We start from the raw sequence: 72,089 nt of genomic DNA on the forward strand, positions 1-72,089 counted from the left end.
ACATTCCGCTCATTAGCATCTCATTATCCGCTCATTAGCGACAGAGTGACCTCGAGCTCGACCAATCGTACGCCGGGTTGCTGGCGTGTGCCGCCGGGCCAATCGGTGCGTGTGTGGGCGGGCCTTATCGTTCTGAACCGAGGTGAGTAGCTGCCATCTTGCTTCCATTCTTTTTCCTGCTTTCTGCGTCTTTCTTTTCAAATATACATTTCCAGCAAAATAAAATTGAATTTATTAAATTGTTTTAAAATAAATCACTCATTTGTAAATACTTTATCTAACCTGAAGGTTCTTTTTCCTACCTTTCCCCGTTTTTTTCTTAGGCCTGAAAGCCTGGGCCTTTCTTGCCCAGCCAGGCCCGAGCTAGGTAATTGGGCTGCTGCTAATCTCCTCACGCCCCCCCCCCCCCCCGGTGTCACGTTACCCGGGGCAACGGCATCAGCCACGAGGGTCAGGGTGCGCGCGCAGCAGGAGCAGGTGAGACGCGGCGTCTCTGTTGCTCGGCTCGGGCGGGGTGCGGGGCTCTCGAGAGTGCGGATCTCGGCCTTGATGAGTGGGGCTCTCGGGAGTGCGGGGCGGGGCGGCTGGGGCTTGGAGAGCGGGGCTCTCGGCCGGGGGGGGCGGGGCTCTCGGGAGTGCGGGGCGGGGCGGCTGGGGCTTCGAGAGCGGGGCTCTCGGGAGTGCGGGGCGGCGCGGCAGGGTTACCCCGGCAACCGGTCGTGGCCGTCTCTCAGCCTCAAGCCCTCCCTTCCTCCCTCTCCCCCCCCTCCTTCCCCTCTCCCTCCTCTCCCTTCCCCCCTCCCTCCCCTTTTCCCCCCCGCCTCCCTTCCCCCCCACCCGCCCTCTCTTCCCCCCAGTCTCTCTCTCTCTTCCCCCCAGTCTCTCTCTCTCTACCCCCCAGTCGCTCTCTCTCTTCCCCCCCAGTCGCGCTCTCTCTCTCCCAACAACATGCCCTCGAAAAAGCCTCGGCACCGCCGGGCACTTCAGCTAGTATCATATATATAGAATGAAATGTTAATGAACAGGAAGGGAACTTGAATTTGAATTGACAATAAAGACATGTAGCCTGGCCCAGCCTCCTGCTGCAGAGCAGCCTCACTCCTCACCACCAACAGCCTGACGTTATTTTGTTCAGCAGTTTACAGCAAAAGGTGGAGGTGGAGAAGTTGCTGTGCAGCAGGGTGAGATCGGGACAAGGATCTAATCGCCTCCCGCTGTGAGTAGCCTGAGATACAATCACCCTCTGTGTAATGTCTGACCTCTTCAGCAGGCCCAGCGTTTGGGACCAAGATTAACAGATCCCAAGTGCCAGATTAATTGCGATTATTCTTTTTAATCGCTTAACAATCCTATCTCTTATATATAAAAAAGAACTTGTATATTCATCAACAGTGAACATCATGGGCAAATTTGCTAGTACATTATGTACAAATAAAAATATTTGAAACATCCTCAATTGTAGGTTGCTGTCCGGATTCATTGGATGGAGCAGTGACGGAGGAGGGAATTTCCTTGGTTTAGTGCTTATAATCTCTTGAGAAAGAACATGGGTCCCACTTTCTCCTCTGATCGAGTGTCTGTGCTGCCCACTATCTCGGGAGTTTCCCACTCGGTTCCTTCTCCGTATCAATGGCCTCCCCTGATCATCTACATTCCTTGGATTACTCTACATTCCCTTTCTTCAGATTGCACATCCAGTGTGTATAAATTCCAGGCTTCTCTCCGAGTACAATCATACAATCGGACAGCACAGAAGGAGGCCATTCGGCCCATCGTGCCTGTGGCAGCTCTTTGAAAGAGCTCTCCAATTAGTCCCACTCCCCCTGCTCTTTCCCCACAGTCCTGCAAATTTCTCATTTTTTAAGTATTTCTCTAATTCCCTTTTGAAAGTTACTATTGAATCTACTTCCACTGCCCTTTCAGGCAGCGCATTCCAGATCACAACAACTCGCTGCGTAAAAAAGTCATTTTCCCCCTGGGTTTTTTGCCAATCCTTTAAACCTATGTCCTCTGGTTACTGACCCTCCTGCCACTGGAAACAGTTTCTCTTTAATTACTCTATTGTAACCCGTCATCATATTAAAGACCTCTATTAAATCTCCAATTAACCTTCTCTGCTCCAAGGATATCAATCCCCGTTTCTCCACATAACTGAAGTCCCTCATCCCTAGTACTATTCTAGTAAATCTCTCCTCCAAGGCCTTGACATCCTTTCTGAAGTGTGGTGCCCAGAATTGGCTGAGGCCGGACCAGTGATTTATAAAGGTTTAGCATAACTTCCTTGCTTTTGTACTCTATACCTCTATTTATAAAGCCTAGAATCCCGTGTGCTTTTTTACCAGCCTTCTCAATTTGTCCCGCCACCTTCAAGGATTTGTGTACATACACCGCTAGCAACGTCCCCTCTAAGCTGTGCGGCCAGGTCCCGCGCAGCCCGGGACCGGCTTTTCCAATGTGAAACTTTGAATGGGCCACACAGCCCGTTAAAGGGACCAAAATCAAATTCGGGGGAACATTGACCCCCCAGGTCTCTGTTCCTGCAACCCTTTAAAACTGTACCATTTTGTTTATATTGCGTCTCATTTTTTCTTCCAAATTCCATCACTTCACACTTCTCTGCATTAAATTCCATCTGCATGTCTACGTCCTCCCAACATTTGCTACTATCTGCCTCACTGTTTACATTTCCAAGCTTTGTGTCATCTGCAAACTTTGACATTATACCCAAGTCCAGGTCATTAATATATATATCAAAAACAGCAGTGGTCGCAATACCTTCCCCTGGGGAACACCACTGTATACTGCCCTCCACTCTGATAAACAACCACCACTCTCTGCTTTCTCTCCTTGTCAATTTTGTATCCACGCTGCCACTGGACTCATTTAGTACCTCAGCCATGCCTTCTGCTTCCACAAGATTTTTTTGTCCCTATTCGGCCCCACCTTTCCTTTCACTCTTTATACATTTATAAAATACTTTAGTGTTCCCTTTTATGTTACCCACTAATGTTTTCTCATAATCTCTCTTTGCCCTTATTTCCTTTTTCAGTTCTACTCTGCATTTTGTGTATACTAACAAGAAATAGGAGCAGGAGTCGGCCATACGGCCCCGCGAACCTGCTCCGCCATTCAATAAGATCATGGCTGATCATCGGCCTCAACTCCACTTTCCCGCCCGATCCCCATATCCCTTGATTCCTCCAGAATCCCAAAATCTATCGATCTCAGCCTTGAATATGCTCAACGACTGAGCCTCCACAGCAGAGGTAGAGAATTCTAAAGATTCACAACCTTGAGTGAAGAAATTTCTCATCTCAGTCCTAAATGGCCGACCCCTTATTGTGAGAATATGACCCCTAGTTCTGTCCTCTCAACATCTACCCTGTCAAGCCCTTTAAGAATTTTATATGTTTCAATGAGATCACCTTATGCTTCTAAACTCGAGAGTATCGGCCCATTCTACACAATCTCTCCTCATACAACAACCCTCTCATCCCAGGAATCAATCTAGTGAAGCTTCAGTGCACCTGCTCTAAGGCAAGTATATCCTTCCTTAGGTAAGATCAAAACACAGTACTCCAGGTGTGGTCTCACCAGGGCCCTATTTAATTGCAGCAAGATTTCTTTACTCTTATACTCAAATCCCCTTGCAATAAAGGCTAACATACCATTTGCTTCCCTAATTGCTTGCATGTTAACTTTGTGATTCATGTACAAGGACACCCAAATCCCTCTGAATATTAACATTTACTAGTCACTCACCTTTTAAAAATGATTCTGCTTTTCCATTCTTCCTACCAAAGTGGATAATTTCACATTTGCCACATTATACTCCATCGGCCAGCTTCTTGCCCACTTACTTAACCTGTCTATATCCCTTTGCAGCCTCTTTGCGTCCTCCTCACAGCTTACTTTCCCACCATGCTTTGTATCGTCAGCAAACATATATATTACACTTGGCCCCCTCATCTAGGTCATTGATCTAGATTGTAAATAGCTGAGGCCCAAGCTCTGATCCTTGCAGTACCCCACCAGTTACAGCCTGCCAATCCAAAAATGACCTGTTTATTCCTACTGTTTTAAGTCCGTTAGCCAATCCTTGATCTATGCTAATATTACCCCCCAATCCCACGAGCCCTAATTTTGTATAACCTCGTGTGGCATCTTACCGAATGCTTTTTGAAAATCCAAATATACAACATCCACTGGTTCATCCTTATCTACCCTGCTAGAGGGCGGGCTCCCAGCAGTGAGGTCACCTGACCATACAGGGCATGCTCGCTGCGGTACAAAGCCGAGGTTACCCAGCCATACAGGGTGGGCTGGATGGGCCAAACGGCCTCCTTCCGTGCTGTAACCATTCCAGTTAAACCCTCAGAAAACACTATTTCCTTTTCATAATACTGTTGACTCTACCTAATATGATTTTCTAAGTTCCTCCTTTCTTGAATAGCAGGGTTACATTTGCTACCTTTCAATCCATGGGGGACCATTCTAGAATTCTGGAAGATCAAAACCAATGCATCCACTATCTTTGCATCCACCTCTGTTAAAACCTTAGGATGTAGGCCATCAGGTCCAGCGGCTTGTCAGTTTTTTGCCCCATTAATTTCTCCAGTACTTTTTCTTTTACTAATATTACTTTAAGTTCCTCATTTTCATTCGACCCTCTGTTCCCCACAATTTCCAGTATGGTTTTTGTGTCTGCCATTGCGACTATTTGTTTAACGTCTCTGCCATTTCCTTATTCCCCATTATAATTTCTCCTGTCTCTGCTTCAAAGGGACCCACGTTTACTTCTACTAATCGCTTCCTTTTTACATACTTGTAGAAGCTCTTAATGTTTTTATATTTCTTGCTAGCTTACTCCCATTATAATTTCTCCCTCCATCAATTTCTTGGTCAGCCTCTGCTGATTTCTAAATCCCTCCCAATCCTCAGGCTTGCTACTGACTACATTATAAGCCTCTTAATCAAATACTATCCTTAACTTCTCCAGTTAGCTACGGTTGGACCACTTTTCCTGTGGAATTTAAAAAAAAAAAATCCCTCAAGGGAATGTATATACATTGAGAATTATTTCTTTAAATGGTCTTCATTACTTATGTCATCTTTTAATATAATTTCCTAATCTACTTTAGCCAACTCACCCCTCATACCTATGTAATTGTCTTTGTTTATATTGAAGACCCTAGTTTTGAGCTTAACCACATCACTCAAACTCTATGAAATTCTATATGATCACTCTTCCCCTGAGGATCCTTGACTAAGATGACTAATTAACCCTTATTACACAAGATCTAAATTAGCCTGTTCCATAGTTGGTTCCTTGACCTAGTGTTCTGCTTAATTGTCTACCATATGATTCTGAGATTTATCAGAAGCCTCAGTTTGTGTTTCATTTTAATCAATTTCTTTAGTCATCCAGGGTGCTCTAGCTTTGGACACCCTTCCTTTCCCCCTTATAGGAATGTGTCGAGTCTGTACACAAACTAGCTCCTCTTTGAAGGCCTCCCATTGCTCATTTATTGTTTTTCCTGCCAATCTTTGATTCCATTCCACCTGGGCCAGATCCCTTTTCAACTCACTGAAATTAGCCCTCCTCCAGTGGAGTATCTTCACCTTTGATTGTTCCTTCTGCTATGGAAGTTCCTGTAATTACGGTAACTATAACTACTCTAAACCTAATGAGTTTGCGTCTCTACCCACTTCTTTCGATGCTTCGTACAGGTTTGGCTCAAAGTCTAATCAACAGTGACAACCATGGTTACTCCAACCTAAATTCTTTATCAATGCTCGTGGCCTCTCTAACTGCCACATCTCATCCAATACCAAAGATGCTTCCAAGAAGCTTGGTTTGCTCTTTTCCTGCAAAACACTTTTTGCCTGAACCAAGGCCCAAGTCTGTCCAAGACTTTCGATATTGCTCTTAACAAAAGGAGGTGCAAACACCTCATATACCGCGACAGAATACAAGGCTCATCTGATAGCCAATTGTTAACTCAGCTCTCACCTGCTCCCTCTATTTTAGATACTTGGCAGTCACTCTTGCTCTAAAGTTGCTGCTGTGGGCAGGTTATAGTCAATGGGCTGAAGGATGAAGTCAAAGTCCAATTTGGAGAACAATTTTTATTTGCATGACAAAACATACTCTGATAGTCCCAAATACAAAGTCCAAAATGCCAGAATTTAGTCTGAAGTCACATATGAAACACAAACATATCAACATACATCACAGGGAGGAATCACTCATGCCTTTCCCAGCAGGCCTCATGTTTGGTGCACTTTAGGAAATGGAGCTGGCACCTATGGAGCTGTAAAATGTAAAGTGCTAGTACAAAACAAAAAGTAGGGCTCAAACTTTGTAGTTCACAATAAAATTAAACACATTTATTCAGTCTGCAACTCAGATAATGAAGTAAATGGTGTGTTTATCCCAGAACAAGGCTGGAGGCACCACCAGGCGGGATTTTTCTGGGCCGAAATGATGCAGGTTGAGTAGGTGTTACTGGGCTGGGCATGGACTCTGCTGTCTTTCCCTGGGCCGCCTCTTTGTTTTCAATTTCACTGTTGTCTGAAAAAAGCACAACAGTTAAGACAGAGAATCTACAGCCTCTCGAAGCAGGAATGAGGTGATACAAATTTAAATTCATAGTTTAATTTATTAAACAAATCTATTTGAAAGTTATGATCTAACCACTGGCATGCATGTACAGTAATGCAAAACTAGACAAGACAATGCACAGCATTTAAAATAGGGCTGCCTGCAATCTAGCGTGATGGTCATTTGATAAATAGAACTGCACACACAGAATGGAGCCCCCTTTTCCCCTGTAGCATCTGCAAGGACAGCAACAGCAGCTGGATGCTCTCCGGAGCAGGCAGGCATTTCAGTCTCAGTGAAGCTTCAAACCGAATATCCCGATGAGATGACAGGCTGAGTTTACCCGTTTCCAATGGGGTGGGACATCTGCCAGTCTCTAATCCCAATTCACTGGGCCGAGGTTACCTGGCCACACAGGGCAGGCTCCCTGCAGTACGAGGTTACCTGGCCACACAGGGCAGGCTCCCTGCAGTATGAGGTTACCTGGCCACACAGGGCAGGCTCCCTGCAGTACGAGGTTACCTGGCCACACAGGGCGGGCTCCCTGCAGTACAGGGTTACCTGGCCACACAGGGCAGGCTCCCTGCAGTACAGGGTTACCTGGCCACACAGGGCGGGCTCCCTGCAGTACAGGGTTACCTGGCCACACAGGGCGAGCTCCCTGCAGTACGAGGTTACCTGGCCACACAGGGCAAGCTCCCTGCAGTACAGGGTTACCTGGCCACACAGGGCAGGCTCCCTGCAGTACAGAGTTACCTGGCCACACAGGGCAGGCTCCCTGCAGTACAGAGTTACCTGGCCACACAGGGCAGGCTCCCTGCAGTACAGGGTTACCTGGCCACACAGGGCGGGCTCCCTGCAGTACAGGGTTACCTGGCCACACAGGGCGGGCTCCCTGCAGTACGAGGTTACCTGGCCACACAGGGCAGGCTCCCTGCAGTACAGGGTTACCTGGCCACACAGGGCAGGCTCCCTGCAGTACAGGGTTACCTGGCCACACAGGGCGGGCTCCCTGCAGTACAGGGTTACCTGGCCACACAGGGCGGGCTCCCTGCAGTACGAGGTTACCTGGCCACAGGGCGGGCTCCCTGCAGTACAGGGTTACCTGGCCACACAGGGCAGACTCCCTGCAGTACAGGGTTACCTGGCCACACAGGGCGGGCTCCCTGCAGTACGAGGTTACCTGGCCACACAGGGTGGGATCCCTGCAGTACGAGGTTACCTGGCCACACAGGGCAGACTCCCTGCAGTACAGGGTTACCTGGCCACACAGGGCGGGCTCCCTGCAGTACGAGGTTACCTGGCCACACAGGGCAGACTCCCTGCAGTACAGGGTTACCTGGCCACACAGGGCAGGCTCCCTGCAGTACAGGGTTACCTGGCCACACAGGGCGGGCTCCCTGCAGTACAGGGTTACCTGGCCACACAGGGCAGGCTCCCTGCAGTACGAGGTTACCTGGCCACAGGGCGGGCTCCCTGCAGTACGAGGTTACCTGGCCACACAGGGCGGGCTCCCTGCAGTACGAGGTTACCTGGCCACACAGGGCAGGCTCCCTGCAGTATGAGGTTACCTGGCCACACAGGGCGGGCTCCCTGCAGTATGAGGTTACCTGGCCACACAGGGCGGGCTCCCTGCAGTACGAGGTTACCTGGCCACACAGGGCGGGCTCCCTGCAGTATGAGGTTACCTGGCCACACAGGGCGGGCTCCCTGCAGTACGAGGTTACCTGGCCACACAGGGCAGGCTCCCTGCAGTACGAGGTTACCTGGCCACACAGGGCAGGCTCCCTGCAGTACAGGGTTACCTGGCCACACAGGGCGGGCTCCCTGCAGTACAGGGTTACCTGGCCACACAGGGCAGGCTCCCTGCAGTACGAGGTTACCTGGCCACAGGGCGGGCTCCCTGCAGTACGAGGTTACCTGGCCACACAGGGCAGGCTCCCTGCAGTACAGGGTTACCTGGCCACACAGGGCAGGCTCCCTGCAGTACGAGGTTACCTGGCCACAGGGCGGGCTCCCTGCAGTACGAGGTTACCTGGCCACACAGGGCAGGCTCCCTGCAGTACGAGGTTACCTGGCCACAGGGCGGGCTCCCTGCAGTATGAGGTTACCTGGCCACACAGGGTGGGCTCCCTGCAGTACGAGGTTACCTGGCCACAGGGCAGGCTCCCTGCAGTATGAGGTTACCTGGCCACACAGGGTGGGCTCCCTGCAGTACGAGGTTACCTGGCCACAGGGCAGGCTCCCTGCAGTACGAGGTTACCTGGCCACACAGGGCAGGCTCCCTGCAGTACGAGGTTACCTGGCCACACAGGGCAGGCTCCCTGCAGTACGAGGTTACCTGGCCACACAGGGTGGGATCCCTGCAGTACAGGGTTACCTGGCCACACAGGGCAGGCTCCCTGCAGTACGAGGTTACCTGGCCACACAGGGTGGGATCCCTGCAGTACGAGGTTACCTGGCCACACAGGGTGGGATCCCTGCAGTACGAGGTTACCTGGCCACACAGGGCGGGCTCCCTGCAGTACAGGGTTACCTGGCCACACAGGGTGGGATCCCTGCAGTACGAGGTTACCTGGCCACACAGGGCGGGCTCCCTGCAGTACAGGGTTACCTGGCCACACAGGGTGGGATCCCTGCAGTACGAGGTTACCTGGCCACACAGGGCAGGCTCCCTGCAGTATGAGGTTACCTGGCCACACAGGGTGGGATCCCTGCAGTACGAGGTTACCTGGCCACAGGGCGGGCTCCCTGCAGTACAGGGTTACCTGGCCACACAGGGTGGGATCCCTGCAGTACGAGGTTACCTGGCCACACAGGGTGGGATCCCTGCAGTACGAGGTTACCTGGCCACAGGGCAGGCTCCCTGCAGTACAGGGTTACCTGGCCACACAGGGCAGGCTCCCTGCAGTACGAGGTTACCTGGCCACACAGGGCGGGCTCCCTGCAGTACGAGGTTACCTGGCCACAGGGCGGGCTCCCTGCAGTACAGGGTTACCTGGCCACACAGGGCGGGCTCCCTGCAGTACAGGGTTACCTGGCCACACAGGGCGGGCTGCCAGAGGTAAGAAGGAACTTACCGCTATAAGTAGGTAGCACAGAGTCCAGTTCGACAGAGCACTAAACTCGGAATTTGGAGAGTGAGGGAATGTGGTGCATTGAGGGCAGCAGTGCTTTTCTTGCATTTTAAAAAAGCAAGGAGCAGTCCGAGAGAGGGAGCACAAGACAGCGACATCCGTGAGCGGAGTCATTCATTATAATTAATAGTTTAAACAAGATACTAATTAGCTTCTGAAAGAGGGGAAGAGACATTTTTTAGATCATGAATGGGCAGCTGGATGCCTGTTGCTTGCAATTCCTGCACCATGTGGGAACTGCAGGGCCCTTCATGTGTCTTGGGGGACCATGTGTGTAGGAAGTGTTTCCAGCTGCTCAAGCTCAAGGTTTCCAAGCTTGAGGGGCAGCTGGAGTCACTGCTGAGCATCTGGGAGGCTGAGAGTTTCCTGGACCGTACATTCCAGGAGGTGGCCACCCCACAGGCAGAGAGAGTTCAGGGTAGTAAATGGGTGGTCACCCAGAAGACTAGGAAGAGGCAGGAAGTGCAGGAGTCTCCAGCGTGTGTCACTCAAACTGGTACGCAGCATTGGAGACTGCTGGGAGTGACGACACCTTGAAGGAGTGCAGTCTAGACCATGGCACCAATAGGCACAGGACTGCACCGGGGCGGAGAGACGACAGCACAGCATAGAAATGGTCATTATAGGAGATTCCATAGTTAGGGGGGGACTGACAGGCGTTTCTGTAACTGTCACCGTGAGTCCCTCATGGTGTGTTGCCTGCCTGGTGCCAGGGTAAAGGACATCACGGAGAGGATGCAGGTGGAAGGGAGTGAGGCAGAAGTTGTGGTATACGTCAGTGCCAATGACAGAGGGTATTGAGGTCCGACAGTCAGACTTTCAGGAACTAGGGAGGAAGTTTAAAAAGTAGGACCTCAAAAGGCAGTAATCTCTGGATTACTCCCAGTGCCACATGCCAGCGAGAGTAGAAACTGAAAGATAGGATCAATGCTTGGCTTGAGGCATGGTGCAGGAGGGAGGGCTTCAGATTCTTGGGGCATTGGGACCAGTTCTGGGGCAGGAGGCACCTATTCAAAAAAGGGACAGGTTGCTCCTCAACAGGACTGGGACCAATGTCCTTGCAGGGAGGTTCACTAGTATGGTTGGGGAGGGTTTAAACAAAATAGGAATGTGTTGTATAAAGGAGGGAGAGTGTTGGATAATACTAGAGAAGGGAGTAGTACCATATTAGATAGTAGCAGACCAAGGTGGTCTACAAGGAATACAAAGTCAGGTTTGGAATGCATGTATGTAAATGCACAAAATATGGTGAATAAGGTTGGTGAGCTACAAGCACAACTAGCCGTGTGGGAATATGATGTAGTGGCAATAACGGAAACGTGGCTTAAAAATGGTGAGGACTGGGTGCTTAATATTCACAGATACAAGGTGTTGAGCAAAGATAGGGGTAGGAAAAAGGGAGGTGGGATGGCAGTTCTGATTAGGGAAGACATTGTAGTGTTGGAAAGAGAGGATGTCCTTGAGGGGGCAAGGACAGCATCCATTTGGTTAGAGTTGAGATGCAAAAAGGGTATGATCACGCTATTGGGGATATTCTATGGGCCTCCAAATAGAGAGAGATACAGGAGCAAATCTGCAGGGAAATCAAAGTTGTTCAAGAACTAGTGGTGATATTGGGGGACTTTAATTATCCAAATATCAATTGGGATTCTGTAAGAGTAAAAGGAAAGGAGGGGGAGGAATTTCTGAAATGTGTTCAGGAGAACTTCTATGACCAATATGTTCTTGGCCCAACTAGGAAGGAGGCATTGCTGGATCTAGTGCTGGGGAATGAGGTGGGCCAAGTGTCTGTGGGAGAACACAGGTAAGAGTGATCATTGTATTAGAAGGTTTAGATTAGTAATGGAGAGCGAGGAACTTCTAAATCAGAAGAGGGCTAACTTCAATGGGATCTAGCTAGTGTAAAATAGAACCAAAGATGGACAGGAAAGACTAACTGAACAATGGATGTTCTTTAAGGAGATGTTTTGGGTACATTCCAACAAGAGAGAAAGGAAGGGGAACCAAAGCCAGGACTCCTTGGATGAGGGAGATAGAGAATATGAAACAAAATAGTTCCAGGGATTTTAGCTACAAGGTTAGGTTGGAGAAGCTTGGGTTGTTCTCCTTGGAAGCAAAGTAGGTGGAGGAGAGATTTGAGAGGTGTACAAGATTGACAGGTTTGGATAAGATAGACAGACAGAAAGGCTGTTCCCATTAGCTGATGGTATAAGGACAAGAGGACATAGATTTAAGGTTTTGGGCAGGAGATGCAAGGAAGGACTTTATCACGCAGCAAGTGTTAATGACCTGGAACTTGCTGCCGACGAGGGTGGTGGAAGTGGAGATGATCAATGATTGCAAAAGGAAATTGGATAGGCACTTGGAGAGAAATAAACTTGCAGGGCTACAGCAGGGGAATGGAACTGACTGGATTACTGTACAGAGAGCTGGCATGGACCACTGCATAAAGTGGCAGGAGCCCCCAAGGTGAAAATTATAGCAGTTTTTATAAAGCAGCAGGTCTCTCCAAGGCCTATTTGACAGTGGAGAAGAGGTCGCTATAGGCCCTTCTCGATCAGGAGACTTCAGGTTATTACAGACACCACCCCAGGCCTCCCGCCATCTTTCACCCGTTGGTCCCAAGGAGTGGGGGTAAGATGGGTTGAGGAAGGAAAGGCTCCAACACTTGCATGTGGGGGGATGGGGGAAGAGGCAGGCAACAGCAGGAACACGGAGGAACATCCAGATCAGGGCAGGAGGCCTCACTGCCCATCTTTCTGGTGTTTCTGCCTCAATTCTCTGAAAATACAGTCCAATGTGTTATTGCAGATTGGATCCCAATGGACCTCCACACAGCAATGCTTTATTATACACAGAGCCCCTCCCTCCCCGACACACCACTCCGTTATGACGAGCGGGAGAGGGCAAGAACTCATTTCTCCAGCAGAAATTACCTTTGAACATAGTTTAAAGGGCCGGTCGAAAACAGATCAACAGTGAAAGATCGGCTAGGTGCATCGCATGTAATAAGTTAAATCAGGGAGGGGAGAGAGTCATAATCTCACTCGAAATTCTTATTACGAAAAGGAGCTGGTAGTGCAGGAAGGGAACATTTACAATGCAGCACAATAGGACGATCAGCACAACAGCAAAACCAGCCGATTATTGGACTATCAGCTGGAGAAGGTTGATGCACTTTGATGAAGTGGTATGCCGGGAATGGTAGGATAGTGGTTATGTTACTGGGCTAGTAATCCAGAGACGCAAGTTCAAATCCCACCACGGCAGCTGGGGAATTTAGATTCAATTAATTAAATAAATCCGGAATAAAAAGCTAGTATCAGTAACGGTGACCATGAAACTACCGGATTGTTGTAAAAACTCATTTGGTTCACCAATGTCCTTTAGGGAAGGAAATCTGCTGTCCTTACCCGGTCTGGCCTATATGACTCCAGACCCACAGCAATGTGGTTACCTTTTAACTACCCTCTGAAATGGCCCAGCAAGCCACTCAGTTGTAAAAAAACCACTACAAAAACAGTATGATGAATAAAACTGGACAGACCACCCGGCATCGACCTAGGCACCGGCTTTGGACACAACAGCACACCCAGCCCAGTCGACCCGGTAAAGTCCTCCTCACCCAATTTTGGCACAAGTTCCCAGATGTTGGAGAGCTGTCCCACAGACTAGTCAAGCAACAGCCTGAGTCACACTCAGAATCATACCTTTCAGCCAATGTCCCAGACTCCTCCATTACCATCCCTGGACCAGAGGAATTGGCAGTGGTAGTCAGCCAGGAGTGACCATGGGAGTTCTCATTGACTCCCGACCCCATGAAGTCTCACGGTTACAGGTCAAGCATGGGCAAGGAAACCACCTGCTGATTACCACCTACCGCCCTCCCTCAGCTAATTAATCAGTACTCCATGTTGAACACCAGTTGGAAGAAGCATGGAGGGTAGCAAGGGCACAGAATGTACTCGGAGTGGGGGACTTCAATGTCCATCAGTAGTGTTGTAGTACCACTACTGACCGAGCTGGCAGCATCCTGAAGGACATAGCTGCCAAACTGGGCCTGCGACAGGTGGAGAGAGAGAACCAGTGTGAGGGAAAAACCTTTGACCTCGTCCTCACCAATCTACCTGTCGCAGATGCCTCTGTCCATGACAGTATTGATAGGAATGACCACCGCATAGTCCTTGTGGAGACAAAGTCCTGTCATGTTCTGTGGCATTACCACTCTGCTAAATGGGATAGATTCAGAACAGATCTAGCAGCTCAAAAACTGGGCATCCATGGAGGTGCTGTGGGTCATCAGCAGAATTGTATTCCACCACAATCCGTAACCTCATGGCCCAGCATATTCCTCATTACCATTAAGCCAGGGGACAAGCCTGGTTCAATGAAGAGCACAGGAGAGCCAACCTGGGGAAGCTGCAACACAGGACTCCATGCATGCTAAACAGCAGAAGCAGCATGCTACAAGACAGAGCTAAGTGATCCCCTAACCACTGGATCAGATCAAAGCTCTGCAGTCCTGCCACATCCAGTCGTGAATGGTGGACAATTAAACAACTAACAGGAGGAGGCTCCATGAATATCCCCATCCTCAATGATGGGCAGGCCCAGCACGCGAGTGCAAAAGACAAGGCTGAAGCGTTTGCAGCCATCTTCAGCCAGAAGTGCAGAGTGGATGATCCATTTCTGCCTCCTTCTGAGGTCCCCACCATCACAGAAGCCAGTCTTCAGCCAATTCGATTCACTCCACGTGAGATCAAGAAACGGCTGAGCGCACTGGATACAGCAAAGGCTCTGGGCCCTGACAACATCCCAGCTGTCGTGCTGAAGACTTGTGCTCTAGAACTAGCCACATCTCTAGCCAAGCTGTTGCAGTACAGCTACAACACTGGCATCTATCTGACAATGTGGAAAACTGCCTAGGTAGGTCCTGTCCACAAAAAGCAAGACAAATCCAATCCAGCCAATTACTGCCCCATCAGTCTACTCTCAATCATGAGCAAAGTGATGGAAGGTGTCGTTAACAGTGCTATCAAGCAGCACTTACTCACCAATAACCTCTTCACCGCTGCTGAGTTTGGGTTCCGCCAGGACCACTCGGCTCCCGACCTCATTATAGCCTTGGTCCAAACATGGGCAAAAGAATGAATTCCAGGCAAGGTGAGAGTGACTGCCCTTGACATCGAGGCAGCATTCGTCAGTGTGGCATCAAGGATCCCTAGTAAAACTGAAGTCAATGGGAATCGGGGGAAAACTCTCCACTGGCTGGAGTCATACCTAGCACAAAGGAAGATGGTTGCAGTTGTTGGAGGTCAATCATCTCAGCCCCAGGACATCGCTGCAGGAGTTCCTCAGGGCAGTGTCATTGGCCCAATCATCTTCAGCTGCTTCATTAATGACCTTCCCTCCATCATAAGGTCAGGAGTGGGGATGTTCGCTGATGACTGCACAGTGTTCAGTGCCATTCGCAACTCCTCAGATAATGAAGCAGTCCATGCCCGCATGCAACAAGACCTGGACAACATTCAGGCTTGGGCTGATATTTGCAAATAATATTCACTCCACACAAGTGCCAGTCAATGACTATCTCAACAAGCAAGAGTCTAGCCACTGCCCCATGACATTCCACAGCATAACTATTGCCAAATCCCCCACCATCAACACCCTGGGAGTCACCATTGACCAGCCACAAATACTGTGGCTACAAGAGGTCAGAGGCTGGGTATTCCACAGTGAGTGTCTTGCCTTCTGACTCCCCAAAGCCTTTCCACCATCTACACGGTACAAGTCAGGAGTGCGATGGAACACCGGAAGGAGCATCGCGAGAGCAGAGCAGTCCCGAGTGGCAACTCAAGAGGCAGTTTTTGGAAAAAGTGACCGCAGAGCAAAAAAAGTGACGTTGGCACGAGGGAAAGGAGCCGAGTGGCGAGTAGCTGGGGAGTGGTTTAAGGTTTAAGTTTATTTCTGTAGGGTTAACTGCAGCAACTCACCAAGGCTTTTTCAACATTACCTCCCAAATCTGCAACCACTACCACCTAGAAGGACAAGGGCAGCAGGCACATGGGAACATCACCTCCCAGCTCCCCTCCAAGTCACACACCATCCTGACTTGGAAACATATTGCCGATCCTTCATCAAAATCCTGGAACTCCCTCCCCAACAGCACTGTGGGAGTACCTTCACCACACAGACTGCAGCGGCAGCTCACCTTCTCAAGGGCAATTAGGGATGGGCAATAAATGCTGGCCTTGCCTGCAATGCCCACATCCCAGGAACAAAAAAAAAGTGTCATTACAGGAGAGACTAACACAGCTAAGCTCAGCCAGGCTTAGAGCACTTGACCTAACATTTACCATGCACGGTTAAACTCAACTGCTGGTACAATGTCCACAAGTAAGCACGATCTTTACTAATGGGTCTCGGCAACAGCCTAGTGTGGCATACAACAGGGGCATGGTATACAACAGGAATGTACACCAGCCTAGTGTGGCATACAACAGGGGCATGGCATAAAACAGGAATGTACACCAGCCTAGTGTGGTATATAACAGGGGAATGGCATAAAACAGGAATGTACACCAGCCTAGTGTGGTATATAACAGGGGAATGGCATAGACCAGTTGGGCAGAATAGCCTGCTTGTGCTGTAAATTCTGTTTTTGTACTTTTGACAACATCCAGTCTACTCACATACCACCCCCTACTGAAGGGTCTGGGAACACCAGTCTCTACTCAGCTGTAGGTGAAGGGCAAGGCCCATGGGTACTTGATCAGAAGTTGCTGCTGGCGATAGTGAACAATCGGTTAAAGTGTCTGCATTATATTCCTGGTACCTTGAGGGAGCGTCAACCCGTTTCAAATAGACCGGTTAACACCTCCATTAAAATGGGGAGCAGAGGATGTTGTACAGAGATGTTAAGTGATTGGCCATCAGCAACAGCAGTTTCTAACCTCCAGAGGGGAAAGTTACTGGCCTCCTCGGCATTACCCCATAGGGTGAGACAGGAGTTAGTGTCTGGCGCCTTTGCTTGATGCTTTTGTAGTGTAGTTTGTGGCCAGCAAGTTTACAAGCAGTGCTACGATGTAGGGCAGCACCCACAACAGGGAAGTGAAGCGATGCAGTCTGCTCCTCAGTGGCTGCTAGCAGGGACACAGCAAGTGTTCAAGCAATTTCCGATGACAGCACTGTAAATACCATTAAGGATTTCCCCTATAAATGCCAGATATTTTTCCAAGTTGGTGGAACGATTTTTTAAAAAGATTGTCACCAGTGATTCCCCCATTGCTAAATATTATGTGCAAAAGTTACACATTGTCAGCACGTGCACTGGAAGACTGGAGTGGGTGGAGGATGGTTTAATGGCAGGCACAGGAAGCCATGCATTAGTCTGATCATTTCATGGTGTTTCCAACGGCCATGGGTAGAAAACGCAGAATCATTAAATTCTGCAATTTTCTGGATGGAGTTTTTGGTGCAAGTCATAGAAAGTCCCAGCACAGAAACCAATCATTTAGCCCATCAAGTCTGGGGTCGTGTTTCTCCCCCTACACGAGCTGTCTACACAAACTCTCTGCCTATACCTGTTAATAGTCCCTTTTAAAAGTACTCTTCAACCCTACAACAGTTTGTGGCAGAGAATTCCATTCAAACTAGCCTCATGAAGGTTTCCTAATCTCCATTATTTCTTCAGTATCTTCAATTTGTGCCCACTCCATCATCTCTGACCAATATAAACAATCGTACAATTTACCCAATCATAACCTTGAAGGTCTTCATCGGGTCATTCCTCAGTCTTCTCAGCTCCAATGAAAATGGCCTAAGCTTTCCAAGTCCCTTCATAACTAACCCCTCAACACTGCTAACAACTGTGGCCTAGCTAAGGGCTTGTACAAGGTCAATATTACTTTCTTGCTTTTGTACTTTATACCTCAGATATGAATCTAAGGATTCAAGTTTCTTTTTCTGGTCCTATCTACTTGCCTTGCCATGTTTTGCAACCAGTGTATCTGCACATCAAATGCTCTCACTCCTCTTCATTTAAAATCTCCTCACTTCCAAAATGTATTTTCTCTACATTGAACTGCATTTGCCACCCATCGGTCAATATGCTCACATATATCCCCCTGCAGTCTCATTCCGCATAATTTACCAATTTGGCACCCTCAGTAAATTTGACTATTGTCCGTATCATTTATTTACATCAAATAAGAGCATCCCCAATTGAAACATTAGCTCGGCCATCAAGGGGAACGCAAGACAAGTATCTCCAGCAGAACGAGTGTTCTTCACTTAACTCTGCACAAACATACTTAGAGTGGAGCAATCACACTGCTGGCAGCTGTGGAAAGGGAGCAATATAGAGAAGCCAACTTAAGGGGGCCTTTTACTACCTTGATCAAACCACCTAGCAAATTTATTGAAGAGCAAAACTGATGGCATCTCTAGAAACTGAATAGATTGGTCACATTTTACTATTTCATCTCAAGCCTTAAACTGGCTGCCTTTTGTTAAACATATAGCAAGAACTGCACAAGTGTACAAGTAATTGACCTGGTTAGTCAGCTTCCAGTCCAATTGGACCATCCCGCTTTCCCAATGACAACACAGATAGCAGCAAGGCTAACTTTAGACAGTGTTTTGAAGCTGGAGCAGCAAAGTCACAAGTGCAGAATTCGAAGTGGACCTGTGCAGGCCACACTGTCCACCGTCGTCACCAGTGGGAGGATGGGTACACTACGTTTGCTTCAAACCTCATTTCTGGTAGACACGTTGATGAATGGCTCAACTGAACTGGTAATATCCAACTAAGCCGAAAGCTGTATTAGGCAGCCCAGTGCAAACTACTTAAAACCATAAATCTGGTTCCAAGGCCCCACCTCTACTCCAGAAGGAGTAAAGCTTTCCCTGTCATAAATGATTCAAAATGCATACAACTAGAACCCAAGGAAATTGCAAATTAAGTTTACAAAAGCACAGCAAAACCTTTCGATTCTCAAAGTCCAGAACACACACAAGACAGGTTCAAATGTATAGTTTGTGCATGCATTTGTTACCTGACACTCCTACTTGCCAGTGGGAACTAGAAGGAGAGAGAAAGGAGGTTAGCAAAAATGGCAGCAAATCCACAATTCAGGTAATTATTCCACAAACTGCAGAAGTCTGAAGGAAATGGAAACCATCAGTTTGAGCCTGTGCAGTTGGAATCTTTCCAAAGGCCATTTACAGAATTCTAAGCTTCACCCATTGTCCAAGCAAGCTATGTACTCAATTACTCCAGGTGTTCATTTTTACCAATGCCATTCAAACTGTACAAATACAGGATATCTTTTCACAATGCAGTAGAAGCCACTATAGAACAAAGCTCATCAGCAAGACTATACAAGAGGTTAATGCAGTTTGAAAGTCTTCAGTCTTTTTCCAAAGACATCACAAACAAGGAAGTCATCAAAGGGTCACTGAAGAGTATTAAAGCACACCCTCATCAAGCAACTGCATTTCCACACATTCTTCACATGACGGTCAGAGTTTCACGTAAAGCTTTGGGCTGATGCTCTTCAGAAAAAGGCTAGTGAGATTCTGAAATCTTATGTTCAGTGTGTCGAATCTGTCCCTCATACAAGTCATGTCAGGGCATGCCATCCCCTGCCTGTATAGGAAACTTTCAGAAAGTGCACAATAATGGAAAGTTGCCTCTTCAACTTTTAACATTTCTTCTAGAATTAAAAGCAATGGCTAATCGAGCAGTAATTACTGGGAGAATTGATTCAGCAGCAGGTGCTCATTTTGAATGATGGAGAAACAAACAGCCCCTGCAATGATTCGAGGGGCAACTGTTTGGAGTGGAATGCAAGCCAAGTCGCTGGGGAGACATGGTCTGAAATGTTTGTCTCCTTGACAATGTTCAGTGTCAGATCTAAATAGCAGATAGGGTCACTGGTGTAATTAATTAGTGAAGGTTGCAACATATAGACCTGGTTGTTCAACAGTTCAACCAATTAACTTACTGCTTGGGATTGCCATAAACTCGAGCTTAGACGAGGGAAGATGCAGAGAGTTTAGATTGAACTATTTTATGCAGAAGGTGATAGCTTGGCTGTGCATGGAGGTAATGAAAAAAAATAATTGAAGAGATATTTGAGAGTAGTTGATTGAGGTGCATCACCTTTTGGGACTAGCCAGATGGATTGCATAACTTACTGGTCTTGTATTCTCTGGTGTTTTGACTTATTCAAATTTTACATATAAATTATTTTTGTCTAGACAGATTTGCATATTCCCAATACAAATGCAAAATACTGCGGATGTTGGAAATATTCAACAGATCAGGCAGTATCTGTTGAGAGAGTTAACATTTCAGGTCGATGACCTTTTGTCAGAGCTGTAGAATGCAGTTCTGACGAAAGGTCATGGACCTGAAACGTTAACTCTCTCTCCACAGATGCTGCCTGACCAGAGTATTTCCAGCATTGTTTTTATTTGCATTTTCTCTGTTCGAAGTGGTGTGAGCAGCCCAATATATACACTGGGAAGCTTTACGTCCCCACACTAATTGGATTGATTGTGAAGCATGGTTTGATTTTTGGGGAATGCTAATCAAAGTTACACAAGGCATTTTATTTACATGGTCAGTTTCCGATCGGTTGAATAATACAAATTATGTTTTTTTAAAAACCTGTTTTGGGGATTGTATTCCACAGATCTGACCATTTATAAATAGTCCACTGGTTACGTCAACTTCCATTTTCATGTATGGCATTAGAAGATTTCCCAGGGTGTTTACCAGTGTTTTAGGAGCTCATATCCCACAATGTCTTCGTTTTCTCCCATAACTGAAAATATGTGGTCTTGCATTTGACCTGATCGGAAAGACAACTATCAACCAGTCTAGAAGTGGTGCTTTTGACAGCCACAGAATAAAAACAGGCTATGTGGAAGAGGGAGTTCTTTAGAAAAGATGTTGGTCTGCAGATGTCATGAGTCCCTCTGCAAAAGATGATTGTCATGCAGGTTAAAACTGAGATTTGGACAAGATGAGACGCTGTGGATAGCTAACCCATTAGGGACGGGTAAAGCAAGAGAGTACCGATGATGGGAGACTTCAATTATCCCAATACACTGGGGAGGAAAAAATAATAAAGGGAAATGAGGGGGTTCCTGAAATGTGTACAAGAGAACTTTTTGATCAGTATTTTTCCAGCCCAACAAGCTGTGCTCAATCTAGTTCTAGGGAAGGTGGGACAAATGGAGTATGTTTCAATGGGAGAGCATTTGACAGTGATCACAAGATCATTAGGTTTAGAGTAGTTATGGAAAAGGACAAGGAATAAAAGGTAGCAATGATAAAGGAAGACAGGAAGAGGGCTAATTTCAGTGAGTTGAAAAGGGTGGATTGAAAACAGATCAGATTATACAGTAAATGAGCAATGGAAGGCCTTCGAGGAGGAGATCGATCAGGTATAAACTAGACATTCCTACGAAGGGGAAAGGAAGGGTGTTCAAAGCTAGAGCTCCCTGATGACTAAAGAAATGAAGATGAAAATGAAACAAAGACTGATCATAAATGGCAGGTTCCATATATTAGAGAATCAAGCAGAATAGAGAATAGAACCAAAAGAGGAAAGGAGGTGCAAAGAAAATGTCTGAGAATAGATTAGGTAACAAAAAGGGAATACTAAAGTATTTTATAACAGTAAAAAGGGTGGGACCAATTAGGGACCCAAAATAAATTGTGGCAGCAGAGGGCATAGCTGTGATACTAAACAAGTACTTAGCATCAATCTTCATTAAAGAGGATGCTGCATATGTCACAGTAAAGGAGGTCAGGGTAGAGAAACTGGATAGGATAAAAATAGAAGGGTTGTACTTAAAAGGTTGGCAATGCTCAAAGTAGAAAAGTCACCCGTTCCAGATGGGATGCATCCTAGGTTGCTGAGGGAAGGGTGGAAATAGCAGAGGCACGGACCACAATCCTCCTTAGGACAGGAGTGTTGCAAATGTTACACCTGTTCCAGAAAGATATAAACCAGGTAACTACAGGTCAGTCAGCTTAACATCAGTGGTGGGAAAACTTCTAGAGCCCATAATCCAGGACAAAATTAATTGTTACTTGGAAGAACATGGTTTAATAAAGGACAGCCAACAGATTTGTTAAAGGTAAATAGTGTCTGAAATTTGATTGGAGTTCTTCAATTAAATAACAGGATTGATGAAGATAGTGCAGTTGATGTATATATGGATTCAAAAGAATGATAAAATGCCACATAACATTAGCAAAAGTGAAGCCCGTGGGAATAAAGGGGCAGTGGCAGTGTGGAGACAACATTGACTAAGGGACAGAAATGAGAGTCATGGTGAATGGTTGTTTCAGGCTAGAGGGAAGTAGTGGTGTTTCCCTGGTGTTAGTATTAGGACCAATGTTTTCTGTAAGCTGCATGGCCATGCGGCGCTCCAGGCATCCTGTGTAGCCGGCTTTTCAATGCAAAAACCACATGCAGTATTTTGAATGGCCTGTGCAGTCGCTTAAAGGGGCCACAAGCACCAAAAAAAAATTACAGGGAACGTTGATTAGGACTACTGCTCTGTTGATCTATATTATGACCTTGACTTGGGAATACAGGGCATAATTTCAAAGTTTGCAGATGACAACTCAAAATGAGTAAACAGTGAGGAGAATAGTAGCAGACTTCAGAAGGACACAAGACACACTGGTGACACATGGCAGATGAAATTGAACAAAGAAATGCATATCCTCATTCTTCCTCCCAAAATGCAATATAAACTAAGGGGGGGGGGGGGGGGTGCAGGAAGAGAGATCTGGGGTTTGTGTACATACATCTTTGAAGATGGCAGGACAAGTTGATAGCGCTGTTAAAGGATGTTCTTGCCATGGAGGGAGTGCAGCAAAGATTCAGCAGGCTGATACCTGGGATGGCAGGAATGACGTACGAGGAGAGATTGGGTCGATTGGGCTTATACTCGCTGGAGTTTAGAAGAATGAGAGGGGATTGCATTGAAGCTTATAAAATTCTAACAGGACTAGACAGACTAGATGCAGGAAGGATGTTCCCGATGGCCGGGGAGTCCAGAACCAGGGGTTGCAGTCTAAGGATAAGGTGTAAGCCATTTAGGACTGAGATGAGGAATTTCTTCAGAGAGTGGTGAACCTGTGGAATTCTCTACCACAGAAGGCAGTTGAGGCCAATTCATTAAATATATTCAAGAAGGAGTTGGATATATTTCTTAAGGCTAAAGGGATCAAGGGATATGGGGAGAAAGCAGGGACCAGGTACTGAATTTGGATGATCAGCCATGATCATTGAATGGCCTACTCCTGCTCCCATCTTCTGTGTTTCTATACAGGCTCCTTGACTTTATAAAGAGAGGCATAGGGTACAAAAGCAAAGAAGCGATGCTAAACCTTTATAAAGCACTGGTTAGCCCTCAGCTGGAGTAGTGGCCAATTCTGGGCACCACTTTAGAAAGGATGTCAAGGCCTTGTCCCAGACAAGATTTAACAAGTAAATAAAATGGTAGTGGAGAAAACAATGAGATTAAAAAAGATAGACAAAGCTCCAGGGACTGACTGTTTCCACCCCAGGGTATTAAAAGTGTGAGGAAATTGTAGATGCTCTAGTCAGGATCTTCCAAACTTTGGTTTCAGAATTGTCCTCTTGGATTGGAAATTTCCAATGTCACTCCATTATTTAAGACAGGTAGGAGAGATAAATTAGGAAATTATAGACCTATTAGTCCAATATCTGTCATGGGAAATTAATCAGAATCTGTTATTAGGGACAGTGACTAAGCACTTGGATAAGAGGGTAAAGGGCAAGTCATGTCTAACAAACCTAGTTGAATTTTGAGGTAATTAATGTGGTAGATAAGGGAGTGTCTATTTACTTCAAGTCTGCAAGCCTCTGATCATCTATTCTGAAGAGAATTGGATAGTGTGGTGTGAACCTCTTGAATCTTCAGTAGATTCTGCACGTGCAGGACTGGTTACCCCTCAGGGGGAAGAATATAGCTATGGGGCAGCTGCAGCATGGTAAGGAACAAATGTCTGCTTATAAAACAGCTGCAAAGGGATTGAGCAGGTATGGTACTAAACCCCCAAACTTCAAACACTGGGCTCAGTGCGTGGGACAGTTTAGGGCTGTACAAAGTGTCATTTCAAAACTTGCATATTCTACCTGGAGATTGGGGCCTGGACATCTAGTGCCCTCAGACACAGTTAAAGGTTGGGGGGGTCAGGACTTCTACCCATCAATGACAAGGTAATAGATTTATTAAATTCATGCTCATCAGTTTTCACAGTAGAGGGAGAACAGTAAAATATCAGTGATAAGGGAAAGTAAAAATAAAAATCAAGGAACTTATTGGCTTCAATACAAATTAAAAAATGGCAATGGAGAAAATAATGAGACTCCAGCTAGATAAATCTCCAGGACCCGATGGCTTCTACTCCAAGAGTTAATCAATTTTCCAAGTTCTTGATTCTGGTATTGTCCCATTAGATTGGGAATTTGCTAATGTCACATGGCATGACGAGAGATACTGGGTAACTACAGGCCTGTCAGTTTAATGTCAGTTGTGGGGAATTACTAGAATGTCATTAGGGACAGAATGACTGAGCACTTGAACAAATATGAGCTGATCTGAGAGCCAGCATGGCTTTGTTAAGGGTAAGTCATGTCCGATATAACTGAATTTTGAGAGATCACTATGGATGTCATCTATATGGACTTCTAGAAGGCATTTATTAAGGTTCCACACAAGAGACTAGCAAAATGAGAGCACACAAAAATAGAGGTAGGTACTCAGATTGGCAGGTGTTCCCCAGGGACCTGTTTTGGGAACACAACTTATTCATGACTTGGATATACAACTATTCCTTCATCGAAGTTTGCAAGATGATACTAAGTTCGGAGGGGTAGCAAGTAGTGCAGATGGGAGCAGGAGGTTGCAAAGGGCCAGTCAGATTAAGTGAATGGGCAAATGGAGCTCAATGTGGGCAAGTGAAGTCATCCACTTTGACACAAGAAAGATTAATCGGAGTATTTTCTAAATGGTGAGAAACTAGGAACTGTGGAGGAGCCGAGAGAGATCTGGGAGCCCAGGTACTGAAATCAAAGCTGGTGGGCAGGTACAAAAAGCAATTAAAAGTCTAATTGAGTGTTGGCCTGTATCGCAAGGGGCTGGAATACAAGCTGGAGGCAGTTATGCTTCAATTGTAGAGCCTTGATCAGACCCCATCTGGAGCGGTGCGTTCAGTTCACCGCACCGCTCCGCACCTCAGGGGGGCTACCTTGGTCTTGGCGGGGGTATAGTGCAGATACACAAGAATGATACCGAGGGTTAAATTACAAGGACAGGTGGCAGAACCTTGGCTGGTATTCGAGTATAGAAGATCAGAGTATAGAAGGTTGAGGGGGTGATCCGATAGTGTTTAAAATAGGATGCCAATGAAATTTAGTGGCGCATGCAGTTTGTTTTTTTTGGTTGCTTGCTAACTGGGGAAAGAGATCACTGCTGCTGCCGAACTGAGCCGGGTCAGGAGAAGAAAATAAAAATCAAGTTGAATTCAGTTTTATATCGGCTTATGAAAAAGTTAATTAAAAAAATCCAAGTTAGATAAGTGAAATAGTCAATGTTTTATTTATTTATTTTTTTTAAAAACCCACAGCTTTGCAGTTATTTCCACCCCTCACTGCATTCCTGAGGAGAGCGAGCGAGAGCTCTTCATCTTCTCTGGGAATGAGAGTCAGTGATCCGGGGGGGGGGGGGGGGGGGGGGCTCCTGTGCCAGCAAAACTCAAAACAGCCATTTTTATTAGTTTTCTTTCCCTTTCCATGGAGCTTATTATTTTTCTTCTCCTTGATTTAGTGCAGCAGCTTCCGGTTTGTTGGCAGCAGTCACCGTTACCATTACAAGGGTTTGATAGGGAAACTATTCCCTCTGGTAGGGGAAAATCAAAAAGCCAGGGGGCAGAACCCTAAAATTAGAGCCGGGCCATTCAGGAAGCACTTTTTCCACAAAGGGTAGCAGAAATCTGGAACTCTCCCAAAGGCTGTGGGTCAACTGGAGCTTTCAAGACAGTGAAAGATTTTTGTTAGGTCTGGGTATCGAGCGATACGGAGCAAAGCCGGGTAAATGGAGGTCTGGGTATCGAGCGATACGGAGCAAAGCCGGGTAAATGGGGGTCTGGGTATCGAGCGATACGGAGCAAAGCCGGGTAAATGGGGGTCTGGGTATCGAGCGATACGGAGCAAAGCCGGGTAAATGGGGGTCTGGGTATCGAGCGATACGGAGCAAAGCCGGGTAAATGGGGGTCTGGGTATCGAGCGATACGGAGCAAAGCCGGGTAAATGGGGGTCTGGGTATCGAGCGATACGGAGCAAAGCCGGGTAAATGGGGGTCTGGGTATCGAGCGATACGGAGCAAAGCCGGGTAAATGGAGGTCTGGGTATCGAGCGATACGGAGCAAAGCCGGGTAAATGGGGGTCTGGGTATCGAGCGATACGGAGCAAAGCCGGGTAAATGGAGGTCTGGGTATCGAGCGATACGGAGCAAAGCCGGGTAAATGGGGGTCTGGGTATCGAGCGATACGGAGCAAAGCCGGGTAAATGGGGGTCTGGGTATCGAGCGATACGGAGCAAAGCCGGGTAAATGGAGGTCTGGGTATCGAGCGATACGGAGCAAAGCCGGGTAAATGGGGGTCTGGGTATCGAGCGATACGGAGCAAAGCCGGGTAAATGGGGGTCTGGGTATCGAGCGATACGGAGCAAAGCCGGGTAAATGGGGGTCTGGGTATCGAGCGATACGGAGCAAAGCCGGGTAAATGGGGGTCTGGGTATCGAGCGATACGGAGCAAAGCCGGGTAAATGGAGGTCTGGGTATCGAGCGATACGGAGCAAAGCCGGGTAAATGGAGTCAAGGTGCAAATCAGCTATGATCTAATTGAATGGCAGCAGACTCGAGATGCTGAATGGCCGACTCATCTTCAAGTTCCCATGAGATACACTCCTGTCCCGGCCCAGGCAAGTTACCAGACTGTCATTTATGTACAGAATGTAGACTCTAGCTTTTACCAGAGAGCTCCATTGGGTCAAGCAGAGTTTTGCTGTAGTGCAAGGTACCAGCAGCCTGAGCTGCTGCTAAAATGGGTGCAATTTTTAAAAAGATTTTCTTCCTTCCCAAGCTGTGCAAGGCAACAGCAGCTGATTGCACAGAACTTGCATCAGGAGAAATCCATGGGACCTCATGCTGACCTTTGAATACTGGGTCCAGGTGCCCCTCACGTCCACTGTTCAAAGGACAGGAAATAGTGGTGAATGTACTTCCCTCTTGATCAAGATACAAAGAGTTAACTTTGAGGGGGAAAAATAAAGCTAGCTTCAGATAATGCTGCACAAGGCCCAACATGTTGCAGTCTCACTTCAGCGTGACCGTTCCAAGCGATAGAAATCCAAGTCACTATAAAAACCCAGTTAAATCTCACTACCTTTGGCCAATGACTAGATCCTCCTGATTAGATAGTACACATTAAAGACAGAAATTCCTGGAACATAGGAACAGGGGGTGACCATTCAGCCTCTTGTGCCATTCAATTAGATCACAGCTGATCTGTATCAACTCTATCCACCTGCCCTGGTTCCATACATAACCCTCACCCAACACAAATCTATCAATCTCTGTTTTGAGGTTTTCAATTCACCACCAGCCTCAGCCTTTGTGGGGGTGGGGGGGGGGGGGGGGGAGAAAAGAGAAGAAAAAAAGAAAGAGAGTGTTCCAGGTTTCCACTACCCTTTGGGTGAAGTAATGCTTTCTGACCTCACCCCTGTATGGTCTAGCTCTAATGTTAAGGTTAAGCCCCCTTGAAATACACAGACCTGTACCAAAAAAGGCAGGCAAGGAGATTGCGTTCCAATGGAGTTGCACCCAAACCTCCATAACCCACCTTATCTCATTAGTTCCTGACTGGCCGATTTATTCCCAGTACTCTCCGATTTAAGCATTTGTCATTCTCCCTTTTCATTTTACTTCTCTCACTGCACTCCAGATTGTATCAACAGGAGGCATGTACAACAACTTGGCTTTTGTGCACCTCAAATCCTTTATGGATCAGAGATTCCTAATGTTCACTTCAAGCATCAGGAATAGTCCTACACAGCCAAGTGCATCAGAAGCAAGAGTGGGCTTAAGTTAATCAAGACAGTGGTGCACTCCAGACTGTCAGCACAGGGATTACTGTGTACATTGAGAGGTGATTCTTCTGCTGCATCTGCCCTGTTAAATCAGTGGGGCTCTGTACTGAAATTACAGAACACCAAAAGGGTCCAACATCTGACATTACTAACACATGCTGAGATTCAGCTGGAATCAGCAAGTGAGGACAGGTGTACATTAAGCTGCTAATCGATCAAAGTGCTCATACTGAAAATAACAGAGCTGTGAAGAGAATGCACGGAGAGCTGCAGGACAGGGGCAATTTTGCCTTTATAAAATGCCAGATTCTGAAAATTGATTTTCTCTTGCTACATAGTTTCAATATTCAAACCCCAGGCTATGAACAGCAAGAGAGCGATCAATAGCAAATCCCAAATGACCCTACATCTCAGTGCACAATTTTGCAGTTCATTACCAGTTAAGGTCACAGTAGGTGCTTCTATCCTCAGAGTACAAAGTGACACAGAATTGCAATGTATATTTTTCTACGCCAAGTTGCCAGGTGTGCCCATTAGACCTGGCTTACACATACAAATTAGCACCTCTAAATAGCCCTCATCTGAAATCCTGCCTGCTTTTCACACACCACATTGGTCAGATTTCTGCTGACAATTTGAAGCTACTATTCCAGTGGCAGGATAGGCTCATACAGCCACCATTAACCCAAGTAACTGAGCAACCTCATTCAATTATATTTAAATGCAGTGTCCACTTCACTGAAATGTACATAGTCAAACAGTACAATATAGTTGTACTGGGACCTGCATCACCCTGCTTGAACTTGGTTGGTGACGTCAGTTCATTTGAAGCCACTGCTCACTAGGCTCTCCCTAGTGCACCATTGTTCTAGCTTCTCAACAGTTACTAAAACAAACAAATTCAAGACCCTTTTTAAAAAAATGTGGGTGGATGAAAGTACATGTTTGAAAAGGTTATTGTACAAGGCACAATGGGAAATCAAAAGGAATGTAGGCATTAAGTTACATCATGCATGGGAATGATGGCAGTCAACTTCATGCTCAAGTAAAGGAGGACAATTCTCAAAAGGCATTTAACAATCCTGGCAAAAAGTTCATAGTGAAGCACGATAAGGTGCAGTAAGCAGGCTAGATCTTTAACTAATCTGCCACTGAATCCAGGCGCCAGATATGGATAGCACATAGTTGATAAAATACAAGCTTTGAACAGCTTCTCTTGAGCATGCAGTAACCAGCTGTACTATAAATGATCTCCAATTCTGGACACCTTAAATGAGTGCAGTTCAGAAATGCTTGAGGTGCATAATTCCCATCACTTGTGTTGAGGGAGTGAGACTGGGTAGAATAGTAGCAGACTAGAAAAGTGGGGCCCTTTTAGTCTGAAGTTGGTGAGGGTGTTGGGCTCAAACTCTCTCATACTGCTCCAGCAGCAGGAGAAGACAGCTGGTTACTGCATTGCAAACACCAGCCAGCACTCTTCCTGAACTAAAATGATCACCTGCAGAAGAGTGGCTAAAGGAGCTCCAATCAGCACCTCCCAGAGCTGGATTTAGAAAGGGATAGGCTCATAACAGCAAGTTAAAACATGGAAAGTAATGTCAAAGAGCCAAATAAAAGGTTACTGTGAACCAAGTCACAACAATATTAGAAGCTGTAAAAATCTGTCCACTTATGGGCATGTGCATTTGACTAGACTAGAGCCAGTATTCTGAAAGTACTGAAGTGGTCAGTGCTATAACCCGAAGCCAGAATAAAGCCACTTGAGAATTGAGGCTGAACAATGGAAGACCAGTTTAAAGATTCAACATGCAGGAGTCAGCATTTCCAGTCAAAGCATGCTAGTGTGCACAATATACCCAACAGATCAGCTGGGATCAATAAAGTTCAGGGAAATGAGTGGATAGCAAGTGACCTGCCAACAGCAATGTTTGTCACAGCCTCCACAGTTCTGGTATTCTATAGGAACCATTTCTTCCCCATTGGGACTCCTTCAGTGCATTTACTAACAGGCAGCATACGCAGAATACAACACAGACAAGCGAGATTCCCTGTGAAATCCACCACGTGGCGGCTGGGTGCCAACTTCTACATTCTCTTGCTGCAAAGTTCTAGTAGCTCCATTAGTCATGGGTTCAATTCTCAGGTAGTCACGAGACTAAAGCACCTTCAGTAACTGCAGTCAGCTGGAGTGCAACACTAGTTAAACCAGTACTCCCTCAATCATGCCCTGTGCATGGACATGCAAGGCCAAGATTAATCTTCAAACCAACCAATCATGACTGCAAAAGTTAATACTTTTCCTAATGGTGAAATGGGTAGCTGCAGCCACTGTCACCATCTCAATGAGAATATAAAATATTACTGTGTACAGATCAAGTCCTTTCATAGGAGTCACCTCTTCTCTCGTTGCCACCACCATCTAGATGGACTCTGCACCCCCAATAACTGATCTGTAGCTCAGCCACAGAAACTACAAGGTCCCAGGTTCACTGCCTGGTCTAATGTGAGTTGATCTCTGCTGGGATATTAGGGACTCTACTATTGGCCTCAGTGCCCAGCTGTTGGGGAAAATCAAGGTTCTGGCACCTGATTAGCCAGGCTGGAAATGCACGGGTATCACGATCTTGATCACCCCAGGAGAAATAACCTGCCAATAGTCACTCGTAAATGGCCAGCTGGGCGAGTGTCCAAAAGATGACCGACATCCATTGAACTATACCCAGCAGGGAGAATATTGAATAACTGAAAAACCCTTCAAAGCATAATCGGCAATACCTGGTTATAACTAGAGCCCATGTTTGGTATACTTTTAAACAGGAGTGCATTACATCCTCTTCTGCTACAGAAAATAGGCCCAGCCTCAAGCCAATTTCACTGATCCTATTCAATAATCCCATTCCATCCACCACCTTCAACATTCACTCCCTCCACCACCGGCGCACTGTGGCTGCAGTGTGTACCATCTACAAGATGCACTGCAGCAACTCGCCAAAGCTCCTTCAACAGCACCTTCCAAACCCGCGACCTCTACCACTTAGAAGGACAAGGGCAGCAGACGCATGGGAACATCACCACCTACAAGTGGCTCACCACCATCTTCTCAACAGCAATTAGCGACACCCACATCCCATCAATGAATTTAAAAAAAAAATAAACTTCCCTTTTTGCACAAATCCTGTTAATCTGAGTCGTCAAAATCTAGCACTTACTCTGAAAAGGTTTCCAAGCCCCTCTGTACACCAGTGGCCCTTTCAAGCCCCAGCTCCTACCCAAGGCAATTTGACTTTCCTGGGAGAGCAGCACTAATGGCTTTCAAGGGCCACTTGAGACTCGATGATTGACATCACTCCTGCAGTGGGTTTCACAAGACAGACCAGTTTTCTGCCCACATGCAAGTTTATTGACTTCTAATAAAACAATTCTTTAGGAACTGCAATGACTGGAACTGGGCTGGCATACTTTTACAATGCAAAAATGTAGACCAGTTTCACACCACAGGAGCCAGCTAATCAGACAGGAGTCACACTTGCTGTTAGGCCAAGTTAAAGCTGCCTCAAGTGCAAAGTCTCAGTTCAGAATGGTTAACAGCACTGTTAGTCCATGCACAAGCATACATCGCAGTGGGTTACAGTTGACATATGGAAGCAAGATTGGGACAGTTAGCAGAACTGCATGAGGAAACCCAGCTGACAGATACCAGGCACAGCAGTTTAAACTAAACATCAAACCCACGAAGGCTTATTCAATAAGCAAACCACAAGCTTCATTGGGCTGTTTTTAGGACAACGGTTGAGAGAAAGTGCACACAGAAAAAAAAAAATGTGGAAAACACTGAACAATCTCCAGCATGCCAGTTAATCTAGAATCTTACTTACCCGAACCTGGGCACTTTTCACCTTCCCCCATTGTTAAGCCCTAGATGAAAAAAAGCATTAAATGTCATTAGCCTAAAAAAAAGGCTATAGACCAATTTCATATTGTTAAAAATCACAATGCACAGTAACAGGAGCAACAGACAAGTACAAAGCAGATTGAACAATTTCACATTTTAGGTACAATTAAGATGCTCGATTGTGAACAAGTTGCTATGACAACAATTCATGCACGCCCCAGAGGTTCACAGAAATCACAGAAACCCCACAGTGCAGATAGAGGCCATTTCGGCCCATCGAGCCTGCACCGACACATATCCCACCCGATCCCCGTAACCCCTACACCAACACACATCCCACCCTATCCCCGTAACCCCACGCATTTAATCCCCCTAACACTAAGGGTCAATTTATCATAGCCAATCAACCTAACCCGCACATCTTTGGACTGTGGGAGGAAACCGGAGCACCCGGAGAAAACCCACACAAACACGGGGAGAATGTGCAAACTCCACAGACAGTCGCCCGAGGCCGGATTCGAACCCGGGTCCCTGGCGCTGTGAGGCAACAGTGCTAACCACTGCCACCGTGCTGCCCAAGGTTCAGTGGGACAAATTTGCCACATGGAGTCATTAGTATTAGATTACAGAGCAGGATCCCAGGTCCTTGCAGAGCAGTGTTATTCAGTTGGGGCAGCACTCGAGACATTGCAACTAACCCCACTATCCCAGGGGAGAGGATAGAAAGAGCCAGAGTTCACACTCCTGCTCGGGGCTATAAATATTTGGGTCAACCTTCCCAGCGGCCAAGCCACAGACCAGGAATACACGGTCTGTGCTGAATTAATTTTCAATAGGAGTGCTACAATTGACCACAGCACTCCAGTTAGTGAGGAGAGTCCTGCCCCTGATCAATATTTAGCCACCTCTTCAGAAAGATGCTCATGTTAGGTGAACAACATTTGGTTCGGCTGTGCTGCACTTGTGACTGTGTAAGCAGACACTCACTGCAGTCTCATTTAAATACATTTGGATGGAAACACTTTCTAGAAATAGGTCAGAATGAGAGAAAATATTGTGAACATAATTGTTAACTAGAGCACACCGTTATGGCTTAAGCTGGGGTAGGATAGAGTTGAATATTCTTGGTTAGCAACTATTCAGGAGGGACAGTCAAGTAAGAGCGAGGAGGCATGACAATGCCCATCAAAAATTCCAATATAGCACAACACAGGCATCACTGGGGGAATCAATTTGGTTAGAGCAGAGTAAAAGGAGCTGTTACTCTATTGGGAGCTGACTATACATTGCTAAACAAGGGAAGTGAGGGGAATAGAAATTGCATTTAGATAGCACCTTTCACAACCTCAGGACATCCCAAAGGGCTTTACAGCCAATTTTTGAAGTGCAATCGCTGTTGTAATGTAGGAAATTAAGAGCAGCCAATTTGCACACAGCAAGCTCCCACAAACATCAGTGTGATAATGATCAGATTGATGATCTGTTTGTAAAAAAAAAAAATGTTGATTGAGGGAATAAATACTGGCCAGGACACACGGGAGAGCTTCCCTGCTCTTTTTCAAAGTAGTGCCATGGGATCTTTTACATCCACCCAAGAGCAGACAGGGCCTTGTTAAAACATCTCATCGGAAAGACTGCACCTCTGACAGTGCAGCACTCCCTCAGTACAGCACTGGAGTATCAGTCTAGATTTCTGTGCTCCAGTCTCTGGAGTGGGACCCAAACCCACAACCTGTTGACTCAGACACTACCAACTGAGCCATGGGTGACACTTCAAGGAAAAGATAAGTAGAGGAGTGGGGTAACAGCATAGGATAGCCATAAGCATAGTACTGAAAGGAATGGTGAAAAACAGAATGCCTTGATAGCATACAATGCAAAGAGGGGGAGAAAGGACATGTATTCTACAAAAGAGTCACCTGGAAAGACAGGAGTTAATTAACAGCAGTCAACATGGATTTGTAAAAGGCAAGTAATTAGGACAAATTTAATAGTGGAGTGCATTGAGAAAGGAAATGCAATGGGTGTGTGCGGATTGTCAAAGGAAGCTTGCTGGTAAATATTAAGGCACTGGTATGAAAGGGAATGTGGCAGCAGACACACGGATAAACACAACTGCTTAACGGAGGTTTTGGACTGGAGGAATGCAAACAGTGGTGTCCCCCAGGGGTTAGCATTGGGACCATTGCTCTTAAAGAATCTGGATTTGACATGGGGTACACAATTTGCAGATTACAAAAACAGGGAGCAGTTAACAGAAAAGGATAAATAAACTTGGGACAACAGTTTAGTAGATTGGGCAGAAAGCAGATGAAATTTAGAGAAGTGTGAAGCAATACATTTTGGGAGGAAAAATAAGGGTAGATTCGAGCAGGTAATTTAGACTGACACTCCAGTGGAGTACCGCGGGACTGCTGCACGGAGGTGCCTCTCTTTCGGATGAGACGTTAAACAGTCTGCACTCAGGTGGTTGTAAAAGATCCCATGGCACTATTTGAATAAGAGTAGGGGAGTTCTCCCCGGTGTCCTGGCCAACATTTATCCCTCAAACATTAAACAGATTATCTGGTCATTTAATTGCTGTTTGTGGAACTTTGCAGTGTGCAAATTGGCTGCACTGAGTTGGAGGAAATAGTGTACTGAGAAAGGAAATGCTGTGACTTATGTAAATGGATTTTGAAAAGACAATAAAAAGTGCTGTTACAGGCTTGAAAAAATGAACGATACACGGTCTTCAAGGCAGACAGGGGCCTATGTGGCAGCGTGATAGGAGAACGTTAATGGTGTCTTGTGAGGTGTGGGGAGGGAAGAGATGGATTCAGGTATATAGAGGGCACAAGATCAACATTTTCAAACAAATAGGGAGCATGGTTTAAGAGCAATGATTGAGATTGCAGGAGGACATACAGACAGATGTGAAAAGCTCGATATAACTTAATCCACCAGTGCTAGTTTTAGACAGCACCAGCAGGTAACTCTTTCTCGAAGCGGATACAATTCCAGCTCCAGACCCAAACACTTGAGAACATGCAGCATGCTCTTACTGCCTGGGTGATGGCGATAAATCCACTCAGATACAGCCAGTGACCTCAATTATGAGCTGCAACAGCCTCAAAAGGAAGGAAGCCCAAAATAGCAAGTCTCCATCAGGTAGGAAATTAAAGTGACAGCATTGAAACATTTCGTGTCTCAGAATGGACATTATGAGATTTACCAAGAACTGTCCATACTGTATTCAATATAGCATTGTAACCGATATACCAGAGACTTTGCTCACCATCTCAACTCCTCCACTAACTGATTTATCACACTGCTTGTCCGACATCCAGTACCGGGTGAGCAGACACTTCCTCCAACCACATATTGGGAAGACCGAAGCCATTGTCTTCGGTCCGTCACAAATTCTGTTCCCTAGCCACCAACTCCATCTTTCTCCCTGGTCACTGCCAGGGTGTGAACCAGACTGTTCACAACCTTGGGAGTCCTATTTCACCAAGACAAGCTTCTAGCCACATATCCACTCCATCATCAAGACTGCCTCCATGACATCACCCTCCTGTCCCTCCCTTAGCTCATCTGCTGCTGAAACACTCAACCATGCCGCCGCTACCTCTAGACTCGACGATTCCAATGGTCTCCTGGCTGGCCTTCCACCCTCAAAGACTGTCCTGCCTGGGTCCTAACTCGCACCAAGTCCCCTGTGCTCGCTGACCTAAAGTGGCTGCCAGTTCAGCAACACCAATTTTATCATTCGCATTCTTGTGTTCAAATCCCTCCATGGCCTCACCCCTCCCAGGCTCTGTAACCTCCTCCAGCCCCACAACCCTCCAAGATCTCTGCGCTCCTCCAATTCTGGCATCTTGTGCATTCCTGATTTTCATCACTTCACCATTGGAGACCATGCCTTCAGCTGCCAAGGCCCCAAGCTCAAATGTCTCTCTCCCCCCACCTCTCTCCTTAAAACCCACCTCTTTGACCAGGCTTTTGGTCACGTGTCCTAATATCACATTGTGGCTCAGTATCAAATTTAGCTTGGAAACACTCCTGTGAAGCACCTCAGGATGTTTTACTACATTAGTGCTATATAAATGCAAGTTGTTGTTGAAGGCATCTCAGGTAAAAACAGTTTATCAAAATCCATGGCAAGCCAAAATTCTCAAACAAAACTTGCTTTCCAATTTACCAAAATGTTTGATCTTTAGTTCAGTTCTGATGAAGAGTACATAAAACATTAACCTGTCTTTTCTGTTTACAGATGCTGACAATCTATTTCCATCACTGATTGTGCAGATGTACTTTTATTCACAATATTCAGGAAGTACTTTCTATCTATCTTACGTTTCGGACATCCACCTGAAACAAAGCCCGTTCCCCCAGTGACTTTTCCTGGTATCTGTTATATTGAATCTCCTGGGTAAAATAACCTCAACAACTCATTAAGCCCCCTTCCCTGGCTGATTATAGCACATCAATTGAAATCATACCACTTGGTCCAATGTTTCAGGCAGCATACCAACTTTCTCCAGATAAATTGTTCACTACAGGAAGTGCTCAAATACTAGGTGACAAGTTGAGGAAAAAAGGATGTGTGTGTAAATAAATTCTCTTACATTTCCATAGCATCTCATCACATCACAAATCACTTCACAAAGGAAGTACAATTACTGTTGTACAGGTGAATGCACTCAGCAAGGTTCCACAAACAGCAATGAGATGACGAGCAGTTGATCGGTTTTTGGCAGTACTAGTTGAAGGACCAGGAGAATTAGCTGCTCTATTTCAATTAGTGCTGTAGGACCACAACATCTACAGGGCTTCTGTTCAACACCTCTTGTGCTCAAATTCTGGAGTGGGGCTTGAATCCAGAGAGCCATGGTGAAATGCCTTTCTGGAGAAGGGATTAAGGACATGGTGAGAAGTGGGTGATATTCAAATCCAGCAAAAGGAGCATGCTCATCAGGTCTAAATGCTCGACCCAGCCAATATTGGAAACACACCCATATAGAACTGCATCTTATTACAATGGTCCCCACAATTCTTCCAGAACCAAAAAAGGAATCTCCCACATTTTTCCACTTAGATCAAAATTAAAATTAAGCCCATTACTGGTCATTGCTCAGTTCTGATCAATTTATTCTGCATTGTTCTGGGAAGATTCAGAATCTGAAGCGTTGTGTTGGCTAAATTACAGCTGAACATCACACCATGGGACCGCACTCGTGTCCCACAGACACTGCACTAGCTTACAACTAATGGGAAGTGGCAAGTTAAGAAAAGGCTCGAGACCAGTCCAATCAACCAGGGATAACTTCAGCCCAACATGTACTACGAGATGCCCAGATACTCTGTAGCAAAACTCAAGTTTAAGTTACAAATCCAGCTGAATGTTGCCTGAATAGTTTACCAGAGTGTTGGGGGGTGTTTTCACAGTGTCAAAGATGCCACTTGTCTTGCCACCAGGAGGGTTTCTCCGTTGCTTTGGATCTGGTGATTCAGTGGTAGCTGCTCCAAAGATACCGCTGCTCTTTCCACCTAGAAATGGCAGAAAAATAAGAACTGGACAGCATAACACAGGCATCATCCAGCACGAGGCATTTCCATACCAGTCAGCCATACCTTCAGATTCCAACTCTATAAACAAATGGTGCGAAGGGAAAACATTTGCTTAATGGGTGATCAACTGTACACTTGAGTAATAGCAAAGGAGGTAATATTTGGCTAGGCAACAAGGCACTTAAAACTAGTCCTTGCAGTTCCATTTAGTCTCTGGTCAGCCTCAGTGGCACTGCAACAGTTGTCAGTGTCCCACAAGACATAGCTAATAGGAATGACAGTGTTGATAGCAATCAAAGGCAAGAATGTACAACAACCTGAAGCTAATCTCCTGCTAGCAGCCAGTGCACACTCCAGGGTAGGAATGCAGTAGTATCAGAGTTTTGATGCCCATCCATTAATTCAACTAAATCTACCTGGAAATGCATGCACATAAAAGCTGCCTTTTCAAGTGTCCAAAATGTTCTAAAGTTACATAGGAAGAACATAGGAACATGAGGAGGCCATTCAGCCCCTTGAGCCTATTCTACCATTCAATTAGATCATGGTTGATCTGTATCTCAACTCCATTATAAAGGCCAGAGGATATGAAATCAGGACAAGTAGCAGAATGGATAGCAAGCTGGCTACAAAATTAAAAATGGATTAGGGGGTTAAGGGTAGCTAGTCAGATTGGCAAAAGGTGGGAAGTGGTGTTCCACAAGGATCAGTGCTCGGACCAGTTCACTAGTTACATAAACGGTTTGGACTCTGGAATCGGAAGTACAATTTCATAATTTGCAGATGACACCCAATTGGGTGTCTAGTTAATAGAGGAGGATCATGACAAAATACAAGACGACATTAATAAACTTGCAGAATGGGTGTACAATTGGTAAATGAATTTCAATATAGACAAGTGTGAGGTGGTGCGTTTTAGCAGGAAGAATAGGGGCCACATACTGCTTTGAAAAGAGTGTAAATGGGGTAGAGGAGCAAAGGGATCTAGAGGTACAGATACACAAATTAGTAATGTTAATAAGGCCATAGAAAGCAAACAAAGCACTGGGATTAATTTCTAGAGGGATAGAATTGAAAAGCAGAGAAGTTATGTTAAACTTGCATAGAACATTGGTGAGACCACACTCGAGGACGGTGAACAGTTTTGGTCTCCATATTACAAAGGACAAAGGCACTGGAGACGGTGAAAAAAGATTTACAAGGGTGATACCAGAACTGGGAGGATATACCCATCAGGAAAGATTGAACAGGCTGAGGTTTTTTTTTGGGGGGGGGGGGTGAAAGCAGAGGAAGACAACTAAAACTAGGGGTCATAAATACACGGTAGTCACTAATAAATCCAATAGGGAATTCAGAAGGAACTTCTTTACCCAGAGAGCAATTAGGATAGGGAACTTGTTACCACAACCAGTAATTGAGACAAATGGCCGGTCTGTGCTGTACATTATATGTAATTAATTTACCCACCCTGGTTCCATAGCCCATTGCTCCCATCTACACTCCTTACTGTGCCTCCTAACTTGGTGTCATCAGCAAACGTGGCAATACGGCTCTCTATTCCTTCATCCAAGTCATTTATAAATAGTGAAAAGCTGAGGCCCCAGTACAGATCCCTGGGGGACACCACTCCTCACATCCTGCCAACTGGAGTACACACCCATTATTCCTACACCGTCTCCTAACCAATTCCCTACCCAGGTCAAAACATTGCCTCCAATTCCACATGCTTCCACTTTTGTTAACAGTCTCGTGTGGAACCTTATCAAATGCCTTCTGGAAGTTGATAAACAACATCCCACTCCCTTATCTACCACATTAGTGACCTTCTCAAAAATTCCAACTAGGGTACAGGAAACTCCTGTTTAAACAGCACCTAAATATCCGGAATTCTCTATTAACCGGCAAAATTCATACTCCAAAAACACCTCAATAACCGGAAATGTTGCCGAGTCCGAGTCTCCTGCGGTGGCCGAGTTAGTCAGTGGGGGTAGTTCTCCAAACTGCCACTACTCGGCTTCTTGGCGCGGTCGGAAGTCCAAACACCTCAATAACAGGAGTCTGACTGTTAAAAATAGCCTCGGTAGATAACCCTCTCCATCATCCGAAATTTTTAATCAACCGGCACCATCCCGGTCCCGTCAGTGCCGGATACCAGAGTTTCCTGTAGTTAGGCTTGATTTGCCATTTACAAATCCATGCTGACTCATGTTGACCAAGGGCTCAGGTCACTATCCCAACTGACAGATTCCAATTCTGTTGGCATTCAACATTAATGAACTGAACTTGCATTTAGAACCTCTCCAATCAGGTTTTCACCCCTTCCACAGCACTGAAACAGTCACAAAGGACATCTCGTGACTAGCCATGGTGCACAATACCTCCATCCTTCTTGACCTGTCTGCAGCCTTTGCCAAAGTTGACCACACCATTCTCCAACACCTCTCTTCTGTTGTCCAGTTAATCAGGGTGCCCTCGCCTAGTTCCACTCTTGCCTATCCAGCAATAGCCAGAGAATCTCCTGCAGTGGCTTCTCTTCCCACTACGTAGTGTTCCAAGGATCTATCCGAGCTCCCCATTTACATGCTAGCCTTTGGCTCAACACGCCACATGTACACAGATGACCCCCAGCTCCTACCTCACCACCACCTCTCCCTCAATGCGATCACGCTGCTTGTTCAACATCCAGTCCTGCATGAGCAGAAATTTCCTCCAATTTAACAGTGGGAAGACCAAAGTCATTGTCTTCAGTCCCCACCACAAACTCCATACCCTCCCTTGCTATGCTGAACTAGACTGTTTGCATCCTACTTGGGGGGCCCCCCGGCCCCCCCCCCCCACCCCACCCCAAGATCAGCTTCCGACCCCATATCCTCAGTCACAAAGACCACCTACTTCCAACTCTAATCGCCAGTTTCCACCCCTACTGCCGAAACCCTTAACCATGCTTGTTACCTCTAGACTTAACTATTCCACTACTCTTGGTCAGCCGCACCTCTTCTACCCCCCATAAATTTTAAGCTCATCCAAAACTCTGCTGCCTGTATCCTAGCAGTAAACCCCACTCACTCATCAACCGCGCTCTCAGCCCGACACTGGCTCCTGACACAACACCACGATCTTAAAATTCTCACCCTCTTGTCCAAATCCCTCCATAGCCTGCATTCCTCCAACCCTGACCTCCTGTGCATCCGCCGCTTCCTTTGTCCCACCATTTGCGGCCGTCTAGGCCCCACGCTCTGGAATTTCCTCCCTAAACCTTTCTGCCTCTCACCTTTAAAAGTTACCTTTTTGATCAAGTCTTTGGTCACCTGTCCTAATGTCTGCTCCTTTGGCTCAATGTCAACTTTTGACCAATTACTCTATGAAGCACCTTGGTACATTTGACTACATTAAAAGTGCTCTACGAATGCAAGTTGGTGTTATTTAAGCACCCTTCACCGAGGGAAATATTGCAGCCAATTTGCACAAGACTCCATAAACGACCAGAGAATCTGTTTTACTGATGTTGAATGAGGGATTAATGTAGGCCAGGATATCAGGAGACCTCCCCAGCTCTTCAAAGTGACTCGATCTTTTACATCCACCCGAGAGCAGACTGGACATCAGCTATACAAAAGACAGCACTGTTAACAGTGCAGCACTCCCTCAGCACTGACTGCTTGAAGACTCATTTAGCTTGGACCAGATGTTTTAAACTAGAGAATACCATGAGCCTTCAGGAACAGATTCTCTGGAGGCAAAAGTACATTTGGTCCATAGACTCAAGTTTAGATTTCACAAAAGAATATTGGCGCAAGGTGCAGATATGCCTTGTGGAATTAGATATTAGTCGATACAAGGAGCTAGTTTAATCTTGGATTCAGAAGCCCATGACTTGTCTTGAGGTACAGCACAACCCCATAGTTATTCCAACAGACTTAGTTTCACCTCCCAGCATACAGAATTCCTCAAACCCTTACCGATCTGCATTGTCTGTTAGAACAGACTATTACCGTTACACAAAATGTCTGTTCTGAACATAAATCGAAGTGTGAATTCTATTGCATGGCACACAATCCACTCAAACTCTGGAGTGACATTCTACACAAAGGTCTGCTCGGAGACTGCAAGTCTTTGATGGCATAAAATACCAAAAGTGGAGAACTAAAACACAATTCAGTATAATGCCCGCCAACAGCAGGCACCATTTTCAACAGGCTATAATGAGGGATTGTAGGGAACATGCGAGGCAGAAATTCAACTCAAGTCAGGCCTGTTTACTCAACCAGCCATCACACATTGCACTGTACCTGGAGGGTTGCTTCTTCTAGCCACAGGCTGGCTGTCAACTGGCGGTCCAAAGATATTCGATGCCGTCTTGTTTGACCGAGAATGCACTGGTTTGACATTTTCCTCCACCCCAAATGAGATGCTGGATCCGCCACCGGGAGGCTGCAACACTCTGCTTATAAAATAAAATATTTAAACTTCCATAAATCTCAAATATCCACAACATCGAAACAGCCCTCGAAGAGGGCTACTGAAGAGCATTATTCAGCTAATCACCAGGAAAAGGTTACACATACAGCATCATGGAAAGCAAATGGTACGTTAGCTTTTATTACAAAAGGGATTGGAGCACAAGTGTAAAGAAATCTTACTGCACAGAAGGCAGCCATTCACCCCGTGCTGACTCAGCTAGTCCCACTCTCCTGCCCGTTCCCCATAGCCCTGCAAAGTTTTCTCTTTCAAATACTTATCCAGCTCCCTTTTGAAAGACAAGATCGAGTCTTCCTCCACCACCCTTCAGGCAGTGTATTCCAGATCCTAACCACTCGCTGCATAAAAAGTTTGGTTCTTTCGCCAATCACTTAAATCTGTGTCCTCTGGTTCTCTACCCTTCCGCCAATGGGAACAGTTCCTCTAGCCACTCTGTTCAGACCCTTCATGATTTTGAACACCTCCATCAAATCTCCTCTCAATCCTCTCTGCTCCAAGGAGAACAACCCCAGCTTCTCCAGTCTATCAATGTAACTGAAGTCCCTCATTCCTGGAATCATTCTCAAATTGTTTCTGCATCTTCTCGAAGGCCTTCACATCCTTCCTAAAATGCAGTGCCCAGAATTGGACACAGTACTCCAGTTGGGGCCAGACCAGTGTTTTATACAGGATCATCATAATTTCCACACTTTTGTACTCGATACCTCTATGAAGCCCAGGATCCCATAAGCCTTTTTAACTGCTTTCTCAACCTGCCCTGCCACCTTCAACGATTTGTGCACACATACCCCCAGGTCTCTGTGCACCCCTTTAGGATTGTACCATTTAGTTTATTTGTCCTCTCCTCATTCTTTCTACCAAAATGCATCACTTCACACTTTTCTGCGTTACATTTCATCTGCCACATATCTGCCCATTTCACCGGCCTGTTTGTCTTCCTGAAGTCTATCACTCTCCTCCTCACTGTTCACTATACTTCCAAGTTTTGTCTCGTCTGCAAATGTTGAAATTGTGCCCTGTGCACCCACATCCAAGTCATTAATATACATCAAGAAAGCAGTGGTCCTAGAACCGACCCCTGGGGAACACCACTGTATACCTTCCTCCAGTCTGAAAAACAACCGCTCACCACTGTTTCCTTAGCCAATTCCATATCCATGCTGCCACTGTCCCTTTTATTCCATGGGCTTCAACTTTGCTGGCGAGCCCATTATGTGGCACTTTGACAAATGCCTTTTGGAAATCCATGTACACCACATCAACCACATTACCCTCATCAACCCTGTTACCTCATCAAAAAACTCGATCAAGTTGGTTAAACACGATTTGCCTTTAACAAATCTGTGCTGGCTTTCCTTAATTAATTCCCCCCCCTCCAAGTGACTTAATTTTGTCACAGAAAATGCTGTAAACACTCAGATCAGGCAGCATTGTGGACCTAATTTTGTCCCTGATTACTGTTTCTAAAAGCTTCCCCACTACTGAGGTTAAACTGACTGGCCTGTAGTTGCTGGGTTTATCTTTACACCCTTTTTTGAGGATTGGAATATTATGGCCAGTACCTCCACAATTTCCACCCTCAATATCCTAGGATGCATCCCATCCACTCCTGGTGATTCAAGTACAGCCTGCCTTTCTAATACTACTTCTTTCTCAATTCTTATCCCATCCAGTATCTCCTCTACCTCCTCCTTCACTATGTCTATGGCAGCATCCTCTTATTTGGTGAAAACAGATGCAAAGTACTCATTTAGTACCTCAGCCATACCCTCTGCCTCCATGCATAGGTCTCCTTTTTGGTCCCTAATCGGCCCCACCCCTCCTCTTACTATTTATAAGCCTATAGAAGACTTTTGAATTACCTATTATGTTGGCTGCCAATCTATTCTCGTGCCCCTCTTTCACTTCCTGACCTTTCTGTATATAATCTCATTCTCAGATGTATTTGCAACCTGACATCCGTCATACACGCTCTTTGCGCTTCAACATATTGGCTATCTGTTTCGTCATCCAAGGAACTGACTTTAGTTGCCCTGTCTTCCCCCCCACCCCCTCCCCTAGTGGGAATGTACCTCGACTGTACCCAAACTATTTCCTCTTTAAAGGCAGCCCATTGTTCCACTACAGTTTTGCCTGCCAATCTTTGATTCCAGTTTACCCAGGCCAGATCCATTCTCATCCAACTGAAATTGGCCTTCCCCCAGTTAAACATTCTCTTACTCTAGATTGCTCCCTGTCCTTTTCCAAAGCTAATCTACACATTATGACACTATGATCACAGTTCCCTAAATGTTCTCCTACTGTCACTTGCTCCACTTGAGCTACCTCATCCCCAGAACCAGCAATGCCTCCTTCCTCATTGGGCCAGAAACACTGATCAAGAAAGTTCTCCTGAACACTTCAGAAATTCTTCCCCCTCTCTGCCTTTTACACTATTATCCCAGTCTATATTAGGATAATTGAAGTCCCCCATTATCACTACTCTAGTTCTTGCACCACTAATTTCTCTGCAAATTTGCCCCTCCATATCTTTCCCACAAGTTGGTAGCCTATAGAATACACCTAGTGTCATGCACCTTTATTATTTATTAACTCTAGCCATATAGATTCTGTCCTTGACCCCTCCAGGACATCCTCCCTCTCCAGCACCAACCTTCTCTCTAACCATTACTGCCACACCACCTCCCATCTTTCCTTCCCTAAACACCTTATAACCAGGAATATTTAATACCCAATCCTGCCCTTTTTTGAGCCAGGTCTCCATCATTGCCACATCATATCCCCATGTGTCTATTTCTGCCTGCAGCTCACTTACCTTGTTTACTACGCTTCGTGCAGTCACATACATACACTGTAAACCCATCCGAGACCATCTTGTATTCTTAGTTGGACCCCACCCAATACCTTACTGTTTTATTTCAGTGCTCGCTGCCTCTTCCAATCCTCCAAGCACTGCATGTCCCCTTTCTAATTACATCCTGGTATCCAGCCCCCTGCCAAATTAATTTTACAAGTTACAACATTGAAGCAGGCCAGTCGGTCCAACCAGTTGTGTCAGCATTTACCCTCCACATGAGCAAATAGTTCGAAATCACAATTACCCATCCTGATCCCACATTCCTTCATCCACCTGTCCAATCTAATAACATAACAAATAGGAGCAGGAGTAGGCCAATCGGCCCCTCGAGCCTGCTCCGCCATTCAATAAGATCATATCTGATCCTAACCGCCAACCCACTATCACAGAACCATCTCCTGAATCTAAGAATTAGACACATGAAATAGGAGCAGGATCAGGCTACATGGCCCCTGGGCCCGCTCCGCTACCCACAGGGCCATGACCGATCCGAACCTAGACTCATGTCCAAATTCCTGCCCGCAACCCTTAATTCCCTTTACTTCTAGGAAACTGTCTATTTCTGTTTTAAATTTATGTAATGATGTAGCTTCTACAGTTTTTTGGGGCAGCATATTCCATGGACCTACCACCCTCTGAGTGAAGTAGTTCCTCCTCATCTCAGTTTAGAACGAGCAGCCCCTTATTCTAAGACTATGCCCCCTAGTTCTAGTTTCACCCATCATCGGGAACATCCTCCCCGCACCCACCCGATCCAACCCCTTCACAATCTTATGTTTCAATAAGATCGCCTCTCATTCTTCTGAACTCCAATGAGTAGAGTCCCAATCTACTCAACCTCTCCTCATATGTCCATCCCCTCATCCCCGGGATTAACCGAGTGAACCTTCTTTGTACTGACTCGAGAGCAAGTACGTCCTTTCTTAAGTATGGACACCAAAACTGTACGCAGTATTCCAGGTGCGGTCTCACCAATACCTTGTACAACTGAAGCAATGCCTCCCTATTTTTATATTCTATCCCCCTAGCAATGAAAGCCAACATTCCATTGGCCTTCTTAATCACTTGCTGCACCTGCATACTAACCTTTTGAGTTTCGTGCACCAGGACCCCCAGATCCCTTTGTACTTCAGTACTTTCCAGTTTCTTGCCATTAAGATAATAACTTGCTCTACGATTTTTCCTGCCAAAGTGCATAACCTCACACTTTCCAGTATTGTATTCCATCTGCCAAATCTCTGCCCACTTACTTAGCCTGTCTATGTCCCCTTGCAGGTTTTTTATGTCCTCCTCACTCACTACTTTCCCTCCCATCTTAGTATCATCTGCAAACTTTGATATGTTACACTCGGTCCCCTCCTCCAAATCGTTAATATAGATTGTAAAGAGTTGGGGACCCAGCACTGACCCCTGCGGAACACCACTAGTTACTGATTGCCAGTCTGAGAATGAACCATTTATCCCAACTCTCTGCCTTCTGTTAGATAGCCAATCCTCTATCCATGCCAGAATATTACCCCCAATCCTGTGATTTTTATCTTAAGCAATAATCTTGTGTGGCACCTTGTCAAATGCCTTTTGGAAGTCTAAATACACTACATCCACTGGTTCCCCTTTATCCACCCTATATGTTACTTCCTCAAAGAACTCCAGCAAATTTGTCAAACATGACTTCCCCTTCATAAAACCATGCTGACTTTGTCCTATTAAATTATGATTATCCAAATGTCCTGTTACTGTCTCCTTAATAATGGACTCCAAAATTTTACCTACCACAGATGTTAGGCTAACCGGTCTATAGTTTCCAGCCTTCTGTCTGCTGCCCTTTTTAAATAAAGGGTGGTACATTAGCAGTTTCCCAGTCTGCTGGGACCATTGCCGAGTCCAGGGAGTTTTGGAAAATTACCAATGCATCCACAATCCCTACCACCACTTCCCTCAAGACCCTAGGATGTAAGCCATCAGGTCCAGGTGATTTATCCGCCTTGAGTCCCATTATTTTACCGAGTACCACTTCCTTAGTGATTTTGATCGTGTTTAGCTCCTCCCCCCCCCTTTAGCCCCCTGTTTGTCCAGTGTTGGGATATTCTTAGTGTCCTCTACTGTAAAGACTGATGTAAAATATTCAGGGTTTTTATCATCGCCATATTTCCCACCATTAATTTCCCAGTCTCATCCTCTAAGGGACCAACATTTACTTTAGCCACCCTTTCTCTTTTTATATAACTATAAAAACTCTTACTATCTGTTTTTATATATAATCTTGAATGAACGCAAATTCCACTAACAAGACAGTATGAACAAAAAGTCAGCCACCTAAAACATTTATCGTTTCTCTCCCCACAGATGCTGCCTGACCTGCTCAGTATTCCCAGCATTGTGTGTTTTTATTACAGTATGAACATGCTGTTCAATAGGAACAGTACCTCAAAAGTAGTGTCAATTCTCTCTCCCTACACAGCTTCAGAAAGGCTGGGCAGTACAGCTGTCCACCACAAAGCTTCTGAAACAATCCATTCCCAACACATCAGCCCACAAGTACAGGGAAGCTCACTTAAATGGAAATAAATTTGGAAACAATGAGAATTTAACCAAATGCAGTGTCAGAATAAAGATCAGAAAAGCCACCTGAATCAATCTAGCCCTAGACCCTTTAAACTTCAGATAATACAGCAAGACCCCACCTTTGTCATCTCATTCTCTATACCAAATCACAAGGAAACTTCTAGCAGATTGAAGGATTAGTATACTGTAAGCATTTTAAACAGGAGCACATTTAAAGTGCTGGCGAACAGACATTATTGAATGAAACAGCAGATGGCAAATGCACAACCACTCCCTCCACTTAGCAGCATCCAAGTTTAAGTTACTGAACCAGAGGCTGTGTTAAATCAGAACAATGAATTAATGCCAAAGGAGCTGTGCAAAATGTGCGTTCTGCCATGCATATGCACCATGTTCAAACAAGCAAATCTGGATTGTAAACCCTCATTAAAGACAGACTAACTGAGCTCCCCAGTGCACATTACCCACTGGTATAGCACCAAGCCAGACAAAAGGTCTGCACCCAAACACAGGCAGTCTCCTCTCTACACATGCAGACAATTTGTACGTCAGCTAAAAGATCATGGGTACAGCCGGATCTGGGAGTACGCAACTGGCTTTATCTAAACTCATCTTCCCCTCCAAAAAAGCTGGGGTGGTGGGGAGAACGCAATCCAGGGTTCCTGCCCCTGATCAGTGACACCCTTCCTTAAAAAGGCAATTGCTGAACAAACATGACTGGAAATAGCATAGCTGAAGACCACCGGTTTCCTACAATAGAGAGTGAATGGAAGACCCACCCATGTTTCTGGAACAGGATCATTTAACAGGGACCAATATCATTTCAGGCACTGCTACAGCATTGAATATTGCTGACTCAGTCATCTCAAAACCACCACACTCTTAACACATTCACCAACTATGACAGGAGCAACCAGCAGCAGAGCTTTGGAAAAATTCTGAATAAAAGATGGACGGCAATTTGCGTTCAAGATGTGTACAGACTGCTCGAGATGAACGCCATTCTGTCAGAATCATTCAGCTCTCTCTACATTCATACTGACCCCTTAGAACACAAAGAACATACTGAATATCTTCCAAAAAGGTTTAAACAAAGGGCTCATTTTTTCCAATTAAGGTTATTGCCACAACTGCTCCAGCACAGTTTAAAGATGTACCCATGTTCCAAAGTAGCCGTTAATGGACTGAGTCCATTATTAGTGACTCATCCATTAACCCCACTGCTCACAGTTGGCTGTAACAGATTAAGCCACACGCACTGCGTCTGCCTCAAAGAATCAGGTTAGAATTAGCTTTATTAAAAAAATGCAGCACAGCACCCGAGTGGGGAACAGCCAGGGTTCAAGGGGCAGCACCCCAGAGAGGAGAGGGGGGGGGGGGGGGGGGGAGAAAAGGAGAGAAACAGCCAGGGTTCAAGGGGCAGCACCCCAGAGTGAGGGGGAACAGCCCAGGTTCAAGGGGCAGCGCCCCAAAGTGAGGGGGGAACAGCCAGGGTTCAAGGGGCAGTTCCCCAGAATAGGGGGACAGCCAGGGTTCAAGGGGCAGCGCCCCAGAGGGGGGACAGCCAGGGTTCAACGCCCCAGAGGGGGGACAGCCAGGGTTCAAGGGGCAGCGCCCCCGAGGGGGGACAGCCAGGGTTCAAGGGGCAGCGCCCCAGAGTGCAATTGATGGAGTGGGCGGGATATCCCACACACAGCGGGCGGCTCCGGACCCCTCCCTGCGCAGACACCGGGCGATAGGCGGCCCAGACCCGCCCACAACCCGGGGGGATAGACAGACCACTGCAACCGCCGGCCCTTCGTCTCTGCGCCTCACACCGGGCCGGGGGGGGTGGCGAGGGAGGTCCGGGCCGGGGGGGGGAATGGAGGGAACCGGCCGGGGGGATGGAGGGAACCGGCCGGGGGGAGGGACGGGAGGGGAGGGTCGGTCCGGGCCAGGGGCAGGGTCCGGGCCGGGTACCTTTCACCGCCCCTCCCTCCTGAGCAGCACAAAGCCGGTGTCCAGGGTTGGAGCGGCCGACCGCCACAGGGCTACCTGGAGCTGCTGCGGCCCGTGGAGTCGAGGCCCTGGTATATGGTGGTGGTGGTCATGTCGAGCGCCGGTCGCTGCTTCCCTTCTCTCCCAGTCCGCTATAAGCTCGCGCTCCTCCGTCTCTTGCCAGCAACTGCCCGCTCGCCGCCGCTTCTTTATAAACCGCCCTCGCCAGGCCCCGCCCCTGCTGCTCTCCCATTGGTGCAAACCCCAGGCTGTCCCGCCACTCGCTACCTCACTGGCGTGAAAAACACACGGTGGGCGGGCTTTCAAACAAAACCAGCCGCTGTATTGGCTGCGGCTCCTGTCAGTCATTGCCGGGGAGAGGGGCGGGCTGCCCGTGCCGCGGGGGTGACGTAATCAACAGGCTTTTGTCTGACTTCAGGTGACGTAATGCAACAGCCAAGGCAAGTCTTCACTGCACCGGCAGGGGGCTCCCATCACTGCCCCATCAAACACTCCCAGGGCAGGTAGAGCACGGGTAAGATGCAGATTAAAGCTCACTTTACTCTGTCCCATCAAACACTCCCAGGGCAGGTACAGCACGGGTTAAATACAGAGTAAAGCTTCTGTTACACTGTCCCATCAAACACTCCCAGGGCAGGTACAGCATGAGTTAGATACAGATTAAATCTCCCTTTACACTTTCCCAACAAACACTCCGAGAGCAGGGACAGTGGGTAACATACAGAGTAAATATCCATCCACACTTTCCCATCAAACATTCCCAGAGCAGGTACAGCTCAGTTAGATACAGAGTAAAGCACCCTCTACACTGCCCTATCAAACACTCCCGGGGCAGGTACAGCATGGGTTAGATGCAGCGTAAAGTTCCCTCTACACTGTCCAAATAAACATTCCCAGGGCAGTGTCTGGGGGTCAGATAAAAGTTTTGTAAGATTTCGCAAAATTTTGGAAATTTCTGTAGCCCCTGAAGATTATTTGATTAAAAGAAAACCTGGTTGGAATGTACCTTAAAAACCCAGGGCATCAAAAATGGCTGTCAGGCCTCGTGGCAGAAGACAAAGGCAGCCTGTCTGAACATCTGCCATCACTGACTGAAGTACTTGAGGTACTTAAAACTGTCAATCAACTGCGGTTTAGGAAGTTCAACAGAGGAACAAAAGGATTGTTTGTTTACACGAGCTCTCTACAATGTTGACTCAAGGGCTTAAGTACTTAAAGCTGTCAATCAGTTGTGGGTGGGCGGTGACCACAAGACAATGGATTGTTTACAAAGCACTTGAGTGCTGTTGACTGAACACTTAAGGATTTGTTTGTCCAGCACTTGAGACATTTTAAACTGAGCACAAACCAGTTAAACGAATGGGAAACACATTCAAACCCATTACAGTCAATGGGGACAGATCGGTCCCTTTTGTATAGCCCAGATACATCCAGATTTGGTCGCGAAGATAACAGCTCCCAATGGGGTATAAAGATAGCCCCTCAGGAAGCCATTCTCTCTCTCTCTGCCGCCTTGCCTCCGATGCCCTGCTTACAAGAGGAACAGCTCAACAGCCCGCCCAAAGAAGTGGAATTCCAGCAGTTACTTTTGAATTACTGGGGTATCTCTACTTCGGGGCGGTGAAGAATCTAAGACAGACCGCAGGGGCACGGAGCAGGCGTTCACTGGTGAGCTTAAGCTTTCTGGCCCATTACAAGGCAACCTAGATAGGTGTTAGGGGTGGGAATTAAAGGGGAATTTTGCCAAATTGTAATTTTAGTCAATTTTCCCTCGATGTGTCTGTTTCTCCTCCCCGTTAAGTAAAAGTGTGCTGTATTAAGCAAAGGTGTGCTGTATTAAGTAAAAGTGTGCTGTATTAAGTAAAAGTGTGCTGTATTCATCATTATTTTCAATTTATTCTTTATTTAAATAAATCCTGGTCTTCTTTGCACCCAACCACGAGTCTCGTTTTGTCTACATCGCTACTGAAATAAGTCCGGCGGTCAGAACCAGAAAGGGGAGCGATTTGAAACCGCAAGGGGCCTGGAGCAGCTCAGATACTTCTGCCTGGCCAGAGACAAACCCCAGGGGCAACCAAAATCACACCCCAACTACCCCCCCCCTTTTGCTACAGCTCCCTCTACAATGTCTCATGAAACACTCCCCGGCCAGCTACAGCACAGGGTCAGATACAAAGTAAAGCTCCCTCTACACTGTCCCATCAAACACCCCCAGGGCAAGTACAGCACGGGTTAGATACATAATAAAGCTCCCTCTACACTGTCCCATCAAACACTCCCAGGGCAGGTACAGCATGGGCTAGATACAGCGTAAAGCTCCCTCTACAATTGTAAGGAGTGGTGTGTGTGGTCAGCTTCACCTCTGACTCCCTGAGCGGTTCGAATCGCTCCCATTCCTTTGGTTCTAGACTTTGGACTTATTTGGGGGTTGTAATGAAATTGCAACAGACAACTGGGTTGGTCAAAAGAATTGAGATCTTTATTTTGAGACAGGAAAATATACAATACAATAAAACTTATACTCTAAAAGGGTGGGGAACACTCAGAATATGCGAGGGAGAATTACAATAGACAAAAAAATGCCTTACCCTCCCAACCCCACTATCCTAACTAAGTTGAAATCCAGAGGACCAGGAAATGCTCGCCAAACAACTTTCTTGACAGATTGTAGAGGTTCGCGATTTCGGGGTTCTCCTTAGTTGTGGCGGTTGGGGCCTGCCGTACCCCGGAAGTGGTAGAAGACTGCACCTGCGTTGGGTCTTCAGTTTGGGTTTGTCCGCTGATGCGGTTAGCTGCATAGTTGGATGTATCGGGTAAGACTCAAATGTCTTTGGTTAGGTAAAGTGTTTAGGGTCTTTTGTGTCAAATCTTACCCAGGGGTAAGCCAGACTAGCCTGTAGAGTGGAAACAAGTTTTGATTTTCGAATTTTTGGTGGTTGATTTCTTGTTGGTCGTGGTGGCCCAATATTACCTGGTTGGTGGTAATACTGTATATTGGTAGTTGTTGGTTTCTTGAAGCTTTTGGATGCCGCGACTTTCCTTTTCCTTCTTCTTTCTTCAAGTCTCTGATTCTCCGACTAAGTACGGTAATGATGATATCTTTTTCTGAACCGTACTTTCTCTCCTGTACTGAACTCGTGTTCTGACTGTGTGCTCCGATGATGAACGCACTGTTGGATGACTGAACTGCTTCTGATGACGAACTGTTTCACTGAACAAGCAGACCTCAATGATACTGGTTTGAGGCCTGGCTTATCTGACCGCCAAATCTCTGGTTCCTTTGTAAAATTTGGCTGGCTCGTTATTTTTAATATGTTTTAAAACTTTAACGAGCTTCGGGGATGGCCCATTTAACTTTAATGAGCTTTGGGGATGGTCCATCTATTCTTAATTGACCTTTAACTGGTTTTGGGATTGCCTTGAAACCAGTTTAAAAATGTAAAACGTTTTGGAAATCTCTCTGATTGTTTTTGAACTGCTGTTTGATTGTTGTTTCCTGCTGGGCCATGTTCTCTTTTGTTTTGCTGTGGGCATGTACTGTTTTATTCATGTACTTTGGTGGCTCTGCGAGTTTCGGCGGGAACAGGTTTTATTGTCTTTATGTAAAGGCTGGGGTGGCCCAGAACATTCCCAGACGGCCCAATACTCAAACTGTGTGTTTCGGGGGCTCCTCCCACCTCCCCTTTGTCACAGGTTTTTCCACAAGCCTGAACATGTCTTTTAAAACTAGCCAAATCTTCCAGGGGTTTTGATTTTTAAATCCCTTTGGCCCAATATTTCCATCAAACAGTCCAATATCTCTTCTTTTTTACTTTGGGGGAAATTGTGTAATTTTGTGAGCCTTACACCCCCCCCTGTGATACTTTATTACTACAGTATCATGCAGTTGTGAGCAAAATTTTCTGATCCTCGGGAGCCAACCTTCCCCTGTGTTACCTAAACTAATACCCAAACAAAACATTCTCTCCCGTTCCCTTTAGGTGTAGTGTTTATCAGAATACACAAGGTAAAAAAACTTTTATTACATTCACATCCAAGCACGGAGGGGGTCCAACACCCCTGCACCACTTGGAAAAATCACATAGACATAGGAAGAATAAATTGACACACACACACTCATCAAACTTTATTTTTAATCACGGTTAAGGTTTGTTTTATACCTGGTCATAGACTTTATTTTTGTTTCTGTCCCATGCTCCCTCATGTTGAGAGTGGAGCATCTGGTCCCTTCCTTTGCACTTTGTACACAACAGGTAGAAAACTACGCCCAGCTGGCAAACCACTAAAATGTCTGAAGCCATTCGAATCCAAGAAGGGACCTCTATATTTTCAAAAATGTCCCACCAGGGTGGAACTACAATATCCAAGATCTTGGCCCCTATCTCAACTGTCTTCTGCTCTAATGTATAGAAATGTTTCTGTGAGATGACCACTGTTTTTAATAGGGCGGTAAGATGTTTGGGTAGAGGGGGAATTTCATAGCCGAAATGTGTTACGTAACTTTGCAGGTTGGTGATGTTTTCCCTGACAGTGAGGTGAACAGAACTTCTGCCTCGGGTTTAAAACAAAAACTGCTGTCACTCACCAGATGTGCTGTCCATGCCGGTAGTGGGGCGCACTTGTGGTGACACAATGGCCCCGATTTTCCCCCAGCTGTCGGGCGGGTTTTCAGGCAGGCGGGGGCCGAAAATCGCAGAAATAGGGGGTCGCGACCCCCCCACCCGATTCCCCGCCCCGCCCGACTTTCGCCCCTGTGTTTCAGCGCGACCCGAATCAGTCCCGCCCGCAGCAGGCGGGAATGGTCGGCGGGAGCCTAATGATCAATTATTAGCATGTTTAATCCTATTTTCAGGGTCCTTTGCAATTTTCAGCCTTTCCCCACGTAAAACGCGCCTGGTGGGAATGCCGCTGATGAAACCTGGCGTGAACAGGGTTGGCTTGCTTGCTTTCAGCTGCAGGTCAATCAGGACTGAAGAGATTTAATCAGACAGCATTTGCAGGCTGCAGGACCTTGTTGCTGAAGGCTTGGGGCAACTTGTTGAAGGCTTAGGCACAGCTGTGGAAGGTTGGAGCCTCACACACTTCTCCAGTGTGAGCTCCTGGGAAGGCCCCCTCACCACCCTAACTCAGCGCCTCCTCAACGGAGGCATCTGCCAGAAGCATGGGAGGCCTTTTGTTCCTTCCCTTCCTGGCATTAGAGGATCTCCAACAGCAGAGGAGGCTGGAGCAACAGCAACAACAGCAGCACCAGCAGGAGCGGCAGGCTGGGGCAGCACAGGCCAGAAGGGGCCAGCGCATGGAAGGTCATCGGCGCAGGAGATACCCCCCAAACAGGGTCTACAGACACAGGGTCCGCTATCTCAACATGACTGAGCAGCAGTGCCAGAGGCGGCTCCGACTTTCGCGAGAGGTTGTGACTGACATCTGCGCAATGCTGCAGAAAGACCTGGAGCCCAGAGCACCAGGTCCACACTACTTACCAGTGGCCATCAAAGTCACCACCACACTCAACTTTTATGCCTCAGGCTCCTTCCAGGGATCAGCAGCAGACATCAGCGGCATCTCCCAGGCGGCCGCACACACTTGCATCAAACAGGTCACCGATGCCCTCTTTGCCCTCGCGCACAATCACATCCATTTCACCAGGGATCGCCCAAGTGTGAGGGCGCGAGCGCTTGGATTAGCTCAGCTGGCAGACTTTCCAAGGGTGCAGGGTGTCATTGACTGCACACATGTGGCCCTTAGGGCACCCCACCGCAATCCAGGAGTTTTTGTCAACCGCAAGGGCTTCCACTCCCTTAACGTTCAGCTGGTGTGTGACCACAAGAAGGTGATTTTACATGTTTGTGCCAAGTACCCTGGCAGCTACCATGACTCCTTCATACTGTGCCAGTCTGCTGTGCCTCCGCTATTCAGTCCGCCAAACGAACTTCAGGGATGGCTACTTGGAGACACGGGATATCCCCTGCACTCTTGGCTAATGACGCCATTGAGGAGACCAGCCAACGAAGCTGAGGAGCGCTACAACTCCAGCCACATTACCACCAGATGCATTATCGAGCAAACCATCGGATTGCTGAAGATGCGCTTCAGATGCCTCAATAGATCAGGTGGAGCCCTACAGTACTCATCAGCCAGGGTCTCCAAAATCGTCGTGGTATGCTGTGTGCTTCACAACATGGCACAGCGTCGTGGCTTGCCGATTCCGCAGGACCAAGAGACCCCTCACAGAGCCGCCTCGGATGAGGATGATGCTGAGGATGATGCTGAGGAGGAGGAGGAGGAGGAGAAGGAGGAGGACGGAAACGAGCATCCTGCAGAGGCCCGCCAACCAGCGGCACCAGTGCGCGAGAACATTGCTGGGCGGAATGCAAGGAATGCACTCATCCTGGGCAGATTTGCGTAGCCTGGTACATCAAACACTGCAGCCTCACTGCTTCTTAACTGACCATGGACAGTGGCCCATGCCGGCCCATTCCTACCTATTTGACCAGCTTGCTGACATCTGCAAGTTATCCTAAGGCCTCTATGTGATATCCCCATTCGCCAAATGACAGACGCCAAAACTGCAGCAGTTGCCACCAGATTTTTTATGTACAGGAAACTGATGGCATTAAAACTATTTACAAGACTTTTCACCCAAATGACTACCCTTGTGATTAGTGGTGCTTTATTTTTCTCTTACGCGTGCTCCTACGTAGTGGTACCCCTGTGGCTTCAGCAGATGTGGAGGCCCCTTGCTCACTTTCCTGCCGCGCCTGTCTCGACACCTTTGGCGGGCGTCCTCTGGGGTGGCGAGCCTGTGAGGGCTCACCAGCAATCTGCTGCTCCTGCGGCTGTGCAGGGCTTGAGACTCCTATCTCACTGGGGTGTGGACTCCGGTGGGGCTCTGACCGAGGGCTCTGAAGTGACATGGAAGTGTGAGTGCGTGGAGAGGAGCCCCCACTTCCTTGAGGTGTGCCAACAACCTCCCTTTCATGGGTCAGCTCCCCCTCAGCGCCTGCAAGTGGCTGGAGAGCACCTTGCTGCACATCAGGGGGGCCATGGGGACTCGTCTCAGCACTGGAAGTCCTGCTCAGAGGGACTTCCATGAAGGTCTGGTTTCAGTGCTCAATAGATGCCCATCGCTCCTCAAGAGATGCCATTCTATTCAGAGCACTCACCATGTTTTCGATACCCTGGCGACTAAGCTCCTCCATGGCCGCAGCCCTCCTCTCCTCGGCTGCAGCCCTCCTCTCCTCGGCGGTTGCCAGCCTTACCACGGAGGTAGCCAACCTTTCCATGGTGATGCTTTCATGCGCCATTGACTCCAATAAGGCTCTGCTCATGCTCGCCATGGACTCCTCCATTCGCTCCACACTCGCAGCGACCCTGGAGACAAAACCTGCCAGTGCATGGAGATCCATCACCTCCTCTCTTGTGGATGGACCCAGAGGCATAGGATCGACATGCAGCTGAGCTGAGCTGGCAGAGGCCTGCGCCCTCTGACGAGGACTCTCCACTGCTGTCCCTGTCTCCACACTCTGCTGATGCTCACTTGTGAGCTGTGATACACCAGGTGACAACACTACTCTATGTCTCGAAGGTCCCACCGAGGTGTGAGTGTCTGCGCTGGTGCTGGGTGCGCTTACTTCTGCTGACGCTGCGCCCTCAGAGGCTGGAGCTTCCTCTGAGGAGTCTGGCTGCAAAGCCTCTTCCTCCTCGGCAGTGGCGACGGGGGCTCCGGATGGTCCTGTGGGGGAGTAAAGGAAAGAGTTAGAGATGTGATGCCAAGGCTACTTGCACATTGGATTTGGCAGATGCTCATAAGTCCAAATGATGTGGCTTCAGAATCATATCAGCAACTCATGCTATGTCAATGAGCGAGATGGGGAACTATTCTGTCACCAGCTTGCGGGCTTGCTCCTGTCTCTCCTGGCCCAGCATCCACAGACATGTCAGCCCCAGCAATCTCCATCACTGCTTCCTCCCAGGGGCTCAGGTGGGCGACTGAGGGTGGTCCTCCTCCAGTCCTCGCACGCTCTCGTCTATTGTGAGCTCTCTTTTCCTGCAATGAGAGAGACAAGTGGAGTTTGAGTGAGAGTGCAGGAGTGAGTGTAGAGATTGCATAGCATAGATACTTAGAAGGAGACAAAGATGTTGTGAGGCTGCAAGACCAAGGGCCCTCCCTATGTGTTGTCAGTTGTGTTCCAAGCATCAGAGTGAGAGGCAGTGTGAGGGCTGCATGGTGGAATAGTTATGTGAATGTGAGCATAGAGAGATACGGAATGGGTAAGGGTGCATGGATGTGACTGTGAAGTGGGATGTGGAGGAAGAGATTGCTGAAGCTAAGTGCTGTTGGGGAAAGGCAATGGGGATCAGGTTGAGGGTGATGGAAACTTCGTACTTACTTTCCCTGTGCGGTGAAGGTCATGGAAGCGCTTCCTGCACTGCATCCAGGTGCGACGGGTGACTCCCAGAGAGTTGACCTCTGCAGCCACCTCCATCCAGGCAGCCCTGGTCTCTTTGGGAGGCCTCTTCCTCCCTGAGCTAGGGAAGAGGACCTCCCTGTGGGCCCTAACCCCGTCCACCAATGCCTGCAATGAGGTCTCGTCAAATTTGGCGGCAGCTCGTCCTCTGCCGCTGGCAGCAGCTGGTGCAGGCTCCTCTGCCATTCTGTACGACTGGTTGGGAAGCCTGCAGAGGTTGAGAAGCTTGCTGGACACTTTAAAAGCACCACAAATGATGACATCATAATGTGGGGCTTTCTGACTGGAATTGGACACTTAGCAAGGGTGCCCACACACTGGAACTTAATTGGCCAATTGAGGGAAAATTGCGTGCAGCTGGCTGACCCATTTAGATTCGGGTCGGAACCCAACATTCGGGGAACCCGACAATTCCCCGCACCTTCGGGAAAATCGGGGCCAATATGTCCCAACCCCTATGAATGCTACCTGTGGGGAAACATGGCCTTGTGCCATTACCTCCATGGTACAGTTCACAGGTTGTGCGCCAACAGCTTTAAACCCGCACTGTGGTCTCGAATAGGCATTCAAGTGCTGGGGACACAGTATTATGTGTGCTCCCCGGCTCCGACACCCGGAGAGGTCAGTACCTGTCATAGCATGCTCCCACTTTATGACATAAGGTGGGACCTCTGCGAAACGGACGTGTGCACCCCCTTGAATTATCCCAATGTTCTCCACCCTGTATACCAGTGCGGGTCGGGCTGTCCCACCCATGACTGGCATCCTCACTACTATCCCCATGATAGTGTGATTGGAACGTCCACAATCCACTGGGACAGGGTAGGCTTCAGAGGCTAGGCAGAGCTGACACGGGCTCAGCGAATTACTAAATGGGTGGAGGGCTGCGAGGTGCTTGTTGCTAATCCAGGAGGGGACTAAACCTTGTTTTAAATCCTCCAGGTTGCTGCGGCCCTCGCCCAGCAACCATGCCCCGTATAGCACGCACACCTCATTCTGTGCAGCCTGATCCGAAGCATTCCTGTCCTCCCATATGAGTGCATAACTGTTTTGGCGTGTCTCTCCAGCTCAGCTACTATCTCTTTTAAATGGACCTTCATAGCCTGGTCCTCGTGTAGCTCTGAGCTGACCATTGTGTTCTCCTCTGTTAGGATTTTTCTTAACTGGGTCTTTAAACCATTTATCTGGGTTTGTAACTCTATATTGTCTAGGCTGTTTATCACTGAGGATCCTGTACTATAAGCTGTAAAAATATCATTCCAGGTCCCCTTCTTTGTCTCCCTGCGCCCATATTATGCTCAGGGTGTAAACTGTACAGTTTTGCTTTGTCTACACTGGCAAAGTCGAATTCATAAAACTTTCTAAACATTTCCTTCAGCAGGCTTGGTACAACTGTTCTGTCTCCTTAGGGCACCACTCAGGTAAGTGTACCTCGGTCAGGTTCAGGATCACTGAGGCCACTGCATAGTGTACCCCCTGGTACAGCAGCTTATCTGTTGGTACTAGGACTAAACCATTTCCTGGTCCCTTGGTGGTGGTAGGACGCCACTGGACGATAGTCCGTGATGTCGTGGTCATGGGCAGGGGCTTTCTAGGGGTGGGTCACAAGTTCAGTGGCATTCACTGGGACCGGGGAGTGTGGGACCGCGCACGCATGCAGGCTAGAACCCCACCCCATCCCCTCCCCGGCATCTTGCCATTGTCTGTGGAAAATGATGGATATTCCTGCGGAGCAGACTTTCCCTGACCCCCACATACAAATGTAAACTCCCTGTTCCGGTTCCCACCATTTGTCCCAGCACACACTCACTCCCCCTCGATCCCTGTGATCATATGGTGGGTATTGTTCCCCAATCGTTCCCAATCGACTGTCCGGTCCCCTATGTCCCGGCTCAGCTTTCTGAGCCACCACCACCTATCCAAGGGAACCTGTCCCTTACATGTCAAACACACACGTTTCCCCTCGGTGACACTGACCCTTGTGGCCACGACCTGTACCCTGGGGCACGGGATGGAGGCCTCCCCGTACGTGAACCCAGTCTGGCTGGAGTATTGAGTCAAGTTAGACCCCAGCCACCCTGGCCACCTTCCCTCATGGAAGTAAATGGCGAGCTCCTCCACACCCCGTTCGCCCTCCCCTGCGGTAACGATCGGTGCTCTCTCTCCCGAGCACCCATAGATGTGGGAGTCCTCCACGTCTCCTCGGTCACTGATGCTCACCCCTACCAGGGCGAGCAGGAGCAGAACCTTCCTCATCCCGATTTCCTCTCTGTAGGGACACACAAACAAAATAGCCCTATCCCAAGAAGGTTCTCTGGCCTGACACAGTTACCGAAATTTTCAAAACTTAAACTTATCATAAACTAAAATTAAACTACTAAATATTCCAAACTTCCAAACTGTAAAACACACTTAAAATACTTCAGAAAGCTATATACACCCGCCGCTCGTCTCCGGACGGCCAGGCTAATTCCTGATAGGCCTGTACCTTTTGTGGAATCTGGGCCGCTTGTATGCCTGGGTGTAAGGTGACCTGTGCCACCGGACTCGGAGATGCCTCCTTAAAACACCTGGGAGTTTCCCTGACTCCCAGTTAACCGGGGGAGTGTGCCCTCCTGTGCTGCAGCACACTACCCCTTTCTGTGTGGCTGCCGAGTCCCTATCCTGTCCTGTGCGTTCCGCGCAGCCTGATGCCGCAGGCTGGGGACCCTTCTCTCTCTCTCTGCCCAACGCTACCTCTCCTGTGAGTCCCTCACCTTTGGAGGCGGCAGGCTGGGGATCTGTGTCATTAGACTGGTCCCTGACCTTGGTTTTTCCCTTTCTGTTAAGGGCTCTCCTGGGGCTGGACCATTTAAATTGATACTTGGGTGACCACGGTAGTTTAGGCTGTGGTATGCGAGGAGACCTTCTTAAGGCTCCGGCTACTGGGGGTGTACCTGAGTCCCACATAATTGGTGGGAGGGCCTCTCCAGTCACACACGTCACTGTCCCCACCTTTGCGGTCTGTGATTCTGTCACAGCTGCAGGCTGATGTTCTCTAACTTTAACACGGTTCGCCCTTGCTGGCCATTCCCCACTCTCAGTTTTGAACAGCTTGCATTGATTAACGTGGAACCACTTTGTGTGGCGGGGCACCTTGATGGCATAGACCATGGGGCTTGCCTTATCCACAATGCTGTGCAGCCCCATATACAATGGTTCGAAACTTCCCAACCAGGCAAAGTTCCTCACCATGACCTGATCCCCTATCTCCCACTCGTGGTGCCTGTTGGGTTCTAGCAGCAGTCGGTTACTCCGGTGCTGCTGTTCTCCCATGTTGCTAGCAGCCTGCCAGTGAACCTGTTTAAGGTGTTCAAACAGATTCCTGACGAAGCTGTCCCGGTTCACCTCTCTGAGCTGATCCTCCGTGAGCACCGGGGCTAGCACATGGGTGGGGGTCCGCATAACCCTGCCAGTCATCAGCTCGTGTGGGGAATACCCCGTGCTTTTTGACTGGTTGGCTCGGATCCCCATTAGGACCAACGGGAGGACTTTTACCCACTTCTTGGGTGAGCCTCCCGTCTCCTTACGCAGCCTTTCTTTGATGGTGCGGTTTAAACGCTCTACAGGACCCGGTGACTGCGGCTTGTAGGCGACGTGCCATTTCCCTTCAATGCCGAGTACCATGAGGGTCTCTTGCATGACCTGTCCGGTGAAGTGACTCCCTTGGTCAGACTCCACATACTGTGGGAGTCCCCATCGTGAGAACACTTCCCTGACCAGGATCTTACCCAACGCGGTAGCTGTTCGGCAGGGAACAGCTTCCACCCTCTTTGAGAACACATCCACCAGGACTAGGCAGTACTTGCAGCCTCCCTGGGCGGTGGGTAGGGGCCCGATGTAATCGATCTGGATCGACTGCCATGGTCCCGCTACCCTCCTGGTGTGTCCCAAAGATACCTTCCTTTTCTGGGGGTCAGGGTTATTGGCAGCACACACCAGACAGCTGGCACAGAACTCGCGGACATGTTCCCTCAGTCCTGGACACCATCCTGCCTGTTCCACCCGCTGCCAGGTGGCCTCAGGCCCGGGATGCCCCGCTCCTGGACCCTCATGGGCCAGTTGGAGGAATTCCCTTTGGTGCTGCTGCGGCACTACCCACTGCTCCCCCCTGAACAGCAGGCCTTCCTTGGCGGTGATGGCTGCTGTACCGTACGGGCCTTCTATTTTTGTGAGCACGTTCAAGACGGCTCTGAGGATGGGATCCCGTACCTGGGCCTGCTTTAGGTCCGGGACCAAGGCTACCCCTTGTGTGCCTCCCTTGTCCCGGATTGCGGCTACCAAACCTGTCTGGTAGGGGTCCCAAAACTCTCCTTCTCTAGCTCCCTGCTTGGCCAATTCATCTGCCCTTTGATTACCCTCCCTCTTGGGGGCTGGTAACTCCTGCACTGCTTCCCTTCTGGCTTTATCGATGGCCCTTTCCCCTGCGCGCACAGCCAGCCCTAGGAACTTTACTTCATTTTGGCCGATCTGCACCTTCTTGGGGTTTACCTTAAAACCTTCCTGCTTGAGCAACTCCAGCAGTTCAGCTAGTAGTGGACCGTGTTCCTCTCCTTCATCGGTGAATCGGAGCAGGTCATCCACATACTGGACCAACTGTCGGGGTCGGCTGAAGACCTTTAAACAATCTGCCATACACTGGTGGAAGATGCTGGGGCTGTTGTGGAACCCCTGTGGTAGGCAGTTCCAGGTGTATTGTTGGCCCTTAAACGTAACGGCGAACTTGTACTGGTCCTCTCTCCGTAGAGGGATGGACCAAAACCTGTTGGAAATATCCAGCACTGTGAAGGTGGTTGCGGAGGCTGGAATACTTCCAATGAGGTCAGCGACAGCTGCGACCGTGGGTGCACAGGCGGGGATGTTTCGATTGAGTACCCGATAGTCCACTGTGGCTCTCCAGGAGTTGTCCGGTTTCCTGACCGGCCACAGTGGAGAGTTTATGTGGGTGGCTATTGGTCTCAATACCCCCTGTTTGACCAGAGAGGTCATGGCCGTTTCCATGTCTGCCTCTGCCTCTTTGGGGAAATTATATTGCTTTTGTGGTCGGGTCATGGGGTCCCCGTCTACACTAATCTCGACCCTGTTCACCCTCCCACAATCATGCTTGTGAGTGGCAAATGCGCCGAGGTGTGCTCGCACAAATGCCTGGTACTCCACTGGAGTGTTACTGACCATTTGCTCGAGGTCGTAATGGGTTTTAGGGTACACAAGGTCCCCTTGCCCTTTTTCCCTGGGATAACTGCCACTTCATTCTCTTTGCCGGTGCATGCTCCCCACAGACAGTGGTTCCTAAGATCCACTAGGATCCTGTGGCCTATGATAAAATCAGCCCCCAGGATCCCTTTCCCTTCCTGCTCCCACTTCATTAAAACACAAGTCCACTTGGTGTGGAGTGCTCCTAAATGAATGGACAGCGGGATAGAGAACGAGCCAGCCTGTTCGTTACCTGTGAACCCCACTAAGCTGTATGGGACCCCGTTAGACAGAGGTGAGGTAGCGGGGTTATCTGAATAGACGATGGTGCTTGATGCTCCCGTGTCCAACAGATAGGTCCCTTTTACCTTTTCCACCTCCATCTTAACAAGCGGTCTCTTCCATACATCGTACTCAAGGGGACACAGATAGACAGGCTGCGCTGGCTCTAGTCATAAGTCTGTGTTGGGTGGGGCAGATGGAGTTAAAGCACCCGTGACTGTGGCTACCCTCCCTGGACCAGCCAACAAAACTCGAAGTGCAGCTACTAATGAATCTACTGTGGGGGGAGAGGTCGGTGTTTCTGACTTTGGGGCAGGAGCTGGGGGAGTTTTCCCTACACTATCCTTCCAAGGATTTCTACAGTCCCTTCTCCAGTGCCCACTCTTCCCGCACCCGAAGCAGTTACGCCTCGTATCGGAAGGGTTACCCCCTTCCTGGTGCCATTCCTTCTTACCCTGGCTGGGTTTTAACTCGTGAACTTTCCCTTTAGCTTGTGGTTCTTCTGCCCCCCTACTGTTGCGGTAAGCCAGGGTCAGTTGTCTGACCACTGCCTCCTCGGTGACTTGGGGGCCTTTTAGGTTGAACCACAGCTCGGCCTTGGCTCTGATCCATGGCAAGCTGTTTGCCACCAGACTTCGGAGTCAGTGGGCCAGCTCGTCCTGGTTCAAGTTAGCCTGGTCACGATCCCCATTACAGGCACTCCTGTACACAGGCCACAGCCTGCCTGCGAAAGCCTGTGGGGTCTCCCCTGCTACCAGGGTAATCTTCTCCACCCGGGAGAATGGATTACCATCATTCATCCCCATCGCCTCCAGAACTTGATCCCGGATGGCAGCGTACCCTCCCTGTCCCTTCTTGCACTCAGCAGCGAGGGACTGGTACAGCTTGCCATCTAAGGTAAACAGGAGCATCTTGGCCATTTCTGAGTTGTCGCACTCATTGATGCCTGCTGCTTGTTCCACTTCCATAAAGTGGACTGAGGGGTCTCCCTTGTGTGTGAGCTTACTCAGGTGGCTTACCATAGCCCTAAGCTGTTGGGTCCCATGGGGAATCACAAACTGGCTTTCAAGGGGCCCCTGGCCCCCACCACCCCCAGGTGGGCCAAACTTTTGCTGTCGAGACTTTTAAACCAGCCAAATCTTCCAGGGGTTTTGAATTTTAAATCCCTTTGGCCCACTATTTCCTTCAAACAGTCCAATATCTCTTCTTTCTTACTTTGGGGGAAATTGTGTAATTTGCGAGCCTTACACACTGTCCCATCAAACACTCCCAGGGCAGGTGGAGCAGGGGTTAGGTGCAGCGTAAAGTTCCCTCTACACTGTCCAATTAAACATTCCCAGGGCAGTGCCTGGGGGTCAGATACAGTGGAGGAGGGGACCGAGTGCAACATATCCAAGTTTGCCGACGATACAAAGATGGGAGGGAAAGCAGTGAGTGAGGAGGACATAAAAAACCTGCAAAAGGACATAGACAGGCTAAGTGAGTGGGCAGAAATTTGGCAGATGGAATATAATGTTGGAAAGTGTGAGGTTATGCACTTTGGCAGAAAAAATCAAAGAGCAAGTTATTATCTAAATGGAGAGAAACTGCAAAGTGCTACAGTACAAAGGTATCTGGGGGTCCTGGTGCATGGAACACAGGAGGTTAGTATGCAGGTACAGCAGGTGATCAGGAAGGCCAATGGAATCTTGGCTTTTATTGCAAGGGGGACGTCTTGCTTCAGTTATACAGGGTGTGATGAAATATATGCCTTCATCAGCCCCTGTGTTTTACCTACTTTGTATTGTGTGTACCGCCCCCTTTTTCCTATTGTGTGTATTGGCTACGCCCCTGTCTTTTGTCATATAAAGGTTTCAAGAGCTGTATGAGTCATTCTATCAGACGAACCCGATGTGGAAAGACCTGCAATGTTCTTAGTGATTAAAAGCCTTCAGTTGAATCCTTTAAACTCCTTGGCCTAGAAATTCAGTGGCCTGCGCCACCAGTTTGCGCCCAAAGAGGGCTTTTGCGCCACTGTGCAAACCTACCGCGATATTTAGTGGGGCGCTAATGGCGGCGTTAGCCAGTAGCGCTGTGCCGCCACCGATGACGTCATCGGTGTGCGCAGCGCCCCGCTATCGCCCCGCTGGCCATGTTTGGTTGCTGCCGCCTCCCCCGCGCCGGCCGCAAACAGCGACCGGTACACGGGGCCTACCTGTGCCGGTAGTGGGGTGAGTTAAGGTGGAGGTGCGGCCGGCCGCTTTTTCGGCGGCCGCCTGCCCGCACCTCTGTCCCCGGCCTCCTACACCACCCCCCCGCGGCATTGCTGGCTGTTTCCAGAGAGCCCGGCACTTCTCCTTGGTGCCGGGCTCATTTGCCGGCACTCGCGAGCGGGGATCGCGCTGTTGCAGGCACCTCCCCCTTAAGAGTGAGAGGAAGGCCTGCAGTACCGCAGGCTGCCGTGCCGCAGCGGGTGGCGCTGCGGCACTTTGCACGCCGATATTCAGTTTCAGCACCCCAAGCGGGGCGCCGAAACCCTTGTTTAGCGGCCGGCTTCCACTTGGGGCGCTGAAACTGAATTTCCCGCTGGCGCAAGTGGCTCCGCGCGCAGCGGTAATTCCGGCGCCCAGGCGAGCTGGGCGCCCCTAACTGAATTTTTAGCCCCTTGTCTTTGAGTTATTGATGGCACATCAATTTTAATCACTAAAACACCAAGATGGATCGACTCCTGAAACCTGAGCGCATGGATCTGGACCCCCATGCCTCAGACGCAGCCACACAGTTCGGACACTGGTTCCAATGCTTCGAATTTTTCATCGCAAACTCATCCACCGTCATAGCAGCCGCAACCGCCACCGGAGACGTGAAACTGGGAATCCTGCGAAACTGGGTGAGCCATCGGGTCTCCCCTCTCATCCAAGATGCCACCAGCTACGGGGATGCCTGCACCATTCTGAAGGCCCACTACGTGCGGCCAATAAACGAGGTGTACGCCAGGCATCTTCTGACTACTCGCACGCAGCGGCATGGTGAGTCACTAGAGGACTTCATGCTTAGCCTAAAAGTACTGGGCAGAGACTGTTACTGTAAGGCCGTGTCTGCCATCGTGTACACGGAGGAGCTGATCCGAGACTCCTTTATTGCGGGCCTCAGTTCAAATTACATTCGGCAGAAACTGTTTGAAAAGGAGGGACTGGACTTAAAACAGGCTATGGGCATAGCGCGATCGCTGGATATGGCCCAGAGGAACTCTGAATCCTGTTCCTCAGGCCACGCGGCCCACTCCGCCTCGTGCGCGCCGTGGGGGCCGCCACCTTGGAAGCCATCTTCACCTCCCAGGTCTCAGGCCAGCCCAGCACCATCGGAGCCCCAGCCCCCACCCAGGAGCCCCACTACTGCCGCGATGCATCGGAGCCCGAAATGCTACTTCTGCGGCCAGGACAAACACTCCAGGCATCTGTGCCCAGCGAAGGGCACCACCTGTTTTAAATGCGGGAAGAAAGGACATTTCAGCAAAGTCTGCAGAGGGAACCCCGCCTCCAACTCCACCACCGCCGCGTGCGCGCCGTGGGGGCGGCCATCTTGGACGCCATCTTGTCCACCCTTATGGAGTCCACCATCTTGCCCCGACTACACGGACTTCCAGGACCCACTGGTGGCCTCGATCACAGTGGATCAATCCAGGCCGCATCCGTTGTCTAAATCGATGATGGACATAGAGGTAAACGGGAACAAGGTTAAATGCTTGATTGACTGCGGGAGCACCGAAAGCTTTATTCATCCTAGCCTGGTAAAACGACTTTCACTAACGATAGTCCCCACACAGGGCAAAATCACCATGGCTGATAAGACTCATACCTCAAAAATTACAGGTTTCTGTGTGGTTATGTTGTCGGTAAAAGGCACTGATTACAGAGATTTTAAACTATTGATAATGCCAGATCTCTGTGTGAGCGTGATCTTGGGTCTGGACTTCCAGTGCCACCACCAAAGTATCACGCTTACCTACGATGGGTCCCAGCCGCCCCTCACAGTGTGCGGTCTGGCTACCCTGAAGGTCAAGCCGCCCTCTCTGTTCGCCAACCTCGCACCCAACTGTCGACCCATAGCGACCAAGAGTAGGCGGTACAGCTGGGAGGATAGACGGTTCATTGCATCGGAAGTAGAAAGACTCAAGCGGGAGGGTATCATCGAGTGCAGTACCAGCCCGTGGCGCGCCCAGGTAGTAGTAGTTAAGGGTAGCGAAAAGAAGCGGATGGTGATAGATTATAGCCAGACGGTTAATCTATACACCCAGCTAGACGCCTACCCTCTGCCCCGCATAGCGGATATGGTTAACCAAATTGCGCAATACCGGGTGTTTTCCACCATCGACCTAAAATCAGCATACCACCAGCTCCCCATTAGGCCGGAGGACCGTCCATACACCGCCTTCGAGGCGAACGGACGCCTCTACCACTTCCTCAGAGTCCCCTTTGGGGTAACGAATGGGGTCTCGGTCTTCCAGCGGGAGATGGACCGCATGGTCGATGAGAACCAGTTAACAGCCACCAATCCATACCTAGACAACGTCGCCATCTGCAGCCACGACCAGCAAGACCACGACTCGAACCTCGCGAGATTTCTGAAAACCGCCCTCAGACTCAATCTCACCTACAACGAGGATAAGTGTGTTTTTAGCACCACGCGCCTCTGTATCCTGGGCTGCGTGGTGGAAAACGGGGAAATCGGTCTGGACCCCGACCGATTGCGCCCCCAATGGGAGCTACCCCTACCAAACACTCCCAAGGCCCTGAAAAGGTGCCTGGGGTTCTTCTCCTATTACGCCCAATGGGTCCCCAATTATTCCGACAAGGCCCGTCCCCTCCTGAAATCAACGTCCTTCCCGCTCACGGCCGAGGCCCACTCCGCCTTCAACAGCATTAAACACGACATTGAGAAGGCCGCGCTGCGGGCAGTGGACGAAACATCCCTTTCCAGGTCGAAAGCGATGCGTCCGACTTCGCTTTAGCAGCCACCCTCAACCAGGGTGGGCGGCCCGTAGCCTTTTTCTCAAGAATCCTCCAAGGGCCCGAGATCAGGCACTCCTCGGTAGAGAAGGAGGCCCAGGCCATAGTGGAGGCAGTGCGGCACTGGAGGCACTACCTAGCCGGCAAACGCTTCACCCTGCTTACCGACCAGCGGTCGGTAGCCTTCATGTTTAACAACAAACAGAGGGGGAAGATCAAGAACGACAAAATTCTCAGGTGGCGGATCGAACTCTCCATGTTTGAGTACGACATAATATATAGGCCAGGGGCCCTCAACGAATCCCCCGACGCCCTATCACGAGGGATGTGTGCCAGCATCCAGGGGGACAGGCTACAGCGCCTCCACAATGGCCTCTGCCACCCGGGAGTCACCCGGCTATTTCACTTTATAAAATCCTGTAACCTCCCCTATTCCATCGAGGAGGTCCGGTCGATGACCAGGGACTGCCGCACCTGTGCGGAATGCAAGCCCCGTTTTTTCAGGCCCGACCGAGCCCACCTGATCAAAGCTACACGGCCATTCAAGTGCCTGAGCTTAGATTTCAAGGGACCACTCCCCTCCACCGACCGCAATGTGTACTTTCTCAACATTGTGGACGAGTACTCCCGCTTCCCATTCGCCTACCCCTGCCCAGACACGACAAGTGCCACGGTCATCAAGTGCCTCGGCAACCTGTTTTGCACGTTCGGCATGCCTAACTACATCCACACTGACAGGGGGGCGTCGTTCATGAGCGACGAACTGCGCCAATACCTGCTGTCGAAGGGAATAGCCACGAGTCGGACCACTAGTTATAACCCCCGGGGTAATGGGCAAGTGGAGAGGGAGAACGTGACAGTGTGGAAGGCGGTCACCTTAGCACTAAGGTCTAAAGGCCTCCCCACCTCCCGCTGGCAAGAGGTCCTCCCAGACGTACTCCACTCGATAAGGTCGCTACTGTGTACTGCTACTAACGCCACTCCTCACGAGAAGATGTTTGTTTTTCCCCGCAAATCAACCTCAGGAGTGTCCCTACCCTCGTGGCTCTCCACCCCAGGGACAGTCCTATTACGGAAGCACGTGAGGGGCCACAAAACGGATCCCCTCGTGGAGGCAGTACACCTACTCCACGCAAACCCACAGTACGCGTACGTCAAGCACGCCGACGGGCGTGAGGACACCGTGTCCATAAAGGACCTCGCCTCGGCAGGAAGCGACGACGACCCATCCCCACCACCCCCAGGAGAACCTCCACCATCCCCAGGCTCACCACCCCCAGAAGTACTGGCAACACCCCCAACACATGGGTATGCCCAAGAGGGCACCACGGACTCCCGGTCGGAACCCGAGGTACTATTGTGACGTTCAGGAAGGACTATCACACCCCCGGACAGACTAAATCTGTAGAAGGGGTGAATGTGATGAAATATATGCCTTCATCAGCCCCTGTGTTTTACCTGCTTTGTATTGTGTGTACCGCCCCCTTTTTCCTATTGTGTGTATTGGCTCCGCCCCTGTCTTTTGTCATATAAAGGTCTCAAGAGCTGTATGAGTCATTCTATCAGACGAACCCGATGTGGAAAGACCTGCAATGTTCTTAGTGATTAAAAGCCTTCAGTTGAATCCTTTAAACTCCTTGTCTTTGAGTTATTGATGGCACATCACAGGGTACTGGTGAGGCCACACCTGGAATATTGCGTACAGTTTTGGTTTCCATATTTAAGAAAAGATATACTTGCTCTCGAGGCAGTTCAGAGAAAGTTGATTCCGGAGATGAGGGGGTTGACTTATGAGGAAAGGTTGAGTAGGTTGGGCCTCTACTCATTGGAATTCAGAAGAATGAGAGGCGATCTTATCAAAACATATAAGATTGTGAGGGGGCTTGATCGGGTGGATGCGGGGAGGATGTTTCCACTGATGGGTGAGACTAGAACTAGGGGGCATAATCATAGAATAAGGGGCTGCCGTTTGAAAGCTGAGATGAGGAGAAACTTCTTCACTCAGAGGGTAGTAAATCTATGGAATTTGCTACCTCATAGAGCTGTGGAAGCTGTGACATTAAATAAATTTAAAACGGAGATAGACAGTTTCCTAACTGATAAGGGAATTAGGGGTTACGGGGAGCGGGCAGGTAAGTGGACGTGAGTCTAGGTTCGGATCAGCCATGATCCTATTGAATGGCGGAGCAGGCCCGAGGGGCCGTATGGCCTACTTCTGCTCCTACTTCTTATGTTCTTATGTTCTCTACACTGTCCCATCAAACACTTCCAGGGCAGGTACAGCATGGGTTAGATACAGAGTAAAGCTCCCTCTACACTGTCCCATCAAACACTCCCAGGGCAGGTAAAGCACGGGTTAGATACAGAGTAAAGCTCCCTCTACACTGTCCCTTTAAACAATCCCAGGGCAGATACAGCATGGGTTAGATGCAGAGCAGAGCACCCTCTACACTGTCCCATCAAACACTCCCAGGGCAGGTACAGCATGGGTTAGATACAGAGTAAAGCTCCCTCTACACTGTCCCATCAAACACCCCCAGGGCAGGTACAGCACAAGTTAGATACAGAGTAAAGCTCCCTCTACACTGTCCCATCAAACACTCCCAGGGTAGGTAGAGCATGGATTAGATACAGTTTAAAGCTCCCTTTACAGTGCCCCATTGAACACTCCCAGGGCAGGTACAGCACAGATTAAATACAGAATAGAGCTCCCTCTAAACTGTCCCATCAAACATTCCCAGGGCAGGTAGACCGCGGGTTAGATACAGAGTAAAGCTCCCTTTACACTGTCCCATCAAACACTCCCAGGGCAGTTACAGCACAGGTTAGATGCAGCGTAAAGTTCCCTCTACACTGTCCAATTAAACATTCCCAGGGCAGTGTCTGGGGGTTAGATACAGAGCAAAGCTCCCTCTACACTGCCTCATCAAACACACCCCGGCCAGCTACAGCACGGGGTCAGATACAGAGTAAAGCTCCCTCTACACTGTCCCATCAAACACTCCCAGGGCAGGTACAGCACCGGGTTAGATACAGAGCAAAGCTCCCTCTACACTGTCTCATCAAACACTCCCAGGGCAGGTACAGCACGGGTTAGATACAGAGGAAAGCTCCCTCTACACTGTCCCATCAAACACTCCCAGGGCAGGTACAGCACGGGTTAGATACAGAGGAAAGCTCCCTCTACACTGTCCCATCAAACACTCCCAGGGCAGGGAAAATGAGTAAGATAGAGAGTAACGCACCGTCTACTCTGTCCCAACTAACACTCCCAGGGCTGGTACAGCCCGGGTCAGATGCAGAGTAAAGCTCCCTCTACAATGTCCCATTAAACAATCCCAGGGCAGGTACAGCATGGGTTGGATACAGTGCAGAGCACCCTCTACAGTGTCCCATCAAACACTCCCAGGGCAGGTACAACATGGGTTAGAAACATAAAAACATAGAAGATAGGAGCAGGAGTAGGCCATTTGGCCCCTCGAGCCTGCTCCGCCATTCAATGAGATCATGGCTGATCATCCAAATTCCGTACCCCATTCCTGCCTTCTCCCCATATCCCTTGATCCCTTTAGCCTTAAGAAATATATCCAACTCCTTCTTGAATATATTTAATGAATTGGCCTCCACTGCCTTCTGTGGTAGAGAATTCCACAGGTTCACCACTCTCTGGGTGAAGAAATTCCTCCTCATCTCAGTCCTAAATGGCTTCCCCCTTATCCTTGGACTATGACCCCTAGTTCTGGACTCCCCGGCCATCGGGAACAGCCTTCCTGCTTCTAGTCTGTCCAGGCCTGACAGAATTTTATAGGTTTCGATGAGATCCCCTCT

At 48.2% G+C, this 72,089-nt stretch overlaps 1 protein-coding gene across 2 annotated transcripts; it reads right to left on the minus strand.

Moving 5' to 3' along the window:
* Nucleotides 1-6,114: 6,114 nt before the first annotated feature.
* On the minus strand, nt 6,115-49,482 carry LOC147102557 (jupiter microtubule associated homolog 1-like). 2 transcript variants are annotated; one of them, XM_085963206.1, is made up of 5 exons: nt 49,328-49,482; nt 41,682-41,833; nt 37,244-37,371; nt 31,823-31,862; nt 6,115-6,574 (listed from the first exon to the last, which is right to left on the minus strand). In XM_085963206.1, exons 1-5 carry the CDS (start codon nt 49,381-49,383, stop codon nt 6,432-6,434), a joined length of 519 nt encoding a protein of 172 aa, XP_085819332.1. In that variant the 5' UTR covers nt 49,384-49,482; the 3' UTR covers nt 6,115-6,431. The 2 variants fall into 2 exon arrangements, with proteins under 2 accessions (XP_085819332.1, XP_085819331.1); XM_085963205.1 differs by having other exon boundaries at nt 41,682-41,836; nt 49,328-49,472.
* Between the last annotated feature and the right edge of the window lie 22,607 nt (nt 49,483-72,089).

The sequence above is a fragment of the Somniosus microcephalus genome, chromosome 21 (genome assembly GCF_052327205.1).
Source record: "Somniosus microcephalus isolate GS21.2 chromosome 21, FLI_Smic_1.0, whole genome shotgun sequence".
NCBI classification, from domain to species: domain Eukaryota; kingdom Metazoa; phylum Chordata; class Chondrichthyes; order Squaliformes; family Somniosidae; genus Somniosus; species Somniosus microcephalus.

Coding starts and splice junctions, on each gene's coding strand:
- LOC147102557 (XM_085963205.1), bottom strand. CDS start 49,383: ATGACCACCACCACCATATACCAGGGCCTCGACTCCACGGGCCGCAGC. Junction 31,863..37,243: donor AAACACCCCCCAACACTCTG/GTAAACTATTCA, acceptor TTTTTCATCTAG/GGCTTAACAATGGGGGAAGG. Junction 6,575..31,822: donor TGAAAAGTGCCCAGGTTCGG/GTAAGTAAGATT, acceptor TGCTTTTTTCAG/ACAACAGTGAAATTGAAAAC.